This window comes from Sminthopsis crassicaudata, chromosome 1, assembly GCF_048593235.1.
Source record: "Sminthopsis crassicaudata isolate SCR6 chromosome 1, ASM4859323v1, whole genome shotgun sequence".
Lineage (NCBI taxonomy): Eukaryota > Metazoa > Chordata > Mammalia > Dasyuromorphia > Dasyuridae > Sminthopsis > Sminthopsis crassicaudata.
This window is the reverse complement of record NC_133617.1, coordinates 490,916,760-490,988,848: the sequence shown is the minus strand read 5'-3', so window position 1 is coordinate 490,988,848 and position 72,089 is coordinate 490,916,760.

Sequence of the window (72,089 nt, the reverse complement as noted above, 5' to 3'; positions counted from 1 at the left end):
TTTTACTTTTTTCAATGTCTTGTTGAAACAGTAGTTTCCACTTGTCCAATTCTAATTCTAAGTAATTATTTTTTCAGTGAGTATTTACTTATGCCTCTTTTTTTTATTTGGATAATCTGCTTTCTAAAAAGTTATTTTTATCAGTGAATTATTGTGACTCTTTTTTTTTTCTTTTTGGTTAATTCTATTTCTTAAGGATTTTTGAGGCTTTTTAAAGAAAAAACAAATTATCAATTGCCTTTTCATAATTTTCTCTCCTCACACTCCGATTTCTTTATCTTTTCCTCTATCAATCTATTTGATTTTTAAAAATTTAATAGTATTTTCTGATTACATATTAAGATAGTTTTCAACATTCATATTTATAAGATTTTGAGTTCCAAATTTTTCTCCCTGGGCAGCTAGATGGTGCAGTGGATACAGTACACATCATGGAGTCAGGAGGACCTAAATTCAAGTTCAGCCTCAGACACTTAACACTTACTCTCTGTATACTCCTGAGCAAGTCACTTAACCCCAGTTGCCTTGCAAAAGCAGAACAAATAAATCAAATTTCCTTCCCTTTCTTTCCTCCCCACCATTTTTTCTAAGAAAGAAAAAAAAAAACAAAAAACAATTTTTCAAAAGTGAAAACAGTATGCTTTGACTTGAGTCTTCATCATTCTGTCTCTGGATATGGATGGCATTTTCCATCACAGGTCTTTTGGAATTGTTTTGGATCACTGTATTGCTAAGAAAAGCAAAGTCTATCATAGTTACTGTGTTCTCCTGTTCTATTTATTTTACTCAGCATCAGTTCACATAAATCATTCCAGATTTTTTTGAAATCTGCCCATAAATCATTTCTAATTGAATAATAGTATTGTGTTGCATTCTTTTTAAGCCATTTCCCAATTAATGTGTATCCTCTCAATTTCCAATTCTTTACCACCACTTTTATTTTATTTTGAAAATCATTGTTTTTACCTTTTTCAGGAATTTTTATTGTGCTTCTGTTCAATTCACTTTTTATTCCTTTGAGGTTTTTCTTGTGGCTCTTTGATTTCATTGTTTTCTTCTGAATTTGCATCTTCAGCTTCCCTGTTACCATAGCAGCTTTTTATGATTAAAAGTTTTATTGTTGCTTGCTTGATTTTTTTATCCTATTTTTTTTATTTTGAAGTTTATGCTAGAGTTGGACTCTGTTTCTGATGAGAAAGGTATGGGGCACTGTCTCTGGTTTGAAAGCTCCTAAAGCTGATGCTTAATTTGTTGTCAATAACATTCATCCAGCTTCCATCCTCACTTCACAGATCTCTTTCTGACCTCTTAAGTTGTCTTATAGACAGGAAGAATATTTCATTCTGATCTTTTGTTGGTGCTGCCACTTCAGAATTTGATTTGACATATTATTCTAAAATTGTTTGGAGGGAAAGATTGGGAGAGTTCAGTTGAAGTCTTTCTCTATTTTGGCATCTTGGTTACCAATCTACAGCCATTTCCTACTTAACATAAGACTTTTTTATGAATACCTATTCCTCTACTTGTGGGATTTTGTGTGGCCCTGCTTTTCAGCTCCCATAGTTTGAGCTATTTTGGTGTCTGGAGCCAAGGACCCAGGTATGAAGCTGCAAGGAAATCAAATTTACATAATGTGGATTTACATAAAACTTAACCTGTGTATAGCTTATTTTTACTTTGTATTGAGAGCTTCCCAAGGACAGGGACTATATTTTGACTTATTTTATATCTCTAATTCTTAGTTCAGTGACTGGCACATAGAAGGTTTTTAATAAAGGCTTATTTATTGACTGACTGATGTGTTCTTGTTGAAGCCATGCTGACTTTGAAATTTGTGGTAAAATATAAAATGTATGGAGTCAGATGTTGGATAGCTCTTACTTCCTTGTCAAAAAAGTTGTTCAAGACTGAGAAAAGCTTATTTTCTTGTAATTTGAAGATTCCAAAGAGACAATAATTGTAAAGTGCTGTGTAAACTTTATTGAATTGTATAAATGCTATTGATGATGATAATGATAATGATGATAACAATGATCAAACCTTCCAAGTTATCTTAGACAATTCCGATTCCCTGATAGACATATAGTTAATTACTATATACAACAACTTTCATTATTTTTTTTCCTTTTCACTTCCATTGATACTACTTTGTTTTACAACATCTCCCTTGAACTATTGCAGTAGCCCTTTATCTGATTTCCTCAATTTGGATCTTTCCCTCATTCCAATCTGTCCCACATAATACCATCCTAACCTTTGAAAGCTTCGTTTTCACCATGTAAGGCCCCAAATCAAAAGCCTTCAATATTTCTCTCATTGTCTACCAACTTAAATCAAATGGATTGAAAAACTCGGCATTAAATCATAAAATGAGAACAAAGACAAAAAAGAAAAACTATTTCTGAAGGTTACAATGAGGCATTAGGTACCTTTTGGAGATGTACTTCTTCAGATAATAACCTTGTACTTCCTTTTTTCTGTGACTATTCAGAAATACTGCTTCAAACTTTAGCATGAAAAAGAAACTCCTGTTTCTCTAACAGAAGCTACTATGGTTGTTTAAAGTTGTTACCCCAAATATCTCCTGACATCTAAAATGTTATCTAACTGACAAAAACTGATTTATATACATTTAACTGTCTTTTCTTGTCTTGGTTCCACTAGTCTAAATTCCCGAGTCATGAGATCAAATTATACTTTTGGAAAGAAACAGGATTTCTTCTTGAGACCAATCTGAAGGACAATTGTAATGAAATTTGGTATATCAAATCTATTAAAGATGTTCCATTGTAGTAAAAATTTTGTCTGGGTTAACATGTGAAGACTAATACCATTACCACCTTTGAGCATTTTCAGTTGAAATTTAATGTCAACCAAATGACACAGGTAGCCAGAAAATCTATTCAAAGTATTGGAAGAATTGATATCTGGATAAATCTGGCTATTATACATTGTATGTTTATATCTGGAAAATACAGTATTACTGGTGTAAGAGAGTTGCATATAAAGATCTGGCTGAAATATTTAAAAAATAATAAGATATACATTCCCATCAATAAATTGGATGCTGTTGTCTCCTACTGAGAAACACATAATGAGTTTTGATTTCACAGTTGGCATGAGTACTCATACAGGTGACCAAACCTTCCTTCAGTGTGTGTTAGACCATTGGCAGCTTTAACCTTTGGTAATATTACCTAACCCTGTCAAATTATGACAGAGACCTACTAAAGGGTTGAAAAAAGATACCCCATTCCTGAACAAATTTCTTGGTAGTGGTATAAGCTCTTCAACATCAATTCAAATTTCTGTTGGACTCTTGAATAACACCAATATAGCAATTGTTAAAATTTCAGTGATATTCTTTACACATACTTAATCAATTCATAGCAACTTGAGACTTTTAAAATACATTGCTATTCAGGCTTAAAGGTTTCTGTGTTGCTCCTGAAACATTTGGGGCCCATTCAGTGTTATAACTTGAACATTTCCACTTGATATAACTTGAGATGCCTATTACCATATTTATTCAAAACTTCAAAGAAACAGGAAAAATTGTGCTTTCTTTTATAGTGTATTTGTGCAGGGAAGAAGATTGGGCTAAGTAACTAATATTTTTTCCTTCATTTCTCAATGCAAAACAGGCCCAGTTGCAAGTGAATTAGTTTAGGTTTGGTTTGGACAAATGACTTATACTGGATCTCCAGGAAAGGTGAGGGGGAAACTACATGAGACTTTTCTACCTGGCTAGAAACTAGAAGGTAAGACAACTGTGTGCCATGTGACTATCATCAGAAACATCTACAAATATATTAATGCCTTTGAAATAATAAATTTGATACAATGATAACTATCTATAACACTATTATTGGTATTTTTTAAAACAGGTTTTTATTTCAGGGAGAAATATGGAATCACTAAAAGAACTGGATGATATTCTAAACCCTTCTCTCCTTCTGCTCTTCAATTCTATTCCAAGTCATTGTATAAATTTAAACTTAAACAAGTTTTGACAACAAGCAGTTTCTGGAAAAGAAGAAGATACAACTAATTATTTTGGTGGTGTTGCTCCCTAGTTTGTTTTAAAAGCATAACTGGCTTACAAGACATTATATCTGTCATTTTTATTTCCAGTGTCAAATCCTTCACTACCATTTACATAACACATGGTTTTTTTTTAATCATTCCAAAAGGTCTGTTTGTTGTTTGTTTGTTTTTTCCCTTGTGGCACTCTTAAATAACCACAGCCATAGTAAACAGGATACTCTAAGCCACTATTACTCATAAAATATATTTCATTCATTTTCATATCAGTTGCTACATTTTTTTTTTCTGAACAAGCCATTCTCCCTTATGAAAAACTTCTATGAATTTGATTGAATAAAAGAAATTGACTTTGGATTTGCAGTCACATTTTGAATTAGCTCTATGGGCCAAAATCTCAGTTAATTTTATTGATCTCCTATGAAATAAATTGCTCCCTATATAAGGACTGTAGGTTTGGTCATTGAGGCTTCTCATAAGGAATTCCCTTCCTCCTTATATTTACTCCCAATTTTATTGTTTCAGTGACTTTTCTTTTAATATTTGATCTGATATTAACATTCATCAAATGGCAGTGTCATGATTAGGAAAGTTTCAAGTTATGCCCTTGTGTCACTCAAATGGAAAGTCAGTTCTGTTTTTCCATAGGAAACCTTTTAAAAGTGGGTTAGAAGAAATATCAGCTTTCCCTTATATTTAGATACAATGTGGTCCCCTTACTTTGTCTTGGGCTAAGAATTCCATAAAATTTTAAATAACATCTGATGCTATCTCTTGTTGTTTGTTAAGTTATTCAGTCATGTTTGACTCTTTGTGACCCCCTGAACCATAGAACACCAATAAAGTCCTTGGGGTTTTCTTGGCAAAGATACTGGAGTGATTTGCCATTTCCTTTTCCAGTAGATAAAAGCAAACAGAGGTAAATGATTTGCTGATTTGCTGATTTTCTAGGGTTACATAGCTAGTAAGTGTTTAAGGATACCTTTGAATCATGGTTTTCCTAACCCTATGCCCAGCATTGTATCCACTGAACCATCTAGTTTCCTCTAATCCTAACTCAACATCTTAGCAAATGTCTATCTATCCATTTAACTATACCTAGCCTTCTCTCTATTATCTACATGCTAAAAAGGTAGAAGTCTCTTTCTCCTGTCTACAACAAAATAATCAAACAATAAAGCACCACATACTTATTAAGTGAATAAGTTCAAAACCAAGTGGTGGAGATAGAAAGAAAAGGAAAATCTTCAAGAAGCTGCTGTAGAATGTGAATGTTTGTCTATGTATGTGTGTATGTGATTTTAAAATTTCCTCACTTTGGAATAAAAATAACTAATAATAGGTGGCATTTAAAATCATGTTTACTATGTGCCAGACACTGTGCCTTAAGCACTTTACAATTATCTTATTTGATCCTTACAATATCCCTGTAGGTGCTATTATTATCTTTATTTTATAGATAAGGAAAATGAAGCATAGAGGCACATGGCCACACAGCTAGTATCTAAGCCAGAATTGAACTCAGATATTCCTAATATCAGGTTTGAAAGAAAAAGATTAAAAAGAAAAGGAGAAAAACTTGCAGCTTCCTCTGATTTCCACTTGTTAAAACATGGACATCACTATACAGATTCAAGTATTCCCTTTCATGTACCATGAAATAGTTCATAATTTCTAGTCACTACCCTCAATCCTACCAACATAGAGAGTTTTCACTGTGTATGGGTGAGAAAAGAAGGGAAGAGTGAAAGAGAGGCAATGGAGTCACCATCACTTGATCAACTTACACTCTTTCTGGAAAGCAATGGAAACTGACTTACTTTTATAGAAGGCAAAAAGCCCTGGGTCCAACTTTACATATATATATATATATAGATATATAGATACATTGAGACTAATACCATTACCACCTTTGAGCATCTTCAGAACATGAAAGTGTTGAAATTTAGTGTCAACCATGTGACACAGGTAGCCAGACAATCTATTCAAACTATTGGAAGAATAGTTTTTATAAAACTAATATTAATATTACTTTATTTCAACTCATTCCCAATCTAGCAACTAAATTTCTAAATTTATCAATAATCCATTTTCCACATGTATAACAACACTGATCACTATTTCCTTGTTTTTGAAGTCCTTTATTTACTGATAATGAAACATATAATCAAAAAGAAGTTAGGATTGATCATAATCTTATCCAGAATGACCTAGTGTTAAAGTAGCAATTAAATCAGAAAAATTTGGGTTTAAATGTTACCCATTTCAAAAGGGGGAGAGAGGAAGGGAGGGAGGATGGAGGAGAAAGAGAGAGAGAGAGAGAGAGAGAGAGAGAGAGAGAGAGAGAGAGAGAGAGAGAGAGAGAGAGAGAGAGAGAGAGAGAGAGAGAGAGAGAGAGAGAGAGAGAGAGAGAGAGAGAGAGAGAGAGAGAGAAACACAGACAGAGAGACAGAGAAAGAAATAGAGAGATAGGGGACACAGAGACAGATGGAGGATTATGGGAAGGTGAGAGAGGGAGAGGGAAAGAGAGAATTATGAAATAATGAATTAAGAGTGGAGAAAAAGTCTCTGGAAAGAAGTTTGGACAAAAAGAGAGAAAATGGATTGAGGGACATTGAGATATCTGGTTGAGCAGGAGGTATTCATGTAATTACCTCTATTTCTTAAGCCTGTTAGGAACCCCATTAGAAGTGGGGTTAGACAATACAATGATACAAGACAATTCCAAAAAAAAAAAAAAAAAACCCAAAAAACTCATGATGAAAAATGTCCACATGCAGAGAAAGAACTATTGAGACTGAATGCAGATTAAAGCATACAATTTTCACTTTTTTATTTGGATGGTGGAGGTAGTTTCCCCCTTTTATTCCATTTCTTTTTTTCAAAATGTGAATAATGTGGAAATATAGTTAATATGATTGCACATATTTAACCTGTATAAGATTTCTTGCCTTATTGGGGAGGGAAAAGAGAGGAAGGGAAAAAGAAAAAATTGGAACTCAAAATCTTATAAAAAAGTGAATGTTGAAAACTATCTTTATAAGTAATTGAAAAAATAAAAATGTATCACTAGAATGCTCAAAGATTTGTGGAATTTCTCTGTCTCTCTCTCTCCCCCCCCCCCCCCACCTCTCTCTCTCTCTCTCTCTCTCTCTCTCTCTCTCTCTCTCTCTCTCTCTCTCTCTGTCTCTGTCTCTCTCTGTCTCTGTCTCTCTCTGTCTCTTTGTCTCTCTCTGTCTCTTTGTCTCTCTCTTTCTCTCCCTCCCTCCTTTGTTTCTATTTGTTTCCATGTCTCTCACTTACTCTCTATCTCTGTTGTCTCTTTTTGTCTCTATCTCTTTGTTAGTCTCTATTTCTTCTCTCCTCACCTCATACCTCACTTCATTCCCAGAAATGTTCAGGGCCATAACACTTCAACTCCTATCATATAATTTCTTTGCATCATAAAAATAACAATGGTAACAAAGATATATGCAAAACACATTCAGAGTAAATAATGCAATATTGGCTATTGGAAGCTGGAGGATCAGGAAAGTTTTCATGCAGAATGTGGCTCATGAAGGAAAAATGGCAAATGCTGGAGGAAATGTGTGAAAATAGGTACACCAATACATTGTTTGAAGAATTATGAACTGGTTCAACCATTCTAAAAAACAATTTAGAACTATGCCCAAAGAACTATAAAATTATGCATATCTTGATCCCAAAGAGATCAGAGATAAAAGGGAAAAGAATCTATACAGATAAAAATATTGATTGCAGCTCTTTTGGATGGCTAAAAATTGAAAATTGAAAGGATGCCCTTAAATTGGGGAATTGCTGAAAAAGTTATGCTCTATGATTGTGAAAGAACACTATTGTGCTATAAGCAATGATTAAGAGAATGGTTTCATAAAACAACAACAACTGGAAGACTTATAAGGACTGCTGCAAAATAAAGTGAGCAGAACCAGAAATCATTGCACTAAATAACAGCAATATAGTAAGAATGGCTAATCTAATCAACACAATGATCCAAGACAATTCCAAAGGACTCAAGGTGAAAAATTCTATCTATCTGCAGATCTGAGAGATCTGATGAGCTTTGAGCAAAAGTTGAAGTATAATTTTTTCACTTGCCTCATCTTTCTTATTTTTTAATTTTGAAACATGTATAATAAGGAAATCAATTTTTCCTAACTTCACATGTGTATTTGGTATCATATTGCTTGCCTTCTCAATGAGTGAGGGAGGATTAGAACAAGGGAAATTTGGAATTCAAAATTTCAGAAATAGATATTGAAATAAATAAAGTATTAGTAATTTCTTTAAACGTAACCCATCATCTGAGTCTTGAAGAAAATCATGGGTTTACAGAGGGACAAGTGAGAAGGGAGAGTTCCAGGAATGTTATAGTGAAGTACAAAAGCTTTGAAAAATAAAGAGGGATGATAGGAAATTCAGCATGATTGGATCAGCGAGTAACTGAGGAGAATAATGTTGGAATGAGGCTCGAAAAGTACAATGGGGCTAAGTTATGACACACTTAAATGTCAACTATAGGATCTTCTCTATGATCCTAGAAGTGATCAAGATTGAGTTAAGATTATTGAATAGGGGGGCAGCTCATCGTCAGGTTTAACTTTAGGAAAATTACTTTGACTGCTGTGTGGAAGATAGATTGGAGTAGAAACATTAATTATCAGTCTATTGCTTTGAGCAAGGCAAAAGTTGATGAAGACATGAACTAGATTAGATAGTAGTTTTGTGAGCAGAGAGAAAGGAATTTATGTAAGACATGTTGTGGAGGTAGAAATTACAATATTTGGCAAAAGATTCTATATGGGAGGGAAGTGAGAGTAGTCAAAGATGATACCAATATTATGAACCTGGTTGACTAGAAACATGGCATTTTCCTTAAAAGAAGTAGGAAAGTTTGGAATAGGTATAGTTTAGTATGGAAAATTGAATTCTGTTTTGGACATAGAAATGTCCAACATATCCAGCTGTAGATATAGAGCTACACAGATACACAGAAAAGAGTCCAGGACTATATTATATAGATCTGGGTATCATTTGTATAGAGAAAATAACTGAACTCATGGAAGCTGATGAGGTCATGGAGAATGTAGCAAGAAAAAGAGATGTCCCAGAACAGAGCCTTGGGGACATATCCACAGTTTATGAATATGAAATGGCAATTATCTAGCAAAGGAAACTGAGGAGTCAAATATGTAAGAGGAAAACCAAGAGATCAATGTCATTAAATCTCCCCTGAGAGGGGAAAGGAGAGAATATCCAGGAGAAGAGGGTGATCAGCATTATCAAGTGCTGCAGAAATATTGAGAACAATGAAGACTGAAAAGAAAATATTATTGGTAACCTGTCCAGAGTTCCCTCTGAGGAAGCATTATCTATATTCAACATATATAATTTTATGTAAGTAAAAATAAATTAAAAATAAAAATAAAAAAGTCTGGTAAATAAAAGTCTTAAGTAAAGTCTAACTGGTAGATAGCATATTTGCATCTCTTGTGTCTTTACTATGTTTCCTCACCTATAATAGGCAGAGTTTAATTTTTGGATCCCTAATCTCCTTTCTCATTCTGGGGTCTATGATTCTGTGAGCTTAATGAGTCACAAAACCTGAGTGATATTCCGCATTTATTAAATCACTATATCACCCAAAATATAATAGCAATTAACTCTTATTAACTAACTTAGCAAATTTATGCCCTTTCATCATATCAAAAATATGAATAGATTGTTGAATATTTATTCACCCATTCATTCAGCAAACATTTATTAAATATCTACCCTATACAGAACACTGTAATAGGTATTAGAGGATAGATATAAACTATTGATAGGATGTTTTCCTGCCTTTATGGGGCTTATGATCAAATAATAATGGATCTATTTGTGAATATTTTTTATCTTAATAACCACAGGAGAAGATGGAGGTCCTGTTGATCAATTCTAGGGTCAGACCATTTATCAAACTCATCAGATTTCTAATTCAAATATATAGTGTACAAAGTAGCTATGCCACTGCTCTTTATTCTACATAATAAGCTGAAATCAGTATAAAATAAATTAACTAAAGTAGCAAGACTTTTGAAAGAACCAAAATGGTTGCTTCAATTATGAATTCTCACATAATAAGTATCATTAAGATGAAAACCCTAAATGAAATGATAATAAAAGAAAGGTTTTCCCCTATCATACTAACTTCTTGAATTTGCTGTCTGAAAATTGCCCCTTAAAAACATTAGGAATGATTTTTGGCATTTTCTACAATGATGAGTGTACATCAGTGTTCAGTTAACTAATACATCTGCTTTTGATGAAACCCTCCTTTCAGAATTAAAAACAGTCCTGAAAATCTTCACGAATAAAGGCCAAATTTTGAAATTAAAAGTTAATAAAGACCCCTCAATCATGGAAGGGATGACTGATATGTTGGAGAGAAACATGTTGCTATACTTACAAGAACAAAGATCCAGATACTAAATAAGATTATGTGAAAGTGTTAGAAAGTATTTTTTTCTAAAAGTTTATTACAGAAACATCTAAAATTTATATAACCAATAAAGCATTTGAAAAAAAGGTTCACTGTGCTCCTCCAAGTGGCAGTGGGTTTCTGAGATGATGGCAATGGTTTAGTACAGATTGTCCTCTTTTTTTCTTTGCTCTACCCATATCCATCTCTGGCTTCTTCTCCACTTAATATTTCCCTCATCCATTTCTTCTGGATTTCTCTTGGCTTTGTTAGAAGAGCTAGTCCTTCTCTGGTATGTGATAACATCTGAAAGTCCTGATGCTTCTTGGCTCGAATATATAAAATCCCATAATGTTTGAACTAGAAGTTACCATTCTCCTTAATTTACACAGAGAGAAATTTAAGCCCAAAGAAATATAATAGTTTTCCCAATGCCACATTAACAATTAGTAACAGAGTTTAAACTTGAGTCCTGGCTTTGATGAGTTTATTTCAGAGATTGGATAAAGGATCAGCTTCTTCTGTCCATTCCCCAACAGTTAATAGCACAAATTCTCTAACTGGGTGAATGAATGAGCGGAAAAAAAAAAAACTTTCATTATATACTTACTGAGCACCAAAGTATTGTGCTAATCATTGGAGATATGAATGCAAAAACAAAAACAAATTTTTCCCTCTTGGAATTAACATCATAATGAGAGGACTGTATATAGAAGTGGCTAGAGAGAGTCATCTGTTTCTTTTTTTATATTTTCATTAAGGATACTTTTGAAATACACATAGATCACTTTCATAAAATCTGTAAAGATGAGAAAATTGGTAGGCATGGGAATCAGTGGTTATCAATGTTATCTTGGTCACCTTTCTAGGACATTCATATCTGTGATTTTTCCCATTCATCTGGTATCTTTTCCTCCCTGAGATCCTCTATAAAGTAATCCAGGGATGCTTCCAAGACTGTGTTACCTCACAAGCAGATTTTCTCAGTATATGCTTGACCTGGTTCAGTTCCCTTTCCTAACTTCCTAATAAGCACCATTTCTACTTTTTACATAGCACAACAGAGACTGAGTCTTTCACATCTAAATATGATATTCCTCTGTGAATGGAAATCAACTTTTATAGATAAGTTGATAATTTTATTCTATTATATCTTTGTAGTTCTCCTGCAAATTTTATTCATTAATGTTCCTGGAATTATATAGGTCAGTGGTGTCAAATTCATGTTGGTTCTCAAAGAAGACAACAGACATAATGAGGATAATGTTTTGACTTGCACACAAATTGGATATAAGTGAGGCTGAGCTGTGCAAAATCATCACCCTCACTCTCTCCTCCAGAGTCATCAAAGTACAATGGCAAGAAAAAAGTGAAGAAGACTGCAATAGTGGATTCAGTGGGTATCTTGGCCTTTCAAATTGAGATCTTTTTTGGCTCATCTGACTGTATTCATGTTTTACCATGAATATATGTGGCCACCAAGATGACCTTAAATATTGTTGAATTGGATTAGCTCTTTTCTATGTTGAAGATATCCACTTCCATCAGAATACATCCTCATATAGTATTGTTATTGAAGTGTATAATCTCCTAGTTCTGCTCATTTCACTCATCATCAGTTGATGTCTCTCCAAGCCTCTCTGTATTCATCCTGTTGGTCATTTCTTACAGAACAATAATATTCCATAACATTCATATACCATAATTTACCCAACCATTCTCCAATTGATAGGCATCCATTCATTTACCAGTTTCTAGCCACTACAAAAAAGGGCTGCCACAAACATTTTGGCACATTTTAGTCCCTTTCCCTTCTTTAGTATTTCCTTGGGATATAAGCCCAGTAGTAGCACTGCTGGGTCAAAGGGTATGCACAGTTTGATAACTTTTTGGGCATAGTTCCAGATTGTTCTCCAGAATGGTTGGATTCTTTCACAACTCCACCAACAATGCATCAGTGTCCCAGTTTTTCCCACATTCCCTCCAACATTCATCATTATTTGTTCCTGTCATCTTAGCCAATCTGACAGGTGTGTAGTGGTATCTCAGAGTTGTCTTAATTTGCATTTCTCTGATCAATAGTGATTTGGAACACTCTTTCAAATGAGTAGAAATAGTTTCAATTTCATCATCTGAAACTTGTGTGTTCATATCCTTTGACCATTTATCAATTGGAGAATGGCTTGATTTCTTAAAAATTAGAGTCAATTCTCTGTATATTTTGGAGATGAGGCCTTTATCAGAACCTTTAAATGTAAAAAATTTTTCCCAATTTGTTACTTCCCTTCTAATCTTGTTTGCATTAGTTTTGTTTGTACAAAAGCTTCTTAATTTGATGTAATCAAAATTTTCTATGTTGTGATCAATAATGATCTCTAGTTCTCCTTTGTTCACAAATTCCTTCCTCCTCCACAAGTCTGAGAAGTAAACTATCTTATGTTCCTCTAATTTGTTTATAATCTCATTCTTTATGCCTAAATCATGGACCCATTTTGATCTTATCTTAGTATGTGGTGTTAAGTGTGGGTCCATGCATAGTTTCTGCCATACTATTTTCCAGTTTTCCCAGCAGTTTTTGTCAAATAATGAATTCTTATCCAAAAAGTTGGGATCTTTGGGTTTGTCCAACACTAGATTGCTATTTTTATTCACTATCTTGCCCTGTGAACCTAACCTATGCCACTGATCAACTAGTCTATTTCTTAGCCAATACCAAATGGTGTTGGTGACTGCTGCTTTATAATATAGTTCTAGATCAGGTACAGCTAGGCCACCTTCATTTGATTTTTTTTTTCCATTACTTCCCTTGCAATTCTCGACCTTTTGTTCTTCCATATGAATTTTGTTGTTATTTTTTCTCGGTCATTAAAATAGTTTCTTGGGAGTTTGATTGGTATAGCACTAAATAAATAGATTAGTTTAGGGAGTATTATCATCTTGATTATATTCGCTTGCCCTATCCAAGAGCACTGAATGTCTTTCCAATTATTTAAATCTGACTTTATTTTTGTAGTGTGTGATTTTCTAAGTCAACATGTGTCCCAAAGGGAACCTTTCTTTTGAGTTTACTACCTCTGGTCTAAAACATTTAATAAATGATGGTTTATGAGCCTATATAAAAAGAAGTGATGATTACCACAAGTCAGCATGGCTAACTCATCAGTAACAGCAAATCCATTGCATTTCCTTTTAGATAAGGTAAATCAGAGAATGTCATAAACACATTTCCTGTGTATTAGTAAAACATTTAATAGAGTCTCTAATGCTCTCCTTATGGTCAAAATAAAAAGAGTTAATGTAGATAATGTATACTTGAGTGGATTCAAAATTATTTGAATATCTAGATTTTGAAAATAACTGTGTGGGGTTTTTCCCCCTAATTTACTGATGTCAAATTAGAAGGAAGTCTTTCTTGGAATATATGTTGTAGAATTATGTTTGGACCAGGCAGCCATTATAGGTTTCCTAGGCCATCTTGCATTACCCATCCCTGTAAATATGCAAAGTATTTGATAAGATGGAGAAACACTTTGGAAATTAAGCAGCACCTAGAACAGACTGCACCTGATCCAAGGGTTCTTCTCAAAAGATTCTTAGATGTAGCCCTTATGTAACCACAAATTCCCTCCCTCCAAAGGATGGCCTTCTTAACTCCAACTTCCAACAGAAGTCCTAATGTGTGTGTGTGTGTGTGTGTGTGTGTGTGTGTGTGTGTGTGTGTGTGTAAAACATCTAGGTGGTGCAATGTATTGAGAACTTAGGTCTAGAATCATATTAATAAACTCAAATCCAGTCTGTGACACTTATTAACTGTGTGATTCTGAGCAAGTTATTTAACTTTGGTTTACCTCAGTTTTCTCCTATGTAAAATTGGAATAATAATAGCATCATTTTAGATCCCTCATTCTAAAGCCTATGATTCTATGAGCTTAAAGGATCTGAAATTCTGAATGATCTTCTGAACATTCAATGAAGTTGCAGATTTTCAAACCTGAACCCAATAGAAAATTTAGCATATAAGAGCCAATATCAAAAATGAATTTCAAGGAGCTTAACATGGCCAAATTGTTTACATTTTTCACATGGCAAATGTATACCATATGTTTAAAATTAACATCAGCAATAGGGTAGCTCAGAAAAAAGATTGGGGCAGAGTTAAGGTAAACATATTAATTATGTTATACAAATGAGGTGCTGAGGAAGAATAGACACAGAGACATTAGAGGAGAAAGAAGGCTCTTAGTTCTGAAAACCTACTCACATAGGAAATGGGTTAAATAGGCAACTCTACAGATATACCATAAAGAGTATAATACCCTCCAAAATCTGTAAAAAAAAAAATAATAATAATAAGGGGGAAGGAATGAGTGGAGGGGGAGTAAAAGGCAGGGGAAGAAGTTAAGGGAGGGATCCATGTGTGAGGAGAGATTAAATAATAGCAAGGTAAGTTAAGAAGAAGAATTAAATCAAAGAGTTAGAAGGGATAGGAAAGATATGTGTGGTGTGTGTGTATGTATGCATATGTATATACATAAATGTAACCTTACTTAACTATAACTTGCTTGGGGGGAGGTAAGGTGGATGAAAGGAGAAAGAAACAATAAAGTAAAAAAGATGAACAGTAAAGGAAAGTAAAGGAAGCAAATAAATGATGGATACTCATAAATATAATTTCTTCTACTATTATATATCCTTTCTTGAACTGGTAATTTCTTGTTATATATTTTGAATCCTCCCTGATTTTCTGCTAAGCACATGACATGTTCTATTTTATTTTGTTTTGTATTCATTTTCTGCTTTTCTTTTTTCTTATTCTGTTTTATAAATAAAATAAATAAAAAGTTTAAAAATAAAGAATTTACCAAAAAAAAAAAAAACTATGAAGAAAACCCTTTGCATTTTTATTGGTATTGCATTAAGTATATAACTTAATTTGCTAAGTGTTGCCATTTTAAAAATATTAATCCAAACATTAAATGACCCAATTATTTCATTCTTCTTTTATGTTCTTCATTATAAGCATAGTGTCATAGTAAACAGTGGACCAATATTGAGTCAGCAAAACTTATATTCAAGACCTAAATAAATTAATGAATGAAAAAAATTTCATTAAATGCATACTATATTTCAGTGTTAGAGATATAAATGAAAAATCAAAGGCAGTATCTGTTCTCAAGAAATTCACATTCTAATCAATATCACATAAGTTATTTCAATTACAATGTTAATCTAATGTTAATCTTCCTGTTATTACAATTTCTAATACTATCACATGAAAGTACTGAAAACAGTTATCCTTATTTTGTACCATTTTTTAGTGGAAACACTTCTAATGTTTCGCAATTCCACTTTATGTTCATTCTTGACTTATAGAAGTACTTTTGGATAAGCTGATGGAAAATGTCACATTCTTATTTTTATTAGTTTTTTTTTTTAATCATTAGTAAATGAATTTCAAGGATTATTTCATTTTTCTTCATCTATTATTGTAATCATTTTAGAGTATTAATTTATATATGGTTATAAATTTGGAACTAAAAAGAATATTAGAGATCAATTAATTAAATCCCTAATTTCACAGATAAGGAAATTAACACCTGGGGATGTTAACCAACTTGGCAAGGCCATGATAGTAAATATCAAAGTCAGAATTTGAATTCAATTCTTCCTACTTTGAAGACTCTATTTCTTCTACTATGGTATTCTGATTTATGTTACGTTTTTCTGCAGTTGAAACAACTTAATATAATCTCTGATCATAATAGATAATTAGTTCTAATCTGTCGCTGTATTTTGTTGCCAATATTTTGCTTCCTATATTTGCATCAATATTCATTATGATAATTAATTTACAATCTTGCTCTTCTGTTGTTTTATTTTTGCCAAATTTGAAAATGCACACTATATTTTCCTTATAAAAGGTTTTGAGTAATATTACTTCGTTGTAACATGGATTTATTAATAACATGTAATATAGGGGTTGCTTGTTCTTGGACAGCTTAAAGAATTCATCTGTGAATCCAGCTAGACCAAATGCTTATAAGGATAGAAGGGACAATTCTTTAATAATTTGTCTCATTCTTCTTGCAAGATTTATTTATTTTAACTAATGAATTTCCTGTTAGGTGAATTTTGGGGGTTTTCCCTATATAATCATCAGTTTGTGATCCTATTTCTATTAAATTCCTTAGTTTGTTAGATGATAGCTGTGAATTCCTAATAACAGCCTTCATTTTCTTTTTGTTGTTTGAAATGATTTTGTAAAGTGTACTGATGTGTATTTTTTCCCTTTTTTTGGATTGTTTGTGGTGATTTGTAATTTTATTGTTCATTCAAAACCTCATGGTTTTATTTATCAATTCAAATTATTCTTTCCTTTCTCTCTCTTTATTTTTGGATTACTGTTTTGTTGTTCTAGTGCCTTTAGGTAAAAGTTTAATTCATTTAATTTGTCCCCCCCTTTTTATTAGTAATGTGAGAACTCAACTATGAAAATTTGTCTCTAAGAATGATTTTGACTATATCTAACAAATTTTTATATTTGATATTATTAGTATCAATATCTTTTGAATATTTTGCTTTTATGATTTCTTCTAAAGAAGAGTTAAAACTCTTTCATTGTTTAATAATTTTTCAATTTTCATGTCTCTATATATCTTTAACTCCTTTTATTTAATTCTAATTTTATTTCATAATGGTCTGAAAATATAATATGTTTGATCACTGTCTTTTATAATTTACATGGAATTTCTCTTTGGACTATTATTTCTTAAATTTCATAATTTTGTGTGTATTATTGAAAATAATGTTTATTTCCTGATTCTCCAACTTCATTTATTCCATATTTCTTCATTCTAACTTATTAAATAAGTTCAGATCTATATTTATTATTAATCTTTCTAGTTAATTCATCATATTCTGATTATTAAATTGAAACTCACTTCTGTCATTACTATATTTGCATTTTGTATTTTTTCTAATATGATTATTACCATTATTTTATTAATTTAATTTGCATAATTTGCCACAGAGAAAGAATTGTCATAGATTTTAAACACATTTTTCCTCTTAGTATTTTGCAATGTCCTTATCTGTCACATCTTTTCAAATTTGATCCTACTTAGATATCATTGTTGCTTCTTCTGTTATGTTTTTGTCTTACATTTAGACCAATTTCTTAATTTGAATTGATTTGTATCTTGGCATTAAATAAACATATTAATGGGTTATAGTGCCTGATATATCCTGTAATAACAATAAAGCTGCCTTTTAATTAATAATAATGGGTGCATGTTTGTATTTTTTGCACTTCTGCATTCATCATAATACTCAAATGAATCTATAATCTTACTGAGTTAGTTAAACCCTTCAATGATACAGATTGCAATTCATCCTATGTTTCTAGGGTAAATGACTCTTGTCCATTTTCTCCCTTAAATTCATCACAAGTTGAAAATCCATTGTGCTGATAGCTTCTTTGCTTCCTCCTGACATGATCAATACAACATGTTGGATGCCCACTTTTGACTTTGCTACATTACTGTCATCTTTTCTTAAGATACATTTCCTTGATAATTTCTCTTTTTCTTCAAAGTTCCTATTAATTACATATTGTACCTACATCCATCCACTGCACCTCATGATTGCACTTTCTGTAATATATAATTTTAAATTTTGGGAAACCACTGTATTTTGTGCCTCTACCATATCAATATTAATCATAATATATATTTTCACCATTATTTTAAATTTATTATTTTTAATATTATTTTCAGAGATTGTATACATACTTACTATAACTTTGTTAGCAGGCATAGAACATATTAATTATTTCTATTAAGCCCTTGTCATCAAGTTTTTTTTTCTTTTATTGCTTACAGGAGCCTTTTCAAATATGAATTTAAGATAATAAATTTTTCCAGGTGTTGTCATCTTTAAATGTAATCTTTTCCTTTTTAAGCCCTATAGTCATTATAGAAAATTATGTTATTTGGGAGACTAGATTTATTTTGAATATATATATGTATATATATTGTATTATTTTAACTTTTTGCCTTCATTATTATTAAAATGTCCAATGTTATTCTAATTAGAATTTTTAAAAATTCATTCTTTTTTTTTTCTTCCCAAAGTTTGTAGCATTTTTATTTTTCTTTGTAATTTTAACTTATATTTTATGTGCTTTGATGAATGACAATTAAGATTTCCCCATGAAGATGTAGTTTACATTTTCTCCACATGCATAGTGCTACTTGATGTTGCCCACTCTAGAACATTTTCTTCTAATTATGTCCCTGAATAGTGTCTACCTTTTTCTTCTTCTATATTTTTAGTGTGTTCTGGAATTCCAATTAATACAAGTTTATACTTCTTACTTCATCTTCCAAAATGTATAATTTTCTCATCTATATTCATTATTTTTCTTAGTTACATTCTGAGCTTTTTCTTCAATTTTATTTTTAATAATAATAGCTTTAATTTTTCAAATATATGCAAAGATAGTTTTCAACATTCATCCTTGCAAAACCCTTATTCCAAAATTTTCTCCCTTCCTTTCCCTTTGCCCCTTCTCTAGACAATAAGTAATCCAATACATATTAAACATATGCAATTCTTCTAAACATATTTCCATACTTATCATCCTGCACAAGAAATATCAGATTAAAAGGGGTAAAATGAGAAAAAAAACAAGCAAAAAACAACAAAAGAGGTGAAAATACTATGTTGTAATCCACAATCAGTCTCCATAGTTTCAATTTTATCTTTGACATCTATTGATACCAAATTTTATTTATTTCATTATTTGATGCTTCCCTCAACATTTTTTGGCCTTGAAATTTCATTTTACCATTCCTCAAATTGTTACTCCATTTTTCTTCATCTTTTTAAATTAGAATCCTCTTTTTATTCTTTTATTATCCAAATTATTTATCCTTTGGTGCTTCTATCTCATCCAGTGATGCTTCAGCATGCATTTCTGAAGGAATTTTATTCCTCAGATTTTCTATGACAAAGAATTCTGCTATCATGAAACTATTCAAAATCTTACTATTCCTCTACCACTCTGATTTCAAAGTAGGAGGGATAGAAGGAGCAGCCTACCAAATGCATCCTAATTTGATGCTGGAGCTGCCCTTAGAGGACAATCTAACCAATGGGAAGCTTTTGTCTATTTCAGTAGGGGAGATGGAATACTCTTTCTGAGCTGTTTGATGGAAGTAAAGTGAAGCAGGCTGTATCCCCCTTAGGTTGTATAGGCTCTACTTTAGATGAACTAGGAGGCTTCTCTGCTTTCTGGAAAGGGATAGGGAATTATTTTGCTTTCTATGTTTGGCTTAGGGCTATTTTATCAGAAAGAGAAAGTACAGAGGGGCAGAATGGAGCAGAAGGAACCTTAAGATCCCTGGTGCTACTATCAACAAGGTGAGAAAAGAAGATAAGGGATTGGGAAACTAGAATCACAGTTTTCTGCAAGTGTTGGAGCTGACAAAACAGCCTAGTGATACTCTGAGCTTTGGGCAATACTTATGTAAGGAAAGGCTCTTATTTTTTTTGTGTGTCACAAACCTTTCTGGTAGTCTGATGAAGTCTATAGAGTCTGTCTCAGAATAATATTTTAAATGCATAAAATAAAATGTATTAAATTACAAAAGACATCAACTATATTGAAATGCAGTTAGCAAAATATTTTCTAGCATCAAGTTCACTGGGCCAGATTAAAAATTCCTGATAGAAGGTCAGAGAGGGAGGAGGTAGCCTTCTTTATTTAGGATCTAGAGTGCAAAGATGGGACTAGAAGGAATCCTCATTGCACAGATATGGAAACAAATCATTCTCAAGAGTTTTTGGTCAGGACTCAGTCCTGTGTCAAGTGAGAGGCTAGAGGTCCCTTCAGCATAGGACAGGTGATAGGATGAGAAAGACAGAAGGTTTGGCTGGGTTGTAGTGGCTGGGTATGGGAAGAAAACCATACTCACTGTATGGTGTATGAATATAAGTGGAGATTATTTCTGAGGCATCTCAGACCAACTGGGATAATGGTGTCTAAAAATGAGAAAATAAGCATATGATTCAGCAAAAAAAATATGGCTGACATTTGTAGCTTTAAGATTTTATGTTTCTGGGACACTAATACATTGTTGGTGGAGTTGTGAACTGATGCAAACATTTTGGAGAGCAGTTTGAGACTATGCCCAAAAGGCTATCAAGATATTCATACCCTTTGATGCAACTGTGTTTCTACTGAGTTTATATTCCAAAAAGATCTTAAAGGAGGGAAAGGGACCCACATGTGCAAAAATGTTTGTGGCAGCCTTTTTTATAATGCAAGAATTTGGAAACTGATTGGATGCCCATCAGTTGGAGCATGGCTGAATAAGTTATGGTATATGAATGTTATGGAATATTATTATTCTATAAGAAACAACCAGCAGGATGATTTCAAAGAGGCCTGGAGAGACCTACATGAGCTGATGCTAAGTGAAGTGAGCAGAACCAGGAGATCATTGTACACAGCAGCAAGATTATACGATGAACAATTCTGATGGACATGACTCTTTTCAACAGTGAGATGATTAAGGCCAGTTCTAATGCTCTTGTGATGAAGAGAGCCATCTACACCCAGAGGATTGTGGAAACTGAGTGTGTATCACAACAAAGCATTTTCAATCTTTTTGTTTTTATTCACTTGCATTTTGTTTTCTTTCTTACTTTTTTTTTCCTTTTTGATCTGATTTTTCTTGTGCAGCAAAATAATTGCATAAATATGTATACATATATTGCATTTAACATATGTAATATATTGGAATACTTGTCATCTAGGGGAAGGAGGGAAGGAGGGGAATTTGGAATATAAGATTTTGCAAGGGTCAATGTTGAAAAATTATCTATGTATATGTTTTGAAAATAAAAGGCTTTAATTTAAAAAGATTGTGTTTCATGTATATTATTTCACTTGATTTTTTTTAGTAATCCTGCATTTTATAGGTGAGGAAACAACTTCAAAGAAACTAAATGACATTCTCATGGTCACACAGTAAATATTAAATATATGATTTGAACCCAGGTCTCTCCTGACTCCCAATCCCAACATTTTTTTTCCTGATAAACCACACTGCTCTACAGATGGAGCAATAAGTGATATTTACTTCTTTATCAGGATGATGATGATAAGATAATGATGATGATGAAAATAACAACTAATATTTGTATAATTTTAAAGATTTACAAAGTGCTTTATAAATTTATAATTTTAATTTATGATCCTGAAAGGTAGTTTATTTCCCCCATTTTACAGATAGAGGCCTGCCTGACATGAGATCAAGTATCTTATCCACTGTGCCACCTAGATACCTCAGTAGGAATATCTGTGATTTTCTACCACTCTTCTTCCCCACCATTCTTTCCCTCTTTGTGATATTTTGAAGATTGATCCCTAAGTTCCTTTAAGATAATGTTCCCTCCAGAATGAATTTCTTTTCTCTTCATTTGGTCAGAACTTTTTTTTTTTAATTCATCAGTAAATAAATATTAATAACAATAAGAATAACAGGTAGTATTTGTATATCTTTTTGAGAATTTCAAAATAAATTAATATCCATTTTTTCTTCTTGATCAAGTGCATCAGGTCTTGGTCTGTTAAGAATTCAACTGTGCTGCTTCTTTGATCAATGATGAGAAAAGAGAGAAAAAGCAATTCTATTTCATGTCTATTCACTATCCGTCCTATGCCATTGAGAAATCCTACCAGAAATGACTTGGGTTCCTCTCCAAACTTTCTCATTTTCTTTTTAACCACTTTTTTTGCAGTTTTACATGCCAATGATGTTCCAAATCTCTCCTCCTCATAAGATCATAGAATCAAAGAAAGACAGACTGGCACAGGATATAGTGTGCCAGCCTCAAAGTTAAAAAAAAAAGCTGTGTTTAAGACTTACCTCTAATACAACTTGGCCAAGACACTTAAGCTTTCAACTCTTTAAAACTATAAAGTTGCAAAGGGCAGGGGTTAGGTGAGATGGAACACCAATATGCATTTCTTTTCTTTTTAAATATTTTTACTTTCCCCAGTTACATGTAAAATATTTTTTTACATTTGTTTTTAAATTTTTGAGTTCCAAATTCTCCCCCTTCTTCATCACACTCCCACATTCAGAAGGCCCATGTGAAACTGTGCAAAACATTTCCATAAAAGACATGTTGCAAAAGAAAACAGCTCTTTCTCCTCCCTCCCCCCCAAAAAAAATCCTCAAGAAAAAAAAAAAAGAAAGTAAAAAAAGTATTATTCAGTCTCTATTCGTGCACAATGAACTCTTTCTCTGGATATGTAGAGAGCATTTTTTCATCATAAATCCATCAGATTGTCTTGGATCATTGTATTTCTGGAAATAGCAAAGTCAGTCATAGCTGATCATCCCACAGCCTTGCTACCACTATATACATAGTACCTTTCTCTTTGCTTGAATTCATGGAGAACTTTCCAGATTTTTCTGATAGCATCCTGCTTATCATTTCTTATAAGACAATAATATTCCTTTATAACACCATACTACAATTATGCAGCCATTCCCCAACTGATAAGCATCCTCTCCATTTCTAATTATTTGTCAAAAAGAATAGACATAAATATTTTATACACATAATTTTTAAAAATTCTTTTGGAATTTAGACCTAGTAGTGGTATATTAGGTCAAAAGATATACATGATTTTAAAACCCTTTGGGCATAGATCATATCTTTTGATCTTTTTTTTTCCCTCAGGCAATTGAGGTTAAGTGACTTGCCCAGGGTCACACAGCTAGGAAGCATTAAGAGTCTGAGGCCAAATTTGAATTCAGGTCTTCCTGACTTCAGGGCTGATGCTCCAATCACTGCACCACCTAGCTGCTTCTTGATCATTTATTACTTGGAAAATGACTCATTTTTTATAAATCTGACTCGGTTCAGATGTATAATATGAAAAATGAGGCCTTCATCAGAGAAATTTTCTTTAAAATTCTTTTCATATTTACTATTGCTAACTGTATTTCCCCCATTTTACTTTATTCTCACTTTCTTTTCATCCTGTGTCTCTCCTCAAAAGTATTTTGCTTCTAACCAGCCTATCACCTTAATGTGATCTCTCGTCTATCATCCTTCCCCTTCTCTTATTTTCTTCTCTTCCTACTTTCCTGCAGGGTAGATTAGATTTCTATTCTCATATTGAGTGTATATGTTATTTGTTCTTTGAACCAATTCTGATGAGGCTAAGGTTCAATCATTTCTCTTCCCACTGTAAAACCTTTTTTTCTTGTCTCTTTTATGACAGATAATTTACACCATTCTACCTCTCCCTTTCCCTTTCTTCCAGGATATTCCTCCCTGAACCTTAAATTTTATTTTATCTTTTAGATATTATCACTTCATATTCAACTCATACCTGTGTCTCCTATCTATACAAATATTCCTTCTAACTGCCATAATAATGGAGTTCTTATGAGTTACAAAAATTTAATATTTCATATTGTTTCCTATTTAAAGTAGAAACAGTCCTTCAAGGTCATCTAATGTAATACATTCATTTTAGTTGAAAAACTCAAGAGCAGAAATTGTAAGTAGATTGACCAATGTCACAAAGATAGTAATAACTGGAACTCTAAATAACAGCATTATTTCCACAATACCACGAGAAGACATTCCAACAGCAGGCATGGAGATATCCACAATGGAAACTAGAAGAACAAGTGGAAACTTTTCCTACAAAACAAAATTTTGCCTAGATTTAGCCCCTATGTGACTGGTGTTTAATCATAAACAAAATTAAACTCAACCTGTCCTCCTATCAATGGCAAATGAGAATATGAACAGAAGAGCTATGAATTTAATTGGAATAGGGAAAGGGTATTTATTAGGCTGTGGAGGTAGGTAAAAGTCTATCTTCACAGTTCTCTATAATTAGTCTTTGTTTGAATTAGAACTTTATTGTCCTGACTCCTAACAGATCCAGACATCATAGACATGGATATAGTTGCTATTGAAAGCCACTAGATGTCCTCTGTCAGCAATTCTATAATTAGTAAAAAGCCTTTTATTTTTTCATTTTGAGTTCAGTCAATGGCTTCCATAAACTAGAATCTCTTTTGATATCATTTATGCTTGTACATTTCCTTTTTCTATTTAGTTCAGGATGAAAAAAAAAAAAAAAACTCCATTTCACCTCTTAGACAATCTGGAAGGATTTAGAACTTTTCTTTTGTTTCCCTTTGATTTTTTCATTTCTATCTCTTGATTTTCCATGAAAGAATCTGGATATGTCTTTTCCATGTTTCCAGGTAGCTAGAGCTTTGATGATAGTCTCTAAGAATGGATTCTATTACATTAAAAGAAAGATTTAGGGATTCTTAGTCTCTGTAGATTGCTTGTGCATGTTAAAATTTCTTTTTATAACATAGTATTTTATTATCTATGGAGATGTACTCAACACAGATAATTTTTGTAGGAAGGAGTGTTCCAAGCTTAATATCTTTATGGAATACAAGCTTTTTGTAAATGAAGCTACCAACATAATTTCTCTTCTTAAATTATGTGATTTCTGAGTTCTATAAGGACGTTCCTATGATCAATTCACAATACCCTGTGGATGGTGCCAATTTTTTTAATTTTAATTTCCTACAAGAGATTATGTGATAGTGAATTTAGAGTCTGAAATAAACATACTATCCCAAATTGACCATTTTACAAATAAGAAAACTGAGGCCCAGAAAGCTAAAATGAATTGCTCTAGATACAAATATAGTAATCCTAGGATTTGAATCCAGGTCTTCTGAATCCAAATCCAGTGTTCTTTAAATTATTTTACATTTGTATAATGACAAATATGCCTCTGAAAATCATTCACAAAGCCAACTTCATTAGCAAAGAGATCATTCACACTCCCCTTTTGATAAGCCTTGCTGATTTGACTTTGCCATTAGCATGAATTCAGGGAAGAATATGCCTCAAAGTGCATATATTGAATTCAAATGTAGCTTAAGGAAATCATTTTTAGTTTATGTATTTGAGAAAGAATTTCTCAAGCTCAATTCTATGAACACTCATTCTAATAAATATTAACTGCATATTTCAGATGTCAGATTTCCTGGAGATACATGTGAATGTTTATATACTCATATATTCAATAATAATGTAATATTAATACATCAATAACAAATTATATTCACATATTTTTCAATGAGACATGACTGGCTAATCACAAATGTTAGGAATTTTGTTTTTCTCTTTTTCTTCTATATTGTTAGCAATCATTAATGCAGTCCTCTGTATTGAGTTGGAAACATATCTTAAATCATGACATTTTCCATAAAGGACTTTGAAACCAAAAGACTACATGTGACCTTGGAAGCCACTAAAGATTAAAAAAAAAATGCCAAATTAATAGATACCTAATAAATTAATAAATGGCATAGCAAACAATCCCCCCTGTTTTGTCACAAGGTTTTTAGGTTCTGATTTGAGAATGTTAAAATTCAACATTGTGTATAGTAATTGATCATCCATTTCACTGTGCTGTTGGAAAGGGGATTGATCTGACAGACTTTGGAACTGGTGGCTTGGATGGTTGCCAGGGCAAATGACATATTTCTGGGAGTAATCTAATTTCCTCATGTACTAAAGGGTTTAATTTTCCAACAGCAGGGCAAGGTGGCAAAAAGCTGTCTTTGTTTCTCTTATGAAATGTATCCAATTATCCTCATTTGTGGATGAAATGACTTGCCATGAATAGTAAGGGACCAAATTATTTTAATAAATTGGATAATTTTGTAAGTTGAAAAATGTCATGCCATTTTGGGTGATTCCCGAGCTTACACTATGCTCATGGGAGAGAAATAGCAGTTAAACTGGCAATTATTCATGTGGGATTAATTCCCCAAAAGTAGATTTTTATAGCTGATGCTTACCCCAGTATGGCACATAGTAAACATTCAACAAATAATAATGTAGTATAATAAAAAGTGGGAAAGAGGAAACTTGGATTCTGGTTTTGACTTTGCTATAATTACCAGTATGATCTTGTACAAGTCACTTCATCTTTTCATGTCATTTTTCTCTTTCTACAACAGATAAGGTGGATAGACTAGGCATAAAATAACATTATTTTGTAGTTTAAGAAACTTGAGGTTGTAAGCTTAAGGGATTTGTCTAAATATCAGTAGGGATTTGAACTCAAGTACTATTAACCCCAGTTGAAAGTAATTTTCCCTGAGCCATGGTACCCTCTTGCTGGATATGGATATGAGTGTGTAAATATATATGTGTGTATATGCATGTGTATATATGTGTGTATATATATATATATTATCAGCTTGATTGCACTCACATGATCATTCTCTCCATTGCCCTCATTTATAGCTCTTAGGGGCAATGGTATTACATGAATAATCAATTCCTACCTTCGTCTCTTCAAAATCTTATTCCTAGCTTTCTTCTTTCTCCCCTTTCTACTTCTATGGTCTCTATTCAGATCAGCTCAGATTCTCCCAGCCTCAACTTTTCACTTCCCTTCCTTCTCTGTCTTTTCAATGTGCCCCTAGTTCTATCAATAACAAAATCTTCTTCATCCCAGATCTCCTTCTTTCAGAGCCCTTTTATCTTATAGAATTCACAAGAATCTGGCCTTCTCTTGGAAACCTTATTCTTCTCCATTACTTCTGATCCTTTTCTCATACTCTTTCTCCAACGCTAACTTGCCCTTACCTCTACTACATGTCTGGAAGAAGAAGTCAAAATAATGCCACCAACAGACCATCATTCTGTCATTATCATTCTGTAACATCTATTCCTTTAAGCCCACATTATCAGATTATATCAATCTTGATTTTTTCACTTATACTTTACCAAACACTTATATTTTCTTCAATTTCAATGACTTACAGTATTTGTCTCTGTCTCTGTCTCTCTTTGTCTCTTTCTGTCTCTGTCTCTGTCTCTCTCTTACATGCACAAATACATACACACATACACTTTTCATCATTCTTGGTGGATTCAGTGTTTATGGTGATAACCCTGTAAGAAACTTGGATTCAAACCATTCTCCAATTGATAAATGGTCAAAGGATATGAACAGACAATTCTCAGATGATGAAATTGAAACTATATCCACTCATATGAAAGAGTGTTCCAAATCACTACTGATGAGAGAAATGCAAATTAAGACAACTCTCAAATACCACTACACACCTGTCAGATTGGCTAAGATGACTGGAACAAATAATGATGCATGTTGGAGGGAATGTGGGAAAACTGGAACACTGATGCATTGTTGGTGGAGTTGTGAAAGAATCCAACCATTCTGGAGAACAATTTGGAACTATGCCCAAAAAGTTATCAAACTGTGCATACCCTTTGATCCAGCAGTGCTACTACTGGGCTTATATCCCAAGGAAATACTATAGAAGCTGTTTGTGGCAGCTCTTTTCATAGTGGCTAGAAACTGGAAAATGAATGGATGTCCATCAATTGGAAAATGGTTGGGTAAATTATAGTGTATGAAGGTTATGGAATCTTATTGCTCTGTAAGAAATGACCAGCAGGATGAATACAGAGAGGTTTGGAGAGACTTACATGAACAGATGCTGAGTGAAATGAGCAGAACCAGAAGATCACTATACACTTCAACAACAATACTGTATGAAGATATATTCTGATGGAAGTGGATATCTTCAACATAAAGAAGATCCAACTTACTTCCAGTTGATCAATGATGGACAGAAACAACTACACACAGAGAAGGAACACTGGGAATTGAATGTAAACTGTTAGCACTACTGTCTTTCTACCAAGGTTACTTATACCTTTGGAATCCAATTCTTAACATGCAACAAGAAAATTGGATTTACACACATATATTGTATCTAGGTTATACTGTAATGGGATTGCCTGTCATCTAGGGGAGGGAGTAGAGGGAGGAAGAGGAAAATTTGGACAAATGAATACAAGGCATAATGTTATAAAAAAAAATTACTCATGCATATGTACTGACAAAAAATTGTTCATCATTGTATAATTATAAAATTAATTTTATATAATAATAATAATAAAGAAAGAAAGAAACTTGGATTCCCAAGTTAGTCAACTTCTTTGATTTCCATGATCCTTTCATGGATTTCCATCTTTTCATGACTTTCATGTTATCATCATCTGCGATCCTTGATTCTGCCCATATTATTAGATCTCACTATCATTTTAAAACTATTCTAGGTCTAGGATCTGAAATCTGAAATTCTTCTCTCTGAACATAACATCTCCTTCTCCTTTCACCATTTCCAATGCATATGAGTAGGAAGCTATTAACCTGCTTTTTCATACTCAGAATAATATTTCATTCTTCACTCTTTCCTAGCTCGTTCCAGTCCATTTTCCCTATTCTCATCCTTCTCTCTCTACAACAATTAATATTAATGATCATTCCCCTCCTCCTATATTCTCTTTGTTTAAAATTAATTTTATAATTATAAGATTTTTTGACAGTACATATGCATAGGTAATTTTTTTTACATTATCCCTTGTACTCCCTTCTGTTCTAAATTTTCCCCTCCTTCCCTCCACCCCCTCCCCTACATGGCAGGTATTCCCATACATATTAAATATGTTATAGTATATCCTAGGTACAATATATATGTGCAGAACCGAATTTTGTTGTCGTTGTTGTTGCAAAGGAAGAATTGGATTCAGAAGGTAAAAATAACCTGGGGAGAAAAAAAATGCTAACAGTTTACACTCATTTCCCAGTGTTTCTTCTCTGGGTGTAGCTGATTCTGTCCATCACTTGATCAATTGGAATTGGATTAGCTCTTCACTATGTTGAACATATCCAATTCCATCAGAATACATCCTCATACAGAATTGTTGTTGAGGTGTATAATGATCTCTTGGTTCTATTTATTTCACTCAGCTTCAGTTCATCTTAAGTCTCTCTAAGCCTCTCTATATTCATCCTGTGGTCATTTATTATAGAACAATAATATTTCATAATATCATATACCATAATTTACCCAAACATTCTCCAAATTGATGGGCATCAATTCATTTTCCAGTTTCTAGCCACTACAAAAAGGGCTGCCACAAACATTTTGGCACATTTTGGTCTCTTTCCCTTCTTTAGTATTTCCTTGGGATATAAGCCCAGTAGTAGCACTGCTGGATCAAAGGGTATGCACAGTTTGATAACTTTTTGGGCATAGTTCCAGATTGCTCTCCAGAATGGTTGGATTCTTTCACAACTCTACCAACAATGCATCAGTGTCCCAGTTTTCCCACATCCCCTCCAACATTCATCATTAGTTGTTCCTGTCATCTTAGCCAATCTGACAGGTGTATAGTGGTATCTCAGAGTTGTCTCAATTTGCATTTCTCTGATCAAAAGTGATTTGGAACACTCTTTCATAAGAATGAAAATAGTTTCAATTTCATCATCTGAAAATTGTCTCTTCTTATCCTTTGAACTTTTATCAATTGGAGAATGTCTTGATTTCTTATAAATTACAATCAATTCTCTGTATATTTTGGAGAATGAGGCCTTTATCAGAACCTTTAACTATAAAAATGTTTTCCCAATTTGTTACTTCCCTTCTAATCTTGTTTGCATTAGTTTTGTTTGTACAAAAGCTTCTTAATTTGATGTAATCAAAATTTTCTATGTTGTGATCAATAATGATCTCTAGTTCTCTTTGGTCACAAATTCCTTCCTCCTCCACAAGTCTGAGAGGTAAACTACACTATGTTCCTCTAACTTATTTATGATCTTGTTCTTTATGCCTAAATCATGCACCCATTTTGATCTGATCTTAGTATGTGGTGTTAAGTGTGGGTCCAGGCCTAGTTTCTGCCATACTATTTTCCAGTTTTCCCTGCAGTTTTTGTCAAATAATGAATTCTTATCCAAAAAGTTGGGATTTTTGGGTTTGTCAAACACTAGATTGCTATTTTTATTCACTATCTTGCCCTGTGAACCTAACCTATGCCACTGATCAACTAGTCTATTTCTTAGCCAATACCAAATGGTGTTGGTGACTGCTGCTTTATAATATAGTTATAGATCAGGTACAGCTAGGCCACCTTCATTTGATTTTTTTTTCATTAATTCCCTTGAAATTCTTGACCTTTTATTCTTCCATATGAATTTTATTGTTATTTTTTCTAGGTCATTAAAATAGTTTCCTGGGAGTATAATTGGTATAGCACTAAATAAATAGATTAGTTTAGGGATTATTGTCATCTTGATTATATTCGCTCTTTCTTCCAAGAGCACTTAATATTTTTCCAGTTATTTAAATCTAACTTTATTTTGGTGGCAAGTGGTTTATAATTTTGCTCATATAATTCCTGACTTTCCTTTGGTAGATATATTCCCAAATATTTTATACTATCAACAGTTATTTTGAATGGAATTTCTCTTTGTATCTCTTGCTGTTGGATTGTGTTGGTAATGTATAAAAATGCTGAGGATTTATGTGCATTTATTTTGTATCCTGAAATTTTGCTAAAGTTATGAATTATTTCTAATTGCTTTTTAGCAGAGTCTTTGGGATTCTCTAAGTATACCATCATATCATCTGCAAAGAGTGATAGTTTGATTTCCTCATTACCTACTCTAGTTCCTTGAATCTCTTTCTCAGCTATTGCCGAGGCTAGCATTTCTAATACAATATTGAATAGTAATGGTGAGAGTGGGCAACCTTGTTTCACTTCTGATGTTACTGGGAAAGGTTCTAGTTTATCGCCATTACATATGATGTTTACTGATGGTTTTAAATATATGCTCCTGACTATTCTAAAGAATAGTCCATTTATTCCTATACTCTCAAGCATTTATAGTAGGAATGGATGTTGGATTTTATCAAATGCTTTTTCTGCATCTATTGAGATGTTCATATGTTTTTTGTTAATTTGGTTATTGATATAGTCAATTATGCTAATAGTTTTCCTAATATTGAACCAGCCCTGCATTCCTGGTATAAATCCCCCTTGGTCATAGTGTATTATCCTGGGGATGGTTTTCTGTAGTCTTTTTGCTAATATTTTATTTGAGATTTTAGCATCAATATTCATTAGGGAGATTGGTCTATAATTTTCTTTCTCTGTTTCCAGCCTACTTGGTTTAGGAATCAGTACCCTATCTGTGTCATAAAAGGAATTTGGTAGGACTCCTTCAATCCCTATTTTTTCAAATAGTTTATATAGCATTGGAGTTAGTTGTTCTTTAAATATTTGGTAGAATTCACATGTAAATCCATCTGGTTCTGGGGATTTTTTCTTAGGGAGTTGGTTAATAGCTTGTTCTATTTCTTTTTCTGAAATGGGGCTATTTAGACTATTTCCTTCTTCTTCTGTTAATCTGGGCAAGCTATATTTTTGAAGGTATTCTTCCATTTCATTTAAGTTATCGAATTTATTGGCATAAAGTTGGGCAAAGTAGCTCCTAACTATTGTTCTAATTTCCTCTTCATTAGTGGTGAGTTCTCCCTTTTCATTTTTAAGACTAACAATTTGCTTTTTCTCTTTCCTTTTTTTAATCAGATTTACTAAGAGTTTGTCTATTTTGTAGGTTTTTTCATAGAACCAACTCTTAATTTTATTATTTAGTTTTTTTACTTTCAATTTTATTAATGTCACCTTTTATTTTTAGAATGTCAAGTTTCATGTTTGTCTGGGGGGTTTTAATTTGTTCCTTTTCTAGTATTTTTAGTTGTAAACCCAATTCATTGACCTTCTCTTTCTCTATTTTATGCAAGTAGGTCTCTAGAGATATAAAATTTCCCCTTATTACTGCTTTGGCTGTATCTCACACATTTTGGTATTATATCTTATTATTGTCATTTTCTTGGGTGAAATAATTATGTCTATGATTTGCTGTTTTACCCAATCATTCTTTCGTATAAGATTGTTTAGTTTCTAATTATTTTTTGGTCTATTTTCCCCTGGCTTTTTATTGAATGTAATTTTTATTGCATTGTGGTCTGAAAAGGATGCCTTACTGTACTTGATTTTGAGGTTTTTATTTCCTAGTATATGATCAATTTTTGTATAGGTTCCATGAACTGCTGAGAAGAAAGTGTACTCCTTTCTGTCTCCATTTAGCTTTCACCAAAGATCTATCATATCAAACTTTTCTAGTATTCTATTTACCTCTTTGACTTCTTTCTTATTTATTTTGTGGTCTGATTTATCTAATTCTGAGAGTGCAAGGTTGAGATCTCCCACTATTATAGTTTTGCTGTCTATTTCTTTTGCGGCTCTCTTAATGTCTCTTTTAAGAATTTAGATGCTGCACCACTTGGTGTGTATATGTTTAATATTGATATTGCTTCATTATCTATGCTACCCTCTAGCAAGATATAATGCCCTTCCTTATCTCTTTTAATTAGATCAATTTTTGTTTTTGCTTGATCTGAGATGAGGATGGCTATCCCTGCTTTTTTGGCTTTACCTGAAGCATAGTAGATTCTGCTCCATCCTTTTACCTTTATTCTGAATGTATCACCCTGTTTCAGGTGTGTTTCCTGTAAACAAGATATAGTAGGATTCTGGCTTTTAATCCAGTCTGCTAACTGCTTCCTCTTTATGAGGCAGTTTACCCATTCATATTTATGATTAGAATGACTAATTCTATATTGCTTGCCATCCTGTTAACCCCTGCTTATGCTTTTCTCCTTTTCTTTCCTCTTACCCCCCTCCCCAGGATTAAAGTTGTGAGCACCACTTGCTTTTCACACCCCTCCCTTTTTAGGATCCCTCCCCCACCTTAAATTTCCTCCCCCTATTTTACCCCTTTTCCTCAAATATTCTGTATTCCCTTCCCCTTAGTTTATTCCTTCCCTCCCACTTTTCAATGAAGTAGAAGTTTCACTATAAATCGAATATGTCTATTTATACACACTATGTTCATCCCCTTCCTTTCATTTTCTCAGATATAATAGATTACCTTTGCCTCTTCATGAGATGTAGTACCACCCTTTTTATGATATAATTTCCTTTCCACTTCTGGTTTCTAGGCCAAATTATACATGTGTTCTTTACATATCTTTTTGGCAGAAACATAGTTCTCATGATTTCTTTTTACCTTTTTAGAAATCTCTTGAGTTCTGTATTTGAAGATCAAACTTTTTGTGTAGATCTGGTTTTTTTCATCAAGAATAGGTGGAACTCATTTATTTCATTAAATGTCCATCTTTTTCCCTGGAAAATGATGCTCATTTTTGCTGGGTAAGTTATTCTTGGCTGCATACCAAGTTCCTTAGCCTTTAGGAATATCATATTCCAGGCCCTTTGTTCCTTTAATGTGGACGCTGCTAGATCCTGGGTTATCCTTATTGTGGCTCCTCTAGCAGCTTCCAATATTTTTTCTTTCATCTGATGCTTCTTGAACTTGGCCACTATATTTCTTGGCATTTTGATTTCAGGGTCCCTTTCAGTAGGTGATTGATGAATCTTTTCAATGTCTATTTTACCCTCTGTTTCTAAAACATCTGGGCAGTTCTCTTTGATAATTTCCTGGAAAATAGTGTCCAGTCTCTTTTTTTTTTCCTCACAATTTTCAGGGAGTCTAATTATTCTCAGATTGTCTCTCCTGGATCTGTTTTCCAGGTCTGTTGTCTTCCCAATAAGGTACTTGACATTCTTTTCAATTGTTTCATTTTTCTGGTTTTGTTGACTACTTGGTTTCTCCTTGAGTCATTCATTTTTATTTGTTTGATTCTAATTTTTAATGATGTATTTTCTTCACTCACTTTCTTTATATCTTTTTGTAATTGTCCAATTGAGTTTTTAAGTGAGTTTTTTTCTTCTATGGAATTTTTTTTCCATTTCATCAATTTTATTTTTTAGAGAGCTGTTTTCTTTTTCCAACTGACTAATTTTATTTCTCAATGATTTGATCTCTTTATCCACTCTCGATGACTTCTCCAGACTCTCTTGCCAGGCTTCCCTTTCCTTTTCCCATTTCTCTTCTAGCTCTCTTGTGAGAGCCTCTTTTTTATTTCATCTGTGAGTGTCTTGTGTATTAAGGAGCAGATCATATCCCACTTAGGGGATTCCTCTGGAGACAGTCTGCTTTTAGTCTCCTCAGGGTTTGAAGTCTGCTCTCTGTCCATACAGAAGTTGTCAATGGTTAGAGCCCTTTTAAATTTTTTGTTCATTTTGTCAGAGCTGAATTGAAGAAAGCAAATTGATAAGAGAAACAATTGGTCTGTTTCTGGGGGAGATGGGGCTGGATGGTGTAACCGGGCTTCCTCTACAGATTGCAGGAGATAGCAGTGAGGCACTAGCAGGACAGGGATGGCTGTGCTGTGTCTGTGCTCTGAGGCTTTAAGAACACGCTGAGTCACTCCAGGTAGAGATGGGGGTAGCCAAGTCAAGAGAGACGCTAGCTTTCTGGGGTTTTATTCTTTACAACTCCAGTGTTTACACCGTCTCTGCTGATCCTGGCTTGCTGCCAAGAAGGAATATCCACACTGGCATAAAGGTCGTTCCACAGAAACATCAGAGATCATACCCCTCCCCCCTATGGTCTGAGCAGTGTTAGCTGCCTACCTCTCTCTTGCTGCTTGCCCTCAGCCTGTGCCCAGTCTGTTTGTCCCCTCCCCCGAGCAAACACAGGCATTTTCTGGAGAATTTCAAGGATGTCTTCTGTTGGTAATTATTTGTGGGGATTTTTCCAGTCAAGCATTAATTCCGAGGCTTGTCATGAAATAATTTCTGAGAGAAAATGCAGAGCTCAAGCAGCTGTGAGCCTCCTCGTTGCCATCTTGGCCAGAAGTCCAGGACTCTGCTGTCTTGATTGGTTATTGCTTCCATCCCTCCTCCTATATTCTCACCATTCTTGGCTTCTATAACTCTAATTTTATAAGGGCCCTTTAAATGGGCGGCGCCACAGCGCAACAGGAGATTGAGTGCCCCAGGGTAATCTCTGTGGATATTAGGACTTCCCTGTGGGTGGGATCTTGGCCATATTGAGATAGCTTCATAATGGGTGATAGCTCTCTCGCTGATTGGCTGTGTGTGTGACCTCACAGGCCCTTTATAAGCCCAATGCAGACAGCAGTCACTCTCTTTAATCTGGCTCCCTAATCTGGGGTAGCCAAGCTAAACCAAGCTGATGGATAGCCAACAGGTAAGGAGTTTGGTAGTGAACACGTGGGTCTTCAGACCAGGTGTTCACTAAGGAGTTAAAAAGTCAGGGCATCAAGTAAGGGCATTATATGAGTAGGTATAATAAAGGCTTTTAAGATTACACGTGGCTGTTCTTGAGTACACTACCGGTTATTAAACTACTATTCAAGAGATCGTGGCCAGAGACCTTTGAAGGCCTCAGAGGAGGTGAGCCGGGTAGAGTTCACACTGCAAAGGTCAGTGGTCAAAGGTACTCTGTTGGGCCTAGGGCAGACTAGTAATTGTAACTGCCAGGAGAGCATGTAACAACTTTCTCTTGGTTCCCTTCCTGTGGCAATGATTCTTTTGGATCTTTTTCAATTACTCCCCAAAAGTGACTTTTCCAATGATATACAAGAAGCCTTCTTTTCTCCTTTTAACACTCTCTCCCTTCCAAATGTTCTTTACTTCCATGGGTTTATTATTTATATCTTTGTAGATGAATTCCAAATCTATACATTCAGGCCTAATCTTGTTTGTGAGCTCCAATTTTCTATTTTCCCCCAACTACTTACAGACAACTTCCTTAAATATTCTTCTAGGACTCAAACTCATTCTGTCTAAACTCAATTCATTATTCTTTCTCCTCCAATCTGTTCCTCTTCCCAATATTCCCATTGCTGTTAAAAGCACTACCATCGTTCCATTCACTGAAGCTTGAAACTTCAGTCATCATTGAGTCTCTTCTTTTTTCTTCACTTTGACCCACAACTAATTGGTTACTAAACCATATTGATTCTACCTTCACCACATCTATTAGATATGCCTTTTATCTTCTCTTACCCTGCCACTATCCTGGCTCAAAATCTTTCAGTTTTTACCTTACATCACTGAAATAGTCCTTTGATTCATCTCCTTTCCTCCAATATCTTCTTCTCCAATTCAACTTGCACAGTTACCAAAATATCTTTTCCAATGCAAGGTCTGAACATGACTATGAAATCATGTCATTTCCTTATTTGAAAGGACTCAATCATTCCTTATTATCTTTAGTATACAATTTGTTAAATGCCTGGCATTATGGGGACAAAGGATTATAAGTGGGTACAGAAATACCAGGTTTAGGTTAATTTTAAAAAGTCAATTTAAAATGTAAATGTCCTACATTGTTCTCTATTAAATTGCATTTTATTAGATGTGACCTATTGTTTTATACTATACTGAGATCTTTTTGGAACTTGATACTAATATTCAGTATGTTAGGTATATCTCCAATTTTTAATCTTCTACAAGCATAATCAACATTCCTTGAACAATAAAAATGCTGACAAAAAATAAAACCAAAAAACACATCACTCATGGATCTCTAATGCTCCTTCAAAGCACACATCAGTCCATTATTCACCATCATGGGTTGATTCATTAACCAATTCTGAATTTAATTAGACTGTTTTTCATTCCTAAAATTCTATGCCTTTCCTAATTATGATATCAGATATACAAAGATTTCTGCATTTGTCCCTTTATTATTTCCAATTTCCAACTGTATGTCCCTCTCACAATCCCCTAATTGTTCCCAGTTCTATCTTCCTATCCATTTCATGTTGTTTCCCCTCCCTACTAATTCTATCACAACTTTTAGGAATGCTAATTTATGCCTCAGTACTTTAATGCATTCATGATTTTATCTCCAGGACCATTTTCTTCATCCCTCCATCACTGAAAATGTCAACTTCTCAAGTTATTTTTAATTTTTTGTCCTTTATTCCTCCCCCACCAGTAAATCATGAATTATATCTTTTAATCTAGGAGAGGCCATAGAAATCAATTCATCCAACTCTTTTATTTTATGGATGAAGAAAATGAAGTTCAAAGAGATCAAACAATTTTTCCAAAGTTACACAGGTAAAAATTACATTTTTCTTTTGAGCCAAGGTCTTTTGACTTCAGAGCCAGGGCCTCCTCTGGAAGGCCTTCTTCTATGTCACTTATTATTATTTTCAATGCTACATTACCTTTCACTATCTCTAAATAACACAGCTTACTTTTTTTTTTTGGTCATACGTGTCCCAAACAGTATCTTTTATGCCAAGTGTTTGTATGTATGTTTGATCACTGGTAATAGATTGCAATCTTCTTATGGTCACAATATATCTTTCTGCTCCTTCTTAAGTAATCTGAAATTTGGTGTCTTTAGGAAAAATTTTAGTTTAAGCAAGATGTGCTTTTTTGGCAGAGGGCGGTCTAAGATTAGAGAAAGTGTTATATAGTTTCCTAAATGCAATCTAGGGTGCTTTCTGTCTCCTATTTCTGGGTTCACAATTTATAGAGTTTGTCAATAGACATAGACTAATCAATTAATACAATGGACTTTTATTCAAAGGCTCATTTTAACTTAAGAATTATATATTCTTTATCCATTTGGTTTTGGTTTTGGGGGGGGAATTTTGGTGTTTTTGTGGGGGGGGTTGTTTGTTTTGGGAGTTTTAGATTGGTGTGGATGGGTAGTCCATGTGTTCTGAATGACCAAAGATTTCATTGGGGAAACTCCATTATGTTTTGGATCTGCATGTCAGCAATATGATGTCATCAGTGAACAGGAATTAATAGAGAATCTTATCTCCATTTGGAATTTGCCCTGGATTCTTCCCAGGATGGTGATTTAAAAACCTCTGGAAAGCATATGGTATTAATGATCTTTTTTATAGTTTTCTTCATATTCATATTCAAAGAACAATTGAGTAAAGGTATCTCTGTGTATATATCTATAAAGAAGTAAAATTTTTTTTCTATTAAGTCAAAGGCATACTCTCTCTATATACACAGACGTCTAGTCTATTTTCAGTAGGATTCTGGATAACATTTTGGTGGAAATACTATTCCTGATCTTTTCCAAAATTTTGGAATCTTCCCCTCTTGAAAATATCTTTAAGTTTAATTCCTGACCAATATTATGGGTAAGAATCATAGATTCAGAGTTGGAAAGAACCACAAAGATAATCTTCATAGGATTCAAACCCAGATCATCAAGACTTCAAATTCAGTGACTTTTTCACTGCACTACACTATTTCATTTGAACAGATAATCACACACACACACACACACACACACACACACACACACACACACACACATCTCCTAGGCTCTGGATTAGTAATAACTAGCAAATACTGCATAAGCTCAAATATCTGGCCATTGTGTTGGTTGGTTTTGTTTAATTGTTTTTTCTTGTAATCATAACAAATTTTATTATGTGGAAGGAGGGGTATAAAAGAGGTATATGTTTGAAAAATAAGTGCTATTAAGTTTTAAATAAAGTTAATGCAAAGAGAATAATTCTTGAATGCCTTTTAAATTGTCATCTCCAAGAAAAAAATTCTTCTGAATATATTTATGCCCAACTACTTTTCCCAAATTCTTCTTAACTACTTCAACAAATAACACATGGCACTGAAGTATTAGAATCTATTTATGGTGGTTCTACTATCAATGATTCAAATAGATTGCTTTAGTAAACATTGGCAAATCTATTCAATTTAACATCTATTTGTTGCTCTTTTTCTGATTTCTTCTGTAAATACTCTGAAAATTGCCTGACCTAATTGGGTTTTATGCCAAGTCTCTCCATTTTCCTTTTCCCTCCCATTCTTTTTCACTATTTTTAAAGTAATGCTTTCTACAACTATCTTCCAACTTAGCCTATATGGTTTTGAAAATTAAATTATATTGTAAATTGGTGATGCTCCCCTAACTGCCTTGTTTCTTTATTCAGTAAAGAGATTAAATGTTTGCTGGCTGAAGTAATTTCAGATCTATTTTGGTCTCTGTGATATAACTTCTGCTTTAAAAGAGTTAAATTTTGGGGGGAGGAGCCAAGATAGCAGAGAAGATACACGTGAATTTGTAAGCTCCCTCCTTCCCTCAATACCAATTAGTTAAATCAGCCTCAAAAATAACACTGGACTAATAAAAACCACAAGGATTAGAAACCCAACTTACCAGCTGAAGAGAATCTGGAATTTCAATAGACAAGGTCTGTTCCGAGGGGAGGAAAAAAAAAAAAGACCAGCACAGACAGGGTTAGGTGCTAGCACAGTGTGCTGATCAAGCTGGGGAAAACTCTGGGATCAGAGAAGCCACTGAGATAGAGGAATCTGGCACAGGCTGTTAGCTCTTCTCTGCTTATAAAACAGCAGTTCAGAAGAGAAATCAAGCCACTTTAAAATATAAAGCCAGATCCTAAATCCACCCCAATCCGGAAGTGACCTAACAGATATCAGCATGGCTGTGCAGATGCCTTCTGCTGCCTGCGGCTTCTCCTTGAGGTTGTTGAAAGCCTGAACAGCGGGGGCATAGCCTGAGGCAGCTTCTAATCCACATAATGTGGGACTCAGCCTGAGGCAGTGGAATTCTAGCAGCAGCGGAATTCCCAGAGAAGCAGAACTCCTACAGAATCAGAACCTTTGAAGTAGGGACTGCAGTTTCTGGGCAGACACTTCCTGTTTGAGCGCAGGGGCTTTTCTTGTCAGCTGCTAATATCCACGGCCCCACAGGAGGCATTGGCTGGGGTTTGTGACAGATTCACTGTTCAGCCTTAAATCTCAGGGCAGTCACTAGGCCACACAGTGGGAAACCTCACTGGACACTCATTGCAGCACAGCCGTGCTAACCACCTCTGAGGCATTTCTTGGGAGGGTGGAGGGGAACTCTCTCCCAGAGCTCTCTCTTAGCCCAGGCACAGGATTGCTGCATCCATCCGGTCTGGGAGGAAGCTGATAAATAAATTTCTTACCCAAGGGCAGACCCCCCACTTAGTGTTAACAATGAGTAAGAAGCTGAAGAGAACAATTGACACCTTCTACAGAAAGTATCCAACCCCCAAGGAAGCTAACAGCAGACAGTATCCAGATAGCACCCTAAAGGGGAATGAATGATACCTGCCCCCCATCACATAACTTTCTCCTAGAAGAGACTATTAAAAAGTTAAGAGAATTTGAAGAAAAATGGGGAAAGTAAAGAGAAGCTATGATAGAGAATAATAACGTCCTGAAATTTGAGTTGGAAAAAATAAAGAATTCACAGGAGGTGCAGGGAAACAAACTTTGTGAATTAGAAAAGGTTAAAAAAGCTAGGAAAAAACAATTCAAATATCAAGGTGCCACAATAAAGGTCACACAAGATCTGGCTGCCTCCACATTAAAGGATCGAAGGGCCTGGAACCTGATATTCCGAAAGGCAAAAGAACAAGGATTGCAACCAAGAATAAACTACCCAGCTAAGTTTAGCATTTTCTTCCATGGAAGAAGATGGTCATTTAATGAAACAGAGGAATTCCATTTGTTTCTAAAAAAAAATACAGACTTAAACAAAAAATTTGATCTACATCCACAAGACTGAAGAGAAGCAGAAAAAGGTAAAAAGAACGCTTGAGAATTGTATCTCTGTTGTGGACATAAAGAAAGTCCTCATGGATAATTTGATTTTACTGATATAATATAAAAAAGGGAATTAGTAAAGGGAAGAGGATAGTATCAGAAAAAGGGGAAGGACAGATAAAAAGAGGGAAACTACATCCCAGGAAGAGGCATAGGAAATCTACCACATTTGAGGGAATTTAGAGAGGGGGAGAAACATTATGTGAATCTTACTCTCATCAGAGTAGGCTCAAAGAGTAAATAATTAACATATTCGTTTTTCAGAGAATTCTCTCTCACCTCATCAAAAGGAGGGAGAAGAAAAGGGAAAAGGAAAAGGGGAATAAGGGAAGGGTACAAGAAAGGGGAAGGGACTTAAAAGGAGGGGGGAGGGATACTAAAAAGGGAGGGTTGCACATCACAAGTGGGGTCTATAAATTAAATATTGAGGAAGGGTTTCATGGGGGGTCAAGGAATAAAAAAAAGCATAATCAGGGGATAACATGATGGCAGGAAATACAGAATTAGTAATTTTAACTGTAAATGTGAATGGGATGAACTCTCCCATTAAACAGAGGCAGATAGCAGACTGGATAAAAAGTCAGAACCCTACAATATGTTGTTTACAGGAAACACACTTAAAGCAGGGAGATACATACAGAGTACAGGTAAAAAGTTGGAGCAGAATCTATTATGCTTCAGGTAAAGCCAAAAAAACAGGGGTTGCCATCCTTATCTCAGATAAAGCAAAAGCAGAAATTGATCTAATTAAAAGAGATAAGGAAGGAAACTATATCCTGCTAAAAGGGAGCATAGACAGTGAAGCCATATAAATACTAAACATATATGCACCAAGTGGTATAGCATCTAACTTCCTAAAGGAAAAGTTAAGAGAGTTGCAAGAAGATATAGACAGAAAAACTATAATAGTGGGAGATCTCAACCTTGCACTCTCAGATTTAGACAAATCAAACCACAAAACAAACAAGAAAGAAATTAAAAAAGTAAATAGAACATTAGAAAAACTAGGTATGATAGACCTTTGGAGAAAACTGAATGGTGATAGAAAGGAGTATTACTTTCTTCTCAGCAGTTCATGGAACCTATACAAAAATTGACCATATATTAGAACATAAAGATCTCAAAATTAAATGCAGGAAGGCAGAAATAATAAATGCCTTCTTCTCAGATCACAATGTAATAAAAACTACATTCAATAAGAAGTTAGGGGTAAATAGGCCAAAAAGTAATTGGAATCTGAATAATATCATCTGAAAGAATGACTGGGTGAAACAGCAAATTATAGAAACAATTAATAATTTCACCCAAGATAATGACAATGATGAGGCATCATACCAAAATTTGTGGGATGCAGCTAAAGTGGTAATAAGGGGAAATTTTATGTCTTTAGAGGCTTATTTGAACAAAATAAAGAAAGAGAAGATTAATGAATTGGTCCTGAAACTTACAAAGCTAGAAAAAGACCAAATTTAAAAACCCCAACCAAAAATTAAACTTGAAATACTAAAATTAAAGGGAGAAATCAATAATATTAAAAGTAAAAAAAAAACCTATTGAATTAATAAATAAAACCAAGAGTTGGTTTTATGAAAAAGCCAATAAAATAGATAAACCTTTGGTAAATCTGATCAGAAAAAGGAAAGAGGAAAATCAAATTGTTAGTCTTACAAATGAAAAGGGGGATCTTTCCACCAATGAAGAGGAAATTAGAGAAATAATAAGGAGTTACTTTGCCCAACTTTATGCCAATAAATTTGATAACTTAAGTGAAATGGATAACTACCTCCAAAAATATAGGCTTCCTAGATTAACAGAGGAGGAGATAAATTGCTTAAATAGTCCCATTTCAGAAAAAGAAATAGAACAAGCTATTAATCAACTCCCCAGGAAAAAATTCCCAGGACCAGATGGATTTACATGTGAATTCTACCAAACATTTAAAGAACAACTAACTCCAATGTTATATAAACTATTTGAAAAAATAGGTAATGGAGGAGTCCTACCAAACTCCTTTTATGACACAGACATGGTACTGATACCTAAACCAAATAGATCAAAAACAGAGAAAGAAAACTATAGACCAATTTCCTTAATGAATATTGATGCTAAAATCTTAAATAAGATATTAGCAAATACACTTCAGAAAATCATCCCCAGGATAATACACTATGATCAAGTAGGATTTATACCAGGAATGTAGGGCTGGCTTAATATTAGGAAAACTATTAGTATAATTGACCATATTAATAATCAAATTAATAAAAACCATATGATCATCTCAATAGATGCAGAAAAAGCATTTGATAAATTCCAACATCCATTCCTACTAAAAACGCTTGAGAGTATAGGTATAAATGGACTATTCCTTAAAATAATAAGGAGCATATATTTAAAACCGTCAGTAAACATCATATGTAATGGCAATAAACTGGAACCTTTCCCAGTAAGATCAGGAGTGAAACAAGGTTGCCCACTATCACTATTACTGTTCAAATTTGTATTAGAAATGCTAGCCTCAACAATAAGAGCTGAGAAAGAGATTCAAGTAACTAGAGTAGGCAATGAGGAAACCAAATTATCATGCTTTGCAGATGATATGGTGGTATACTTAAAGAATCCCAGAGATTCTAATAAAAAGTTATTAGAAATAATTCACAACTTTAGCAAATTTGCTGGATACAAAATAAATCCACATAAATCCTCAGCATTTTTATACATCACCAACAAAATGCAACAGCAAGAGATACAAAGAGAAATTCCATTCAAAACAGATGTCGAGAGTATAAAATATTTGGGAATCCATCTACCAAAGAAAAGTCAGGAATTATATGAGCAAAATTACAAAACACTTGCCACAAAAATAAAGTCAGATTTAAATAATTGGAAAGACATTCAGTGCTTGTGGATAGGCCAAGCGAATATAATCAAGATGACAATACTCCCTAAACTAATCTATTTATTTAGTGCTATACCAACCAGACTCCCAAGAAACTATTTTAATGACCTAGAAAAAATAACAACAAAATTCATATGGAAGAATAAAAGGTCGAGAATTTCAAGGGAATTAATGAAAAAAGTCAGATGAAGATGATCTAGGTGTGCCTGATCTAAAGCTATATTATATAGCAGCAGTCACAAAAACCATTTGGTATTGGCTAAGAAATCGACCAGTCGATCAGTGGAATAGATAAGGTACAAAGGACAAAAAAGGGTACAACTATAGTAATCTAGTGTTTGACAAACCCAGAGATACCAACATTTGGGATAAAAATACATTATTTGAAAAAAACTGTTGGGAAAACTGGAAATTAGTATGGCAGAAATTAGATATGGATCCACACTTAACACCATATACCAAGATAAGATCAAAATGGGTCCATGATTTAGGCATAAAGAATGAGATCATAAATAGATTAGAGGAACAGAAAATAGTCTACCTCTCAGACCTGTGGAGGAGGAAGGAATTTATGACCAGAGGAGAACTAGAGATCATAATTGATCACAAAATAGAAGATTTTGATAACATCAAACTAAAAGCTTTCTGTACAAACAAAATTAATGCAAACAAGATTAGAAGGGAAGTAACAAATTGGGAAAACATTTTTACAGTTAAAGGTTCTGATAAAGGCCTCATTTCCAAAATATATAGAGAACTGACCCGAATTTATAAGAAATCAAACCATTCTCCAATTGATAAATGGTCAAAGGATATGAATAGACAATTCTCAGATGATGAAATTGAAACTATATCCACTCATATGAAAGAGTGTTCCAAATCACTATTGATCAGAGAAATGCAAATTAAGACAACTCTCAGATACTACTACACACCTGTCAGATTGGCTAAGATGACAGGAACAAATAATGATGCATGTTGGAGGGAATGTGGGAAAACTGGAACACTGATGCATTGTTGGTGGAGTTGTGAAAGGATCCAACCATTCTGGAGAACAATCTGGAACTATGCCCAAAAAGTTATCAAACTGTGCATATCCTTTGATCCAGCCATACTAATACTGGGCTTATATCCCAAGAAAATATTATAGAAGGGAAAGGGACCTGTATGTGCCAAAATGTTTGTGGCAGCTTTTTTCATAGTGGCTAGAAACTGGAAAATGAATGGATATCCATCAATTGGAGAACGGTTGGGTAAATTATGGTATATGAAGGTTATGGAATCTTATTCCTCTGTAAGAAATGACCAGCAGGATGAATACAGAGAGGTTTGGAGAGACTTACATGAACTGATGCTGAGTGGAATGAGTAGAACCAGAAGATCATTATACACTTCAACAACAATACTATATGAAGATATATTCTGATGGAAGTGGATATCTTCAACATAAAGAAGATCCATCTCACTTCTAATTGATCAGTGATGGACAGAAATAACTACACCCCATGAAGGAACACTGTGAATTGAATGTAAACTGTTAGCAATATTGTCTATCTACCCCTATACCTTTGGAATCCAATTCTTAACGTGCAACAAGAAAATTGGATTTACACACATATATTGTATATAGGTTATACTATAACACATGTAAAATGTAGGGGATTGCCTGTCATATAGAGGAGGGAGTAGAGGGAGAGAGGGGAAAATTTGGAAAAATGAATACAAGGGATAATGTTATAAAAAATTACTCATGCATATGTACTTTCAAAAAAAATTTATAATTATAAAATTAATAAAAAAACAGTTAAATTTCTCTAATAAATATTATATTCAATATCTTTATCATTATATTTATCCCATTTTCAGAGTTAGCAATTTGTTTAAATGCATAATGTGTAACTACATACTATGTTATCTTCTCATCTTTATTCTGTCTCCTAATTTGGGCTTGATTTTCATCAGTCACTGATTGGACTATATGTATTCAACTAATTTGTATGTAACTTTGATCCAATCTGCTCGTAGTCGATTTAATTTTTATCATGGTATCCAGTATTGGCTATGTTCAGCACTTTCTGATTATTTTTTAAGTATTCACCATATTCAAATTGAAGTTTCTGAATAATCTGCAAAGCTTTGGTATTTTTCACTTTTTAATTGCAGACCATATTTCTCAATCTCTTTTTTGCTTATCTGTCCTGTGCCCACTTTTATATTGAATCATCTACTGGCAAGCAATGTATTGACTTGCTTAGGAAAATCACGTCAAGTTGTTCAAAGAATATATTGCAAAAAATTTTAGTGGAAGATGTTAGACTCATCAGTTGCAATTATATTCATAGTTATCTTTCATCACATTCATTATAGGCAATGAAAGGAAAGAATGTAATGAAATGCTATTTCTTAACCTGGAAAGACTTACAAGAACTGATGCTAAGTGAAGTGAGCAGAACCAAGAGTGCATTGTACACAATAACAATAAGAGTATGTGATGATCAACTGTGATGGACTTGGCTCTTTTTAACAGTGAGGTGATTCAAGACAATTTCAAGAGACATGAGATGTAAAGTGCCATCTACATCCAGAGAAAGAACTATAGGAACTGGATATAAATCAAGGCATAATATTTATACTTATTTTTGGTTGTTATTGTTTGATTGCTTGTTTTTCTTTTCTTTGTCATGTTTTTCTTCCCTTTTGATCTGATTTTCCTTGTACAGCATGGAAAATATGGAAATGTATTTAGAAGAATTGTACATATTTAACTTATATTGGAGTTTGGAGAAGGCAGATGGGGGAAGAGAGAGAAAAAATTGGAACACAAAGTTTTGCAAAGATGAATGTTGGAAACTATCTTTGCATGTATTTTAAAAAATAAAATATTATTTAAAAAGAAAAAAGAAAAACTATTTCTTTTCATCTTGGGGTGTATAATGAAAACAATTCTACCAATCCTCTTATTTTTTCTCTTCAAGGGGAAACTGGAGCTGACATTCTAGTAAGCTCCCTGAAGCCAGAGATTGTTTCTGTTTTCTTTTATTTTCTTCCCTAGACTTGGATGTAAGCTAAGAACAGCAACTGGAACATTAATAAATGCTTTTTCATTCATTCAATCAATCACTCACTCATTCATTTACCTGTTAATTTTGCTGATGGTCCAGCATGGTCCATTTTTATGTTGGGTACAAACTAACATATTAAAGAATAGTAAAATGTGTTCTATAACAAAATAACCAAATAATAAATGAGAGAGAAAACATAAAAACTTTTTGTTTAGAAAACTTCTCTATTTCATGTTTATTGTCAATGAGGATTATCATCATTTAATAAACACTTAGTATATACCAGTCATTTATGCTAAGCCCTGGGGATACCAAAAAAGGCAAAAATATGTATATAAATGGTCCCTGTCCTCAAATAACTTGAATTCTAATAGTAGAGACAATATGCAAACAACTAAATATGTATAATAAAAGGCAATTGAAGTGAGAAATGGTACTTCAGTGGAAAATATTGAGTATCAGCTGTAATTATATTCATGGTTATCTTTTTTCACATTCATCATAGGCAATGAAAGGAGAGAATATCATGAAATGCTATTTCTTAACTTGGAAAGACTTACAAGAAGTAATGCTAAATGTAGTGAGTAGAACAAAGAGAAAAGATTGTACACATTAACAACAATTGGACAGAGTATAGTCCAAGTCATTTTACTATGAAAGCTTATGAATCTCTCTTGTGCTACATGAATGGCCTATCCTTGTAAATAAACATGTGAATCATTAAAGTTAAAGCACTTTGATTCTGAATATGAATTTTTCATTGGCCTTGCAACCTTCTAAAGGAAGAGTAATGCTTTTATTAAGAAAAAGAGACATCTAGAGCAGAGCTTCTTAAACTATTTCCATTCATAACCCTTTTTTATCCAAAATTTTTTTCTGTGACCTCAGGTATATATAAAAGAGATATGCAAATGAAACATTTACTGTAATCAACTTAGTTTTCCAACCCCTACATTCAGTTACAAGACCCCACATGCGATTGCATCCCACAGTTTAGAAAGCTGGGATCTGGAGGAAACTATGTATGGCTGTCTCATCACTGACTTCTCTGACAAGAAGAAATGGGCTTATTACAGATTATAAAATCACTCAAAAGAAAATTCTTTTCTCAAAATTCTCTACAAGAAACTCCAAAGTTTTGGAGAAACTAATCCTGAGATTTCAAATATCCCAACTCCACATTTTAGAGTTAATTTATGCCCCATACAGTTTTACAATTGAAAAGGACCTTAGAAACAACAAGACCAAGACCTTCATGTTACAGATAAGAACATTGAGTTCCAGAGAATAATGCATGCAAGATCACACAGATACTAAGTACAAGAGCCAGTATTTGAACTGAGGTCCACTTATGCCAAATATAGGCTTCTTTCCTTCATATCATCTTTATTTTGGCAGGTCCAGGGATATGTATGGAGTTTCCCAACTCGTATGTCAAAGATTTCCAAAGTAGCTGAAAAAAAAAAAAAAAAAACAAGACTTTTTCTAAAGTCTAATCTTCCACCACCAGCACTCTCCAAAGTTTTACATGTTGGATGTAAGCCAGCAGAAGATAGTGTACAGGCTAAAGGATTGGGGAATGAATTCCCATTGGCTAGTTCCCCATTACATTTTATTTTTACATTACCACCTATATCTTCCTCCCATATCTTATGACAACAAATTTTTAAAAGATGAAGAAAAAGTGAGAAAAATTTTAGGAAAACCAATCACCACACTAAAAGATGTCTGACTGAAATTATATTCAGTATTATAGGGCCATATCCCCCTAAAGGAGGAGGTAGGGGGAAGATATCTTTTCACATCTCTTCTTTAGAGTCAAGCTTTGTCAATATAATTTTTTCTTTTTTTATTAATTTTAAAATTATAACATGTTTTTTGACAGTATATATGCATGGGTAACTTTTACAAGATTATCCCTTGCACTCACTTCTGTTTTGAATTTTCCCCTCCTTCCCTACATCCCCTCCACTAGATGAAAGGCATTCCCATACATGTTAAATATGTTATAGTATATCCTAGATACAATATGTGTGTGCAGAACCAAATTTTTTTGTTGCACAGGAAGAATTGGATTCAGAAGGTAAAAAATAACCTGGGAAGAAAAACAAAAATGCAAACAGTTTACACTTATTTCCCAGTGTTCCTTTTCTGGGTGTAGCTGATTCTGTCCATCATTGATCAATTGGATCTGAATTAGATCTTCTCTTTCTTGAAAATATCCACTTCCATCAGAATACATCCTCATGATGAATGGATGTCCATCAGTTGGAGAATGGTTGGGTAAATTGTGGTATATGAAGGTTATGGAATATTATTGCTCGGTAAGAAATGACCAGCAGGAGGAATATAGAGAGGCCTGGAGAGACTTAAATCAACTGATGCTGAGTGAAATGAGCAGAACCAGAAGATCACTGTACACTTCAACAACAATGCTGTATGAGGATGTATTCTGATGGAAGTGGAAATCTTCAACATAAAGAAGATCCAACTCACTTCCAGTTGATCAATGATGGACAGAGGTAGCTGCACCCAGAGAAGAAACACTGGGAGGGGAATGAAAATTGTTAGCACTAATATCTGTCTGCCCAGGTTGCATGTACCTTCGGATTCTAATGTTTATTGTGCAACAAGAAAGTGATATTCGCACACATGTATTGTACCTAGACTATATTGTAACACATGTGAAATGTATGGTATTGCCTGTCGTCAGGGGGAGGGAATAGAGGGAGGGGGGGTAAATTGGAAAAATGAATACAAGGGATAATATTATAAAATATATATATATATATATATATAATAAAAAAAAAAAAAGATTTTACATGCACAGTCAAAAAAAAAAAAAAAAAAAAAAAGAATACATCCTCATATAGTATTGCTGTTGAAGTATATAATGATCTCTTGGTTCTGCTTATTTCACTCAGCTTCAGTTCATCTTAAATCTCTCCAAGCCTCTCTGTATTCATTCTGCTGGTCATTTCTTACAGAACAATAATATTCCATAACATTTCTATATCATAATTTACCCAACCATTCTCCAATTGATGGGCATCCATTCATTTTCCAGTTTCTAGCCACTATAAAAAGGGCTGCCACAAACATTTTAGCACATAAAGGTCCCTTTCCCTTCTTTAGTATTTCTGTGGGATATAAGCCCAGTATTAGTATGGCTGGATCAAAGGGTATGCATAGTTAGATGACTTTTTGGGCATAATTCCAGATTGCTCTCCAGAATGGTTGGATTCTTTCACAATTCCACCGACGGTGTCCCAGTTTTCCCACATCCCTTCCTACATTCATCATTATTTGTTCCTGTCATCTTAGCCATATCTCAGAGTTGTCTTAATTTGCATTTCTCTGATCAATAGTGATTTGGAACACTCTTTCATATGAGTGGAAATAGTTTTAATTTCATCATCTGAAACTTGTGTGTTCATATCCTTTGACCATTTATCAATTGGAGAATGGCTTGATTTCTTATAAATTAGAGTCAGTTCTCTATATATTTTGGAAATGAGGCCTTTATCAGAACCTTTAACTGTAAAAATGTTTTCTCAATTTGTTACTTCCCTTCTAATCTTGTTTGCATTAGTTTTGTTTGCACAAAAGCTTCTTAATTTGATGTAATCAAAATTTTCTATTTTGTGATCAATAATGATCTCTAGTTCTTTATATTTTGAGATTTTTATGTCCTAATATATGTTCAATTTTTGTATAAGTTCCATGAACTGCTAAGAAGAAAGTATACTCCTTTCTGTCTCCATTTAGTTTTCTCCAAAGATCTATCATATCTAACTTTTCTAGTATTCTATTTACCTCTTTGATTTCTTTCTTATTTATTTTATGGTTTGATTTATCTAATTCTGAGAATGCATGATTGAGATCTCTCACTATTATAGTTTTGCTGTCTATTTCTTCTTGCAACTCTCTTAATTTCTCTTTTAAGAATTTAGATGCTGCACTACTTGGTGAGTATATGTTTAATATTAATACTGCTTCATCATCTATGCTATCCTTTAGCAAGATATTGGCTGCATACCAAGTTCCTAAGCCTTTCAGAGTATCATATTCCAGGCCCTTCAATCCTTTAATGTGGACACTGCTAGATCCTGGGTAATCTTTATTGTGGCTCCTCCATATTTGAATTGATTTTTTGTAGCAATTTGCAGTATTTTTTCCTTCGTCTGATGGTTCTTGAGCTTGGCCACTATATTTCTTGACGTTTTGATTTTAGGGTCTCTTTCAGTAGATGATCGATGAATTCTTTCAATGTCTATTTTACCCTCTGTTTCTAAAACATCTGGGTAGTTGTCTTTGATAATTTCCTGGAAAATAGTGTCCAGGCTCTTTTTTTAATCATATTTTTAGGGAATTCAATAATTCTCAGATTATCTCTCCTAGATCTATTTTCCAGGTTCTTCTCTTCTCAAGAATGTATTTGATGTTTTTTCCCCATTGTTTCATTTTTTTTGGTTTTGTTTGACTGATTCTTGGTGTCTCCTCAAGGCATTCAATTCTATTTGTTCAATGATGTATTTTCTTCACTCACTTTTTTTATATCTTTTTTCTAATTGTCCAAGTGAGTTTTTAAGTAAGTTGTTTTGTTCTATGGAATTTTTTTTTCATTTCGCCAATTTTATTTTTTAGTTATTTTCTTTTTCCAACTCACTAATGTTGTTTTTCAAGGATTTGATTTCTTTATCCATTCTATCTTTAAATGCGTGGGATAACTTCTCCAGACTCTCTTGCCAAGCTTCCCTTTCCTTTTCCCATTTTTCTTCTAGCTCTCTGTGAGAACCTTTTTGATTTCTTCTATGACTGTTTTGTGTATTGAGGAGCAAATCATATCCCCCTTTGGGGATTCATCTGGAGACAGTCTGTTTTTAGTCTCCTCAGGGCTTAAAGTCTGCTCTCTATCCATGTAGAAACTATCAATGGTTAGAATCCTTTTTAAATTTTTTGCTCATTTTGTCAGAGCAGAATCAAAGAAAACAAACTAATAAGAAAAAAAATGGTCTGCTTTTTTTTGGGAAGGGGATGGGCTGGATGGTGTTACAGGGCTTCATCTACAGGCTGTGGGAGACAGCAGTGAGGCACTAGCAGGACAGCAATGGCTGCACTGCGTCTGCGTTCTGAGACTCTGAGGCTCTAAAAACATCACTCCGGGTTGGGGTGGCCAGGTCCTGAGAGACATTAGCTTTTCGGGATTTTATTCTTTACCTGCAGTGTTTACAGATTCTCTGTTGATCCTGGCTTGCTGCCAAGACAGAATATCCACACTGTGATAAAGGTCGTTCAGCAGAAATGGCAGAGATCATACCCCTCCCCACTATGGTCTGATCAGTGTGAGCTGCCTGCCAGGCTCTTGCTGCTTGCCCTCAGCCTGCCCCCAATCTGTTTGTTCCCGCCCCCGAGAAAAACCAGACCTTTTTTGGTGAATTTTAAGGATGTCTTCTGTTGCCAATTTTTTGTGGGTTGGTTTTTTTTTTTTTTTTTCTGATCAAGCACTAATTCCAAGGCTTGTCATGAAATCAATTCTGAGAGAAAATGCGGAGCTTAAACAGAGTGTGCTTCCTTTCCGCCATCTTGCTTGGGAGTCCTTTATCAATATAATTTTGAAACATTCTGTTTTATTATGTTATTTTTGACACTATCTCAATTCACATTGTGGTGGTCATTGTATATATTGTTTTCCTAAGAAAACAGGAATTGTAAGAGACAGAAATAAGGAGGAAATGCATTACAGATTTTATTCTGTTTCAAGATACTAAGATGGGTATTATGTTGGAGATGACCAGTTTGACTGGACCAAGAGTGAGTGAAGGGACATATAATGTTATAAACATGAGAAGGTGTGTTTGAATGAGTTTGTAATTAAAAAAAAAAGTTTGAGCTTAATTATGGAAGTAACAGAGAGTCAAGAAAGAATTATTCTTGTTCAGCAAAAGTGATAACTCTTGAGATATAGTACCAAATTGCAGATACCTTACAAAGGCTCTTCACTTTTAATGTTATCTAATTTTTTATCTTCTGCTTAGAATTAGCTCTCTTCCACAAGATATTCAAGCATGGAAATTTACTATGAGGATATTATCTTAGCATATCCCATTTCTGTTGATCTAACATTTGGGGCACTTCTTGTTTCTTTAGGTTAAAAAAGTGAACTCTCATTGATCATTTATCTTAAAACAAAATATGATCTTTAATTCATCTTTAATATGGTCAGCCAATTAAAACATTAATGAAAAAATGTATATTCCAGTAACTATTTAAGGTGCTGGGTGAGGAATCTGGGCCATAATTCCCTCTACTTATGAGAGAAACAGTGACTGAATCTCATTCTAATCTCATTTGTGACAAGTCCTAAAATTTACATGATCTCCTTTTAAGCTTTGTTATTCTTCCTCACAAGTAAATGGTTCCTTATAGCCCCATTATGAGAAAATAAGTTGCCTGGAAGATTTGTATGTCTGTATGTGTTTGTGTATCTGTGTCTGTGTGTGTAATTAAGCCAGTAAATAAAAACCAAACCATTCTAGTGGGTCTACAGTAAAACCTTTGGTCAGGAGGGAGGGAGAGAAAATGGGAGGAAAGAACATCTTTAGATAAAGTTTCCACAGAAATCATCACCAGAAATTGTATTACCTCAAAGGTCAAAAGAAGAAGAGGAAGAGATAAAACCAAAAGTTCTTCTCACAATACAATATTTCCTCTCAAAAGCCACTCTTCTTCCCAAGTTCCCTGTTTCTATCTAGAACATCATCATTTTTTCAGTCACCCAAGTTCTCAGTCTTAGAGTCCTTACCCTCCCACATTCGTTCAAAACATCTAATTAGCTGCCAAATTTTATCTTTTCTATATCTTCAACATTATATGTATGTTTCTCTGTCTCTCTGCTTAAATGATTCAGACTCATGTCTAGTTCAGACCAGTAGTGATTCAGGTTCAAGATTTGAAAATTCCCTTGAAATAGAATGTGTTCCTTTCTTCCCCCAATCTCATAGAATCCTTCTCTTCTTTCAAGTTCAAGCTGAAGTCTTTGCTTATTTCTTCCCTCCTCAATTACATTTTATTTAACTATTTGTATTTATTCTCTTTATGCGTGCATAATAATCTATTGTCTGTTCAATTAGAATCCATGCACAATATGAATTTCATTCATTATATTTGTATTCTCAGTATCTAACACAGAACCTGGTACATAATAAGCACTTAATATTTGTTGATTAATTGGATAAAATACTTGTGAATTGTAAAATTCAATAAAATTAATTGATTTTCAATGAAAATTTTTTAAAATATAATTCACTCATTCAAATAAATGTCATCCTCTCTTTCTCTGCATTTTCCATAGTCTCAGCAAATTTTTTTGACTTTTTATTGCCTTTAAAATAAAATACAATGGCAGAAACTAGGCATGGACCCACATTTAACACCACATACTAAGATAAGATCAAAAATGGGTCCAAGATTTAGGCATAAAGAACAAAATCATAAATAAATTAGAGGAACATAGGATATTTTACCTCTCAGATTTATGGAGGAGGAAGGAATTTCTGTCCAATGGAGAACTAGAGACCATTATTGATCACACAATAGAAAATTTTGATTACACCAAATTAAAAAGTTTCTGCACAAACAAAACTAATGCAAACAAGATTAGAAGGGAAATAACAAATTGGGAAAAATTTTTTACAGTTAAAGGTTCTGATAAAGGCCTCATCTCCAAAATATACTGAGAATTGACTTTAATTTATAAGAAATCAAGCCATTCTCCAATTGATAAATGGTCAAAGGATATGAACAGACAATTTTCAGATGATGAAATTGAAACTATTTCCACTCATATTAAAGAGTGTTCCAAATCACTATTGATCAGAAAAATGCAAATTAAGACAACTCTGAGATATCATTACACACCTGTCAGATTGGCTAAGATGACAAGAACAAATAACGATGAATGTTGGAGGGGATGTGGGAAAACTGGGACACTGATGCATTGTTGGTGGAGTTGAGAAAGAATCCAACCATTCTGGAGAGCAATCTGGAATTATGCCCAAAAAGTTATCAAAATGTGCATACCCTTTGACCCAGCCATACTACTACTGGGCTTATATCCCAAGGAAATACTAAAGAAGGGAAAGGGACCTGTATGTGCCAAAATGTTTGTGGCAGCCCTTTTTGTAGTGGCTAGAAACTGGAAAATGAATAGATGTCCATCAATTGAAGAATGGTTGGGTAAATTATAGTATATGAATGTTATGGAATATTATTGTTCTGTAAGAAATGACCAATAGGATGAATACAGAGAGGCATGGAGAGACTTACATCAACTGATTCTGAGTGAAACGAGCAGGAGATTATTATACACCTCAACAATGATACTGTATGAGGATGTATTCTGATGGAAGTAGATATCTTCAACATAGAGAAGAGCTAATCCAATTCCAATTGATCAATGATGGACAGAGTCAGCTACATCCAGAAAAGCAACACTGGGAAATGAGTGTAAACTGTGAGCTTTTTTTTTTTTTTTTCTTCCCAGATTATTTTTACCTTCCGAATACAATTCTTCCTTTGCAACAACAACAACAAGATTAGGTTCTGCACATATATATTGTACGTAGGATATACTATAAGATATTTAATATGTATGGGAATGCCTGCCATCTAGGGGAGGGGGTGGAGGGAAGAAGGGGAAAAATTCGGAACAGAAGGGAGTACAAGGGATAATGTTGTAAAAAAAAATTACCTACGCATATGTACTGTCAAAAAAATGTTATAATTATAAAAATTAATAAAAAAAATACAAAAATTTTTAAAAATAAGAAATAAAATAAAATACAAATTTCTCAGTCCGGCTTTTTTTTTTACAAATTAAGCATTACTGAGCTCTTTTGTTTTTTAGTCATCCAAAATTTCCCCTGTATCTGTCTTTCTCACCACCTCACATAGCATAATATAACATATTATGTTATATTATATATACAAAACATACAGCCACACACATAGACACATATATTAGTAAAAAAGAGGAAGAGAGGAAAATCAACAAAACCAATGAATATACTGAAAAATAAACTCTGATATTGGATGCAATATTAAAAAACTGTGGAATTCCCTGTTAAGGACTGGGGGAGGTATTTTTTTCATCTTTTTATATATGCTTTTCTTGTAATTTGCAACATTTAATTTCAATTGTTTTGTTGTAGTTACTCTTTCCATTTGCTTTGCTGTTGTCATTGCATATAACGTTTTCTTCTTTGCTTTGGCTCATAAAAGCAGTTCTACATTTCTTTATATTTATCTTGTCACTTCTAATAGCAATAATATCCTATTAAAATCCTGCACTGTTTGTTTAGCCATTTCCCAATCAATCAGCATCTATTCTGTTTCAGTTCTTTGTTGCCACCTCCCCCCACAAAAATTCATATACATCACACACACACACACACACAAAGTGCTGTTATAAATATGTAAGGGCATACACAGTTTTTCTCCTTATCAATGATTTCTTTGGGATATATAATCAGAAGTAAAAGCTCTAAGTCAAAGAGGATATGGGTATTTTTGCTACTTTGTTTGCATATTTCCAAATTATTTTCCAGAACAGTTGCACTGATTAATAGTTTCATCTACAATCTTAAGTATGCCTGTTTCTTCATAGTCCCTCCTGTTTCTTTTTATTAATCCTTCTCATCTTGTCTTTATCCTGCTTTCCCATATTTTTATACATCTCTACTCTTCTTTCAGTTCTCTGTGCTCAGCAGACTAGTTTTCTGCCATTCCTCATATATGACACCCTATCTCCCAATATGTCTTTACACTAGTTGTAACTTATACCTAGGATACATTTTCTCCTTATCTTCATCTCCTAGGATTCCCTTTTTCCTCAGAACTCAATTTATGTCCTCATTCCCTGACCTCCCTGAATTTTACTGCCATTCCCACTCCCCAATTCTCATATATATATATATATATATATATATATATATATATATATATATATATATATATATATATATGAAAGTTTTTTAATATTGCATCCAATATCAGATTTTATTTTTCAGTATATTCATTGGTTTTGTTGATTTTCCTCTCTTCCTCTTTTTTACTAATATATGTGGATATGTGTGTGGTTGTATGTTTTTTATATATAATATAACATAATATGTTATATTATGCTATGTGAGGTGGTGAGAAAGACAGATACAGGGGAAATTTTGGATGACTAAATATATATATATATATATATATATATATATATATATATGTTGTGATGTGAGGAAAAAAGTGAATTCCAGTCTCAGGAATATCCAGTCCTTTGAAAAGACACAGAGATAGAGTGTCATATGTGTGAGAATACCATTTTGACTATATTGAAGAGTTTTTCTAAGAGTATAATGGAAAGATAATGTGTAATAAAACTACCAAATGTGTCATCACTACCATTGCTTCCTTTGTTAATGCTCTCTCCTTCCTCAGATTGTCTTGTCGTTATTTATTTGTGCACATGCAAAATATAACCTCCATGAGGAAACAGTTTCAGATGTTTTATGAAACTATTTAATTCTTTGCCAATTCTAGCTTCAGGAGCTGCTTTTAATCTACAAATTATACATTCCTTGATAACAAGAATCCTTAATTTTTGTTGTGTGATGGAACCTTTTGGCAGTTGTTCAAAACTTCTTAGACTAATGTTTTTTAAAATGCATAAAATAAAATAATTATATCACAGATGAAAACAATTACAGTATATTTAAACAAAGATGTGATTTTTTTTCCCCATCCAAGTTCATGGTCTCCCTGAAATCTATCCATAAAATTTCTTAAGAGTCTGTGAGACAGAGATTAGGAACCTCTGCCCTATTGTAATACATTTGTACTCAAGCATAATTCTACCATAGAAAAAGAAAAAAGATCAATACAAGAGTTTGACACAAAACAGGGAATGAAAATATGAATTACATTTATTCATTTTCATTTGGGATAAGGAAGGAGAAAAGCTTAATTATAATACCCACAACCTCCATCTACAACTTTGCCTTAATGTTTATATTTATGTTAGAATAAATAGTTTTTATTTCAGACTTCCTCCAAATATGTATATATTTGGAACAAATTTTGCTTTATAACTATTAGTATTACATGACACTAAAACTTTACTCTTTGCTCATGATTTCTTGATTTTTAAATATATATATACATATATAAAGTTTTCATGACTTCAAATAATCTTAAAATATCTGGTTTATGACATAATAGGACAAGCTATTTATTATCCTATATAATTTCCTTTACACACACACACACACACATTGAGCACATGACACACTCAAAACACTTCACAAGCTGACTTCCATAACTAGCAATTTTGGTACCTGGAAAAACAACATAAAATACTTTAAAATCAATGTTATAATTCATGATGTTAAAATAATACAAGAAATAGCAAGGATAAATTTAGTTGAACAGGATGAGACATGGGAAGCGGTTGAAGGACAATATACTAGAGCACTACTCTAGGTTAGAGATATAACAAGGTAGGAGTGAACTAGCTCACCTGATATACAGGCATAGAAGGAAGCAAATATATTAACTCTTAGCTTTTTTACTTTAATATTTCTTGCTAGTTAGTTGTGTTTCTATATTATAGGTGGAAAGCAAGTATTTCTAAAATGTTAAGGTAAATTTCAAAATTGTACTTTAATATTATTATTTTTAAATTGTATGCTTTCTATTTTTTGATGCCTTATGACAAAGTTTTGGTCACTCTACCCTAGGTCTTCAAACAATGAAAGAGTTTTTTTTTTTTTTTTTTTTAAATTGAGTGTATCCAGCAAGAGTCATAGCAATGGTAAGGGGAGTTAAAATTATCTTTTAATAGTTCAGTCAATTGAGAAAAGTTAGGATACATACCTTAGAGAATAGTCTTAGGTAGGATATGATCTTCAACTATTTTTAGGTTTGTCACATGGGAAAAAAAAGAAATAGATTTCTTTTGCTTGGGTCCAAAATAAAGAATGCAAAACAATGATTAAAAGTTGAAGAGACACAGTACTTTGGGAAGACACAAGAATTCCTTCGCCCCTCAAAAAAAAAAAATTAGAAATGTCAAGAATCAGACTTCCTTGTCTTAGATATGGTGAAGGCAATTTTAGTTAATATGAGAGTTAAGTTAGTTTACCTCTGAGATCTCTTCCAACTTAGAAATTTAAATCAGTTTGGATTGTTACAAGGAGTTGTATGCATGCATTTTCAAGGGAAAGGGCCAATGTTATTTCATGCAAAATGGACAGGCTTTTGCCTCAAACATGTCTCTTTCTTGCAAATTATGTGGGGACTTGACATTAATACCAAAATAAATCCCACATGCAACTTCTGTTCCCCACTCATTTTAGACTCACTAGCAGCGATAGAGTAAGATAAAACTAATGAAATATAATTGAGGTTAATGGCATTTTCCCTGCAATATACCCATGATCTGAACATTTGGACAAAGAAAACAACTTGGGCTGCTGAAAAGCCAAGATATTATTATTCTTCAGCTAACCACTCATTGAAACAATCATGTTTAAGAGTTCACAATCTATGGAGGTCCTGTCTTGAATACTTACTATGATTTAATTTCTCAGAGAGAACCTCTTTTACAACTGTAAAATGGGAGTAACACTTGCCCTACTTTCTTCCAAAGGTTGGTATAAGTTAGAGAGCTATTCCCTTATGTGATAATTGTAATAATAAAATGTTTGCCATTTTTTTCAATTTAATATTTTTTCCTTTATGAATGACACTGTAACTGATTTGCAGCAAAATTTGTATATTTTGAATCAGAGGGGATTGAATGGTGTCTTGGGAAAGCACTTAGTAATGGAGACTGAGTCTTACAAACTGAATTCAAATACTGACTCTGCTAGAAGATACTATACTTCACTTGGCCTCAGTTTCTTCACTAGTAAAATGTGGAAATTAGTGTGGAGTGTCTCTAATGTCTCTTCCAATTCTAAATTTTATAAGGATTGCATGATTTTCCAAAAGTTGTACAAGATACTCCAAGTGGCTTTTACTATAAACTGGATTAGAATTTTTAGGTTCAATAAGAGGAAAAATGGGTCATTAACTCTGATTCATTTTAATGTACTTCATCATAAGTTCTAAAATTGAAAGCAATCTCAGAAACTATTTCCTTAATATCTAGGATAAGAAAATCAAGGCTTATGGAGGTTAAATAAAAAAAAAAAGTAATTAGTGCCAAAGACAGGGTTTTTTAATCCAAATCTTTAAACTTGAGAGAAATAATTTTCTATTATACCATACTGCTTCTATTAATTCTAAGGGAGACATAAGATAGAGACAGAGAGAAAGACAGAGAGAAGAGGAAAAGAAAAAGACAGAGATAGAGACAGAGACATACACAGAGAGATAGAGACACAGAGACAAAGAGTCAAAGAAACACACATCAGGTATGCACACACATACACATAGGTAATTCCTCTTCAATTTTGTGTGAAAAGCATTAATGACAGTAGAAATATCTTTGGTGAATATATGCCTCTAGTTTCATACTGTTCTTGATCTTACTAATCATAGGATTGAAGACAAACCCTGCATTGATACAACTTTTAAGGAATCAATGATTTTACTATATCCATGGGAGAAACTTTTTTGGAGGGTAACCCACAAAGTTTCATTTTGCTGTACTAAATAATTTTAATAGACAACAAAACAATAAGTAAAGTGAGGGTTATATATTCTCTACAACTTTCTACTCTAAAGCTTTTGATCTACTGCAGAATGTCATTTGCAACAATTTTCCTGGTTTTTCTTTCTTCAAATCTTCTTTTAAAATGTTCTCAATTTGTTGTTATTTAGTCATTTTCAGTCACATCCAATTCATCATGACCCTTTTGGTGATTTTTCTTGGGGAAGACATTAAACTGGTTGGCTGTTTCCTTTACCAGCTTATTTTACAAATGAGGAAATTAAGGTAAACCAGGTTAAGTGACTTGCTCATGGTCACACAACTGGTAATTATTGGGCCTGGTTTGAACTTATGAAGATGAGCTCAATGCTCTATGCACTGTACCACTTAGCTGCCCTATGCTCATGATGCATGTGTAGATTACTCATAAACAGTTTTGTAGAGATGAGGAAATAGGCATAGTGACTGGGAATTAATGATTTTTTATTTTCTTCTAGGGGACAAAAATAAAGAACAATATTTTATTTTCAAAACTTTATCTTCATTTCCTCTTTCTTAACTCTTGAGAATCCATGCCTCAACACTCTTAAAATTGTTATCTATACCCTACAAATTGAACTCAAATACTACAAAAAGTGTTCTTCCCTACACAATGAAGAACTTCTAAATCGTTTAACTTGCCATAGATTGGATGCTTACCCAATGTTTGTCAAATAGTATAAAAAGTCTCAGCTAGAATTCATGCCCTCCCATCATTACTGTTGCTTCCAAACATCTGTGCCCCATAGTGATTTCTAGGGCCCCATTAGTACTACATCCCTACACTCAGCTCAGTTAGGAAGTATTTTTGTCACCCAGCTATAAGGAAAAAGTTCTGCTTGACATGATTTATGGAGACTTTCTTGGTTTTATGATTTATGAGCTTGCTGATTGGGGTTGGGGGGAGGTTTAAGTGACTGACTGTATAAAGGAATTTCATCCCTGGAAAATTTGCCTCATGAGTATATTACTATGTTAAAATTTATGCCTTAGTCAATTATGTTTTATTTATGCTAGAAATCTAACTTACTTGAATACTCATCAAAATAATTACTGTTTTGTTATATATTGTTTTCTTGTGTAGTTAAGGTGTTGCTTATATGCTCCCTCATTAAATCAAATTAGACCCTATCTATAATGAAAGAGCAAATCTGAGTATGATATTATCAGAGATTTAAAACAAGAATCTACCTAAGAAATCAGGTAGTCTGGGTATTATCTTTTTTTCATATTATATATTGGATATTTTTGACAGTTCATTAAACTCTTAGAACCCTTGATACATAAGTTTAAAAAGGAAACCAATTACAGTACAATATGCTTATCAAATTTTTTTAAATTCATACACCCTAAGTTAAAAATTCCTGATCTGGTCCCTAATATTGCAAATGAAGAAACTCAAGCTTAGAACAATAAATTAATTTCCCCCCCAAGGTCACATAGGTAAATAAATAGCAGAGCTAAATTTCAAACCCAGGTCTTCTCTCCATTTCCTTCATTCTTACTAAATACATTGTTACTGTTCAATCATGTCTGACTTACTGTGATCCTATATGAGGTTTTATTAGCAGATTTATTCTGGAATGGTTTGCCATTTTCTTCTCTAGTGGATTAAGCTAAACAAAAGCTAAATGACTTGCCCAGAACCACACAGCTAGGGAATATCTGAGGTCAAATTTGAGTCTTCCTGACACCAGGCCTAGTGCACTAACAACTGAATCATCTAGTTATCTCCTCTAGGTACATTCCCATTCTACAGATAGAGAAACTGAGATCAATCAAGTGAAATATGTCATGATTGTTATGTATGAGTGGTAATTTCCAGACTTACAGTTCCACATTTCCCATCTGCTTCAGTCTGTCATCATCTAAGGGTAATGCATTTGTTTATGTTTGTTTCTCCTCCTAATCTGATTTTTAGAAATATACTGGCAATATTATCTTGCTCATCTGTGTGTTATCATGTCACCCTCTAGTGGCTTCAGTCAAAAGCTCTAAGAATGGGAAGGGAGAAGGGAAAAAAATAAAACAGAAGGCAGAAAAACTATTCAACTTTGTGACAGTTGTGTTAAGGGGAAAAGAGAATTAGGATCAAAATGGTAGGAAACATTTAAAAATGCTATGTAAAAGAAAAAGATTCATTCATTTAATCACATTTATTGAGAACCTACTGTGATTAAGGTACCATGGTAGGTGGAAATTATGAATGATCCAGAAATGAATGTGATGCAAGCCATGTCTGTATTGATATATTACAACAGTAATGGGTGGAGGGCTAAAATGGGCAGGGAGAAAGGGAAACTCAGGAAATCACATTGAAATTGATAAATTTACCAACCTCAAAACCTGTTTGCTAGCTTCCACTAGGAATTTCTAAGAAAATACAATCAGGCTTGACCATTTTCAAAAGTGGATATCCTTTTAAAATATAGCAGCAAGCAACAATAGAGAATATGCCAACATCGATTTGGAAGGACCTTAGGAGACATCAAAGTCACTCTACTCTTTTCTTTACAGAAGAGAAAACTAAAATGTTTATTTCTAACTTTTAAAAATAACTTCCAAGTGCCTAATACAGTACCCTATACAAAATAAGCATTTAAATAATAGATTTGTTGAACTGAATCTAACCAAAATAATCCCTTGAAATTCTAGACTGTTTTTGGATTAGTTTAACATAATTAATGAAATGTTTATTAGATTAAAGACAAATACCTTGTTAAAGGATTCTAAATGATTGAAAAATAAATGTTGAAATAATAAGTTATAGAAAGAAATCTGGATATGGAACCCCAAAATTAGGTTTTTAAGTCATAACTTTGTTTATTTTCAGTGTGAATTCTGACAACTATAGCAAGTATACAACTAGAACCTGCTCTGTGTAGGTTTGGAGAGTACAAGGGAAAACTAGATAATCCCTTCCCTCAGGAAGCTTACATTCTACTAGAGGGAAATAATATACCTTTTCAAAGAAGATACAAAATAATCCAGAACAATTTAGAAAATCAGGAAATGTCTTATGTAGGAAGAATGTGGCACTTTGCTAATGCTTCTAAAAGGAAAGGATGAGAAGGGATAACTTCTAATCTACACAAAGGTGTGGGGGTAGGACATAGAATACATAAGAGCCAAGCATGCAGTTTGACTGAAATGTAGAATGCATAAAGGGGAATAGCATGAATTGCTCTAGAAAGATAGGTTGGAGCTAGACTGCAAAGGGTTTTAAATGCTAATCAAGGATACCATATTTTATCCCACAGGTGATAGGAAGCCATTGAGGCTTCTTAAATAGGTCAAACAAGTCACCTGACCACATTAAACCTCAATTTTGTCCTCTATTAAAGGGGAGGTTTGGGTTCTAATATATCTTTGGATTCTTAAACTTGTAATCTTATTCACAGTTTCCTCCCAAAGTGTTTCCCCTCAGACTAATATGGGAATTAATGAGAAATTCTTGTTTCTACCAGGTCATTGCTTATTTCTACCAGTAAGTGGCACTAAGAACTACTTCATGTGTTATCTTATACCAGGCATAAATCAAAAGCAATCTGAGTAAGAACTTCTTCATATTTTTCTACCTTGGTGTCATTTGACAATAAGAACTGGGTTTGTCCCATGTTTGTACTATGAAAAACACTTTGGTGCAGCAAATATGAGTGGAGGAGTGAGTCCATTCTCCATCCAAAAAACTGGCTTTAGGGCCACATTAAAACTAAATGGCAAATATCTATGCTAAGTCTGAAGTAAATATGTTTTGGGAATGCTGAACAATGACCTGATTGATGGAACTTTCTGGAAGCTAGAAATCCGTTTACACTGAAGTCCTGAATTTAGATCTTCTCAAAAAATGCTGAATTTAGGTCTGCTCAAAAAAAAAAAATTTGATGAGCACACACACACACACACACACACACACACACACACACACATTATACTTTAGGCAAATCAGTGGACTCCAGTATTTAAAGAACTCAGCATCCATTCTGCTCATATCAGCTTCCATATTCATAATGGCTAGAATAATGCAATAAAGTAATGGTACTTAAGCATTCAACCTTGAAAAAATTATCTCAGAGAAATCAGCCAGACTTGTAAAGGAAACACACCAGAAAACTGTAAAAATAAAAAAGAAGAAAAACAAACATATAAATGAGGGATGCTGTGATTATTGCTGCTGGAAAAGAGACCCAGATATAAAAATATAGAAAAGTCCCTGAAAATGCATAGAAAGGCCCTGAAAATGCATAGAAACTGACATTTCTCCCAGAGGAAAACCTTATAATGTAGCATCCTTTCTGGGTGCTACCTTTTCACTTTAGCAATCACAGTTTGCAAGCTAAATCCCTAGAGGATTAGTTCATGAGTCCCAATGAGAGTGTTTAAGTTTAATTGTCATCTAGGAGATATAATTAACTAAGAGCAAAGGCATTTACTAAGACAACAGAATAAGAATAGTAGCTATGCAATAGACCCTGTATAAACTTGAGATACTGTTTCCCACAGATACACATAGCATTAGCAGAAAGAATGGGTACAACTTTAAGAGTACACAATAATGATGCACCCTCACAGGGAACAACATATGTCCAAGAAAACTCATGTCCATGACATTTCAGGGCCTTGAAATTTATGGTGTCCCCATACTGTGGCACTCCAGACAGTATCTCAGCTGAGCAAGCCTCTCCATTATTCCCTGGGGCCAATTCCCCTTCTGAGCTCAGCTCCTAATTGTTAACTAATTCCTCCTTGAATCCACAATTGGCTCTCTCCTCTGTTTTCATGGGTCATGCTCCTTTAAGCAACTTCCTGCTCTGACAATCTTTTAACACTCACTCTGCTCCCTGCAGGAAGTAGAGTCTCCTACTGAGCAAGTAGATCCACTGCAAAATACCAGGCTAAGGTGGGGGAGGGAATTTGGGGGAAGATGGGGATAAAGGCAATGGGGAGACACCAATCCCCTCCTAGCCTCTCCTGCTCTCTGGAAGAGGCACGGGGTCACATTCCACCAAGCTGTTTCCCAGATGAACTATCTCAGCTGCTTCCAAGGCTGGCCAGCTTAGTATCTTTAAAAGTTACCAAGGGAAAGGCCATTCTTCCGCCAGCCAAAGGCAAACTATCCTTTCAGTTTCATCAAAGAAACTGCTTCACACTTTATAAAGGGATAATAAGGCATAGACTTGGCTTTGCACTTTAACACATTAACACCTTATTATTTCTCTATCTATGGCTTTTTGTTATTTGTTCTTCTGACAGGTGGAAGCTAACTCTCCCACTTCCCCTACAGATACAGACATATGTTGTTGTTGTAGCTGTTGTTTGTCTTCTGTGACAAAGAACACCATGACATCAGGGAGGTAATGCCATGATATGTAAATGAATTAGGTTTAAGAGAGGGAGGACTGTACAAAGTCAGCAGCCCTATTTTCTTCTCTTTAGCCCATAAGCAAGATATAGATCAGGACGACCTGAGATGGTTCTTGATGCAAAGTGAGACTTTGTCAGTGATATTTGAAAGATCATGGAAAAGAGAAGAGGTACCCCCAAAATTATAAAAGGACAAATTTCCTAACTTAAAAAAATAGGTCAAGGGACGCTTATAAACTTTGAACCAATAAGCTTGACTTCATTTCCTGAGAGAAAAAAAGAAAGAATCCTTAAAGAGATAGTTGGTACATATTTAGAAAAGAAAACTTGTGATTATAAAGAACCAGAATAGCTGTATTTTTAGCTACCAAGTCAAAGATGAATTGAAATTTGGTAAGGGACATTTCCTACCTTTATTGGTTCTTCCTGAATTCCAATAAGGATAAGTGTACCATTCACCTACAGTGAACAATGATTACTGTCAGTCATTGAACCAGCAGTGCTTACTATGTAATAAATATAATCCTCAGTACTATGAGATGGAGACACAAAGAAAAGTGAAAATAAAACAAAGCAAAAAGTCCCTGTCCTCAAGGATCTTACATTCTAATGGGGAGGGAGGAAAATATGCAAACTACTATGTATATGCAAGATATATATTCTTGTGATGCAAAATTTTTATAATCCTTGAATCACTATAAAAATGTGAGTTATTATTCCATAAGTGTGAATTGTTTGTTGTTATGGTAACAATGAAATTGTGGGATAGAGGGAGGTGTCCTATTTTGGACTACAGTTTGAGACAACTCTACAATGTCTTCTTATGCTCTGACTTAGTTTGTGTGTGTGTGTGTGTGTGTGTGTGTGTGTGTGTGTCTTCCATACCAGAACAGTTTGCAATATTTTCTTCTTTATTTGAATAAGGAATTTGTCTAAAATCTACTCTCTACAAAATGTCCTATATGTTTTAAAAGGGATTTTCTTAACCAGTTTAAAGTGAGGATTGATATAAGATCATCCTTAACTTCATGTCTAGGTGTACAAATGGAATAGGTTCTGAAAATCTCTTCAATATTAGATACAGCTAAGGCAGACTAGCAGTTTAGATTTCAAACTATATTATAAAGTAGAAATCACCAAAACAATCTGGTGCTGATTAAGAAATACTGGTGCATCACAGGAATAGATTAAGTACACAATAAAATAGTAGTAAATGATCATAGTAATCTAATGTTAAATAAAATCAAAGATCCAAATTTTTAAGGTAACAACTCAACATTTGAAAAAATCATTGGGAAAAGAGGAAAGCAATTTGGAGGAAAATAGGCTTAAACCAACATCTTACACCATATGCCAAGAGAAGGTCAAAATGAATAAATGATTTAGACATAAAAAGTGATATCATAAATAAAATAGGGAAGCACAGGAAAATTTGCCTGTCAGATTTATAAAGGCATAACATGTCCAAATATGAGACATAAAGGATTATAGGAAATAAAATAGATAGCTTTGTTTACAAGAAATCTAAAAACTTTTACACCAACAAAACCAATGCAGACAAAAGTAGAAGGAAAACAGGACTCTGAGAAAATTCTTTTGCAAAAAGTTTGTCTGATAAAGGTTTATTCTCAAATATGTATGGAACTGAACCAAATTGATAGAAAAATGAACCATTCCCCAACTAATGACTATTTAAAGGATATGAACAGATGATTATCAGAAGAAGAAATTAAAATGATTAATAGTTACATGAAAAAATGCTCTAAATCACTACTGTTTAGAAAAATGCAAATTAAAATAACTCTGAGTCATCACTTCAGACCTATCAGATTGATTAATTTGACAGAAAAAAATGACAAATGATGGAAGAGATATGGAAAATTGGGACACTAATGGATTGTTGGTAGAATTATAAACTACTAGAATCATTCTTGAGAAGAATTTGGATCATTACCCAAAGGGCTTTAAAACTACAGTGCTCTTTGATCCAGTGATACCACAACTAGATATATATCCTAAAAGAGATTAAAGAAAAGGGAAAAGGACCTATTTGTACAAAAATTTTTATAGCATTTCATTTTGTAATATCTTTCAAAGAACTGAAAATTAAGGGGAATGGCTGAATAAGATGGAATACTATTCTGTCATAAGAAATAATGAGCAGGGAGCAGCTAGATGGCACAGTGGATAGGGCACCAGTCCTGAAGTCAGGAAGGCCTGAGTTCAAATCTGCCCTCAGACATTTAACACTCCCTAGCTATGTGACCCTGGGCAAGTCACTTAATCCCAATTGCCTCAGAAAAAAAAAAAAAAAAAAAAGAAAGAAAGAAAAAGAAATAATGAGCACAGTGATTTCAGAAAAAAAAATTGGAAAGACATATAAACTGATGCAAAATGAAATGAACAAAATCAAGAGAACATTGTACACTATAGCAGCAATATGAATGAAAAACCTAGTTACTCTACTATAAGACTATGATCTAAAACAATTTAACAGTTTGTATTGTTTTATTTCATTTATTTTTGTTTTATTTTGTCTTCTTTCCCAACATGGCTAATATTGAGGGTGGGGGTAAAGTAGATAGGACTGTTTTAAGGACCAGAACATAATTTCTGAAACACATCTCCCTTTAGTAGGAAGAGCATTTTTTGCAATCAAATCTCTAAAATTTCTTATCCTCCCCTCTCCCTTCCCCAGTTTAGAAGCTTGTTGGATACCTCACAAGGTATGAATTTCTTTACCAATTCAAGATTACTACTGTTCTACTTACTTTTGATTTTAGTAGAAAGAGATTGAAAAGTGACACACAAGTAAAATTTCCATTAACTTTTAAATTTTAACACAGTAATATGATTATTAGCCCTTGTGGATAACACATTAGGTCTTCCATAGACAAAAAAAAAAATGTCTTTTCAATAGAAGATTTTATGATAAATGTAAATCCATATATCATTAATAGCCTTTGACTTTCATCTTTTTCTGTACTAAATGAATAAGATTAATTGCTATCTGTATAATGAATACAAGAAATAGAGCAATGTGGGAAACTGATCCAAGTGGAAACAAAAGAGTTGGGCCAAAAAGCAATCCAAATTTAGCCACTACTCTAGCTCCTTGGGAAAATATTTACATCCATTATTGCCATGAATAACATTGAAAATATTTAGTATTAAAATTATTTTTCCTCTTTAAAGATTTTAAGTAGCATGTTTTGACAGCTCAGTGGATTTATGATCTCAAAGATGCTTCCTCCACTGGGCATGCATATTTACCATTCCACCTCTTTTTATATCCTTTCTATTCTTTATAGATTCTTGTCCATTTCATAAATCCTCCACAGAAGATCCTCAGGATTCACTAGAGAAATTAATTTCTGGAGGTAAATGCAGACCTTGGGCTATTATCTTGTTCTGCAAACTACCTACCTTCTTTTCCAGTCATACATCCTTGATCATCTTTTACACTACTATCTGCATGGTGGTCTTCAAAAGTAATATGAGGCAGCCTATTTGTGTTCATCCTGTGCCTTTCACCTTTCAGATTCCTCTCATATGGTAATAGTCCATGAACTATAGCCATATAGCACCATAAAGACAATCTTGAGGTGGAATGATGAATTTGTGTGATGTCTAAGAGTTTATGATTACTGAAAGCCCAGAATCAGTGACAGAGCAATTTCTCAAATCTGATATATTTTTCCCCTCTTTTATTCCAGTCTGGAATTGCATATTTGCAGTTAACTCTCCAAGATAAATGTGCTGATAAACTATCAAAACAAAACAAAACAAAACAAAACAAAAACCCATCTAATTGTACAATCTAAGCAATGCAAAAACTTGATTTATTTGGAAATTTTGCTTTGGGAGGTTATTTTTGACATTTTTCAGAGCAAAGGCAAACACCTCTAAGAAACATAGAAATCTTTTTTATACCAATCTTTATAATCAACTTAAGCAAAGAATAAGATTATCCCTATTATGAATCTTCCAAAGACTCTCCTAAGATTTTAACATACGCATCGATGACAGTTAAAGGAGAGCCTATATCACAGCAATGTCACATTAAACTTTCCTCAAAAATGATGTCAGTGTCTTTACTTTTATCCATTTCCCATATTTTTGAACCCAGCGCTTATTTAAATAGCTTGAGTTAAAACTATTATACATTCTGCTCTTCCACATCCTTTCTTCCCTTTTGATATTAATATTCACTTTAGTTCTAAATCAGGGCTTAGCAATCTATAGCTCCAAGTCAGATCTAAAACTTTTTAGCTCATGACCATACAAGTTTGCCTACCCTTGTTTTAAATAGTCCACAACCCAATTATCCACAGATAATCAAATCAACAATGATTTTTACATTATTCCAGGTTAATTCACTCCCAGATATCTAGCTAGTTTCCTTCTGCCTTGTTATGAGGTACTCATGTCCAGTGTTTTGCTAGCTCTCTCACTAAAGGTAACCATTATGACATACAAGAATGAAAGTTCTCACTTATCTATAAGTCTCTAAATTCTTGCATTTCCTTAATTCTAAAACACATTTTCCCCAACATATTTTTTTTCTATTCTTCCTATGGCAATGTTTGCTTTGAAGTCACCAAATATCTGAGTCTGTGATAACTCAGTTTATTTGAAGAATTTTGTCCAATATTTCTTCTTCATTACTTCAGCATATATTGATCTATGAAAGGAAATTATCTTCATGTTATTTTACTTGCTTATGCCCATCATGAGCACTATGTAAAGCAAAAGGATCAATTAAACTATGGAATGATGTCTCTTATTGTCTTAGAGTGTGAAGGAAATGAAGGTTAACAACTCTAATGTGTGTCTCTCAGAGAACCTCTGATCTATCTAGGAATTTATTTTCTTTATTCTTAGGAATTCTATTCAGTGTTTTCAATAATCAATCATGATTCCAGAGGATTGATGATGAAGCATGATACCCACCTCTTTTTGACAGGTAACATATTCTAGGTTTAGCATGAAACATACATTTTTGGACATGGCTAATGTGTCTTTCAGTTTTATTTGACTAAGTGTATTTGTTACAAAGTTTTTTCCCCTTTTCTTTGAAGGAGTAGGAGGAAAAGAAAATAACCACCTGTTAATTTAAAATTTTAAATGTATAATTTCTCTCTTTTTAAATTTAAAAAATTGTATTGATGGCCTTTGTTTCCAAATCCACTTCTCTTTCCACCTGCATAGCCCAGTGGGTCTTCTCTAGTAACAAAAAAAGAAACCAGTTAAACAAAACTAATTGGTTCAGAAACAACTAACAATAAATGTAACAATTGTCCCTATAGGCATGCCACCTCATCTCCCCACTTTTTTTTTTCCTGAGGCTGGCGTTAAGTGACTTGCCCAGGGTCACACAGCTAGGAAATCCCCACTTTTTTTTTTTTTTTTTAAGAAAAAATATCTGTTTCCTCTTGCTTTTTCCTAGATACAATTTTATTTTAGTGATGTCATTTTCAATTACATTATTGTAGATATTATGTATATTGATTTTTGGTTCTGGTTATTTCCCAATACATCAATTCATTCAAATTAGTTCCTGTCTTCAAGAGGCTTGCATTCTAAGGAAGTGGGAGTGGAGGGAATAGTGTATGTGTGCATATAATATATATGCATATATATTATATGTGCATATAACATTTATATACATGCACACATATATATATGTGGGTACATACAAAATACAAATTAAGCCAATGAAAGGCAAAATATGTGTTCAAAAAGTATTAATGCAACTAACTAAACTTGCTTAGTAATTATTTACATTCAAATTAATTAATTACAACCTGTAAAAATTTTAGTATCGTTCTTTTTAAGTCCCCATCAAAATTGTTTGTCCATTCATTCACAATGGATTCATTGTATGATAAACTATTTGGAAAAAACTGCCTACAAATAATCCATTTTATAAATCATACTTAG